Source organism: Mytilus galloprovincialis, chromosome 13 (assembly GCF_965363235.1).
Source record: "Mytilus galloprovincialis chromosome 13, xbMytGall1.hap1.1, whole genome shotgun sequence".
Classification (NCBI taxonomy): Eukaryota; Metazoa; Mollusca; class Bivalvia; order Mytilida; family Mytilidae; genus Mytilus; species Mytilus galloprovincialis.
In genome coordinates this window covers 37,733,223-37,805,311 of record NC_134850.1, presented here as the reverse complement: position 1 = coordinate 37,805,311, position 72,089 = coordinate 37,733,223, and the positions used below count along the sequence as shown (strand labels likewise).

Sequence of the window (72,089 nt, the reverse complement as noted above, 5' to 3'; positions counted from 1 at the left end):
ACTTTGCCAAATTTAACCAAACTTGGCCACAATTATCATTGTGGTTTATAGTTTAAAAAATGTGTCCGATGACCCAGCCTGCCAAACAAAATGGCCGACATGGCTAAAATTAGAACATAGTGGTAAAATGCAGTTTTTGCTTTATATCTTTGAAACTAAGACATTTAGGGCAAATCTTTCAAGATTTAAATGTCCATCAGAATAAGATATATCCCCTCACAAATTTTGAGTTGAATCGGACAACCTGTTGTTGGGTTGCTGCCCTAAAATTGGTGATTTTAAGGAAATTTTGCAGTTTTTGGTTATTATCTTGAATACTATTATAGATAGAGATAAACTGTAAACAGCAATAATGTTCAGCAAAGTAAGATCTACAAATAAGTCAGCATGATCAAAATTGTTAGAGGACCCCTTAAGGAGTTATTGCCCTTTATAGTCAATATTGAACAACTTTTCGTCATTTTTGTAACTTGTATAAAAATCTTTTCTAAAACGACTTGGCCAAATTTAACCAAACTTGGCCACAATCATAATACTAGAGTATCTATTTTTTTTAAAAAGTGTCTAATGACCCCGCCTACCAACGAAGATGGCCGACATCAGTAAACACATTAACAGGTGAGCGACACAGGCTCTTGAGAGCCTCTAGTTTATGATACTATTTATTGTGTGTACAATCCCAATATTGCTGAATAAAATTTCCATTTTTTTTACAGTTCAGTAGACTAACTAGTACCTGTGACATTATTTCAATGTAGATAAACTTTCAGTTATTTATCTTTATTTCAGATTCACCATTAAAAATTTGTATGGAGAAAAATTCTATTTAATCAGCCTTAATGCATCAATAAATGTTGATGCTAAAAGTGAACCAGAATACAGCATTATACTAGAGAACAACCTCCTACCAAAAGTAGTCTGTGATTGGTCGTCTGATTTCTATATTTCAAGTATGTTTTTATAATCACACTAGAACAAACCCGTGATATCACGGGTCCGTGACTGAATTAAAGTATATAACTATGCGCAAGCCTTCTTTTAGTATTAGTATTGTCATCTGATAAAGTCATGCCGATTATAAGATACACAGGATTTCTCTGCTTTCAAGTCTTTCTGTTTGAACCCGTCGAACTGAAACAATAATATTAATAATTTGGAAAACAAAAGGTCCTGGAAAGGAGTATTTTTTAATCAACAGCATTGTCCTATATAAGTTATAAATAAAGTTGAATTCTTTGCTTCGCTGTTTTACGTCATGCCCACTAACAAATTGAAAACTGTACCTATACGCCTTATTTTTAGTCCAGATTTTTAGTATTCGTATTGTTATCTTAGAAAGTCTTACTGATTAAAATACTACCATCGGTAACAATTTGACAATTTAGTAGTGTCAACCCTGTGGTTATGACCCGTGTGTATAGCATATTAATCCTGAATACAACGTTTGGTGGTGCGCCTGTCAGATGCGGAACGTACAGATAAGGTCATAGGTAACAGGTGAATATACTATTGGTATCGGTAGCGAACTTGACCCGGAACTTCTTAATTATTGGCAATATTAATTACGTGGAAAACAAAAGGGCCTGGAGTGGTGTAATTTTTAATCTACACCTTTGTACTATATTAGTTATATACAAAGTTGAATTCTGTGATTCGTCGTTTTTACGTGATGACGGCTAACAAATTGGACCTCGTAATTTTAGTATTATAGATTTACTTAAGAGTCAATTGTATAAGCTGTAACAGCATAATACATAAAAAAAAACATTCTGAACGGATCATTTTCAACCACCAATGCCCAACTCTGCAAGAAAATAGATGTCCAGACAGAGCAAAACTACACAGGGTCAAGATAACCGGAATTGGTACTGATGTAGTCTAATTTAACCAGATTAACAATGTCCCCCAACCCAACCAAATATTAGAAAACAGCCCAAGGCTACCTTGAATGGGCCTTCAAGGCAGCAATATATTTCTCACCTAGATGCAGCTTTAGCTATCCCTTAACCTATAATATATTTATAGTTCAGTGAAATTAATGCTACACCAAACTCCTAGTTCAAAACTTTTAGTTTTAAATTTAAAAATGGACAATTTTTGTTTCTAAATGCAGAAGACTAACAAAGGCTATGGCCACGTTCCTGATTTTGAAGAGGTGCAAAAATGTGGTGGGGTTAAACATGTCTTTTGAGATTTCAAACCTACCTTTATACCTCTAACAAACATACCAAATGCAATGTAAAGCTCAGTTTAAAAGAAGTCTTAATCTAATATTAGAATAGGTAACAGAAGAAACTCTTGTTTCTTTAAAATTATTATGATCTGATCCATCAGTTCATATATTTTTCTCTTATATGTATTTTTTTTTTAGATTTTTCATTGACAAACTGGCTGCAAAAGAAAAACTTGGAGATAACTGATTCAATTCCTAGTAATATCTTATACCAGTTGTACGAAGAAACAAACATAGGTCATTATCTTCTGGATAACAAGTGTTCTAGACTGGTCTATCCTTACAATAATAGTTGGACTAAAGGTAAAGTTATCATTAGTTCAGTTCAGTTCAGTTTCTTGTATATTCCTCCATTAACTGTGGAGCACTACCCAAAGGGTATAGTTTTAGCAACTATGTACACCTTAAAACATAAGGAAACAATTAATTATATACAGATGACTGAATTTGGTTATAATAATCACTTAATAATAAATATCATAATTAATTCATAGGATTGTCATCATAAAGTTATAAAAGATATATAATAAACCCTTACCGAAAAAAAGCCCTGCGGCAAACATTTGCACCAAGTTTGTAGCAAACATTGCTGCAAACTTGCCGCAACCATTTTACCGTGCAAATGAAGTTTGCGGCAAGTTTGCTGCAAACATAATTATGCAAATTAAATTTGCGGCAATTGTTTGCTGCAAGCTTGCTGCAAATGTTTGTTGCAAACTTGCGGCAAACTTGCAGGAACTACACATATACTAATGTCATGTGTGAAGACACATTCAATTTATCTCTTTCAAATTACACAGCAACATTTTTACAAAGTCAATTCCAGTCTTTATACAAACAGTCTTTGGTCGAATTCTTGCAAACTCATGAGATCAAATGACACAATATACCTGTATTAAAAAATGAACAAGGTAAAATCTCAAATGTGTATTAAGACTATAAAGCTAGGTAATAATTGCATTACAGAATTTAACTTAATCTTAATAAACATGATCATGATGGTGCAGTACATCAGTTACAAATTAAAACTTATAATAGCTTAAGTTTTTCAATCACACATACATGTATATAGTGGCTTACTCAATTATGTATGATGATAACATTGATTATTTCATTAAAGCATGAAGTTCTATTAATCATTTGTACTTACAAAATTACATACTGATTATCCCATATTATTGAACCAAAATGCCTCCTTGATCTCTTAAATGTGAAATGCATTTCCAAACACAACCAACATTAACCTAGCCACAATTTCAAATTGTTAGCATCCAGGAAGTGCCAACTAGGCATGCCCAGTCAATATTGTGTAATTCCTGCAATGTTCTGGCAAACATATAGAATGGTCAAAGTTTTCTGCAATCTTGCGGCAAACATATAGAATGTCAAAGTTTTCTGCAATCTTGCGGCAAACATATAGAATGGTCAAAGTTTTCTGCAATCTTGCGGCAAACATTCTTTATTATTTCAAACTTTCTGGCAATCTTACAGCAATTTTTGATGTTTCTGCAAACTTGCCGCAAGCTTGCAGCAATGTTTGCTGGAAGTTTGCAGCTAGCGGCAAACATCTGCAAACACTATTTTCTGTGTTCCTGCAAACTTTTTGTTTGCCGCAAGCTTGCAACAAGTCTGCTGCAATTTTGCGGCAAACAATTTTGTTTCATAAGGGAATTCATATGTGCTGGGTTGTAAGAAAATGTTAAAAAACAACTGCATACATTTACAAATAAGAATTAAAATGGTCTCAAATTAAAATTACTTATAATTATTAGTTAAGAGTGCTATACATACATCGGGAACTATAATGAAAATTTTATTTTATAAGACTTATGTAAAATGGTTGGGGTTTTGAAAAAAATTAAGCTATAATATATACATAAATTTTCTTAATTTCACAGTTTAATTTACTTTATGGAGATCTTGTCATTATTCTTTAAATTATAACTGATATCTTACAATTTTAAAAAGAGAAGATTTATTTTTAAATACTTATAAGTCATAAGACCAAATTAAAAGAAATGTATGATTTTGAATTTCATAAAAATGATATTAGAAGTTATTTACAGTTCTTCTAAAAAAGCATGCAAAACAAAACATTGATCAACTTGTTTGCTTGGTTGTTTGCAAACAAATTATAGGAAGGCAGAGTTTCAGTCAGTTTCATATATACTGGGATTTGATTGGACAATAAGAATTGACATGAAATGAATTTAATGTTTATGGTCTAATCAAATTCCAGTAAATAGTAAACAAACATCCACACAAATATAGCAAGCAAGTAAATCAATGATTAGTTTTTGGGTTAGGATTCCACCCTAAAAGTCATATTTTAAAATTAATCACAATAATTAGGTCTTTCCACCTTTCCGTTCAATAATTTCTGAATTAACAGTTTTCTGTTCAGCCTTTTCATAAAAATGAAAATAAAACACAAATTCTGTCGATGTAATACATTGATATTTTTCTATACAAAGATTTAATAAGACTTGTGGTATCTTGTAGATTGTGCTATGAAAATGTCTTTGCCGATGTTACCATCAGATGTTTCCTGTTATATCACTGATACCTGCACAGGGATTCAGTGTTGTGTTATGAATACTTTATTACAACAGACATTTGAAATCTCATTTCTGTTGGACAGCTGTAACAGGAAACTAAGTATCAGTATAGAGAAAATACAATACAATGACACTTTACTGGATTTCAAATTAGGTAAGATAAAAACAGGTGTGAATTATAGATTTTCTATATTTTAATGAAACATTACAAAATGCAAAATATAAACATACCATAGAAGGCTAGCTCTGTAAACATGATGTTACAAACAAAATGTATAATAATATTTCAAATTTAATTAAAGTATATAGTTGATGTGTATTATAGGGTTATTGAATGAATATTGGGGAATATTGTCCGGAGTAGAATTTTATATTGCACGAGCTTGTGAGTGCAATATATGTTCTACGAGGGACAATATTCCCCAATATTCATGCAATAATCCTTTTATTGTAAGCAATATAATATTTGAAAGTTAAAATTGGTTTAAACTAAGATTTTGTTGTTGATGACGTCATTAATTTCAAAGATTTATTGCACTAGTGCAATATTGGAATTTATTGCACGCTAACTTATGGTTACTTTCTGTGGGAAATATTATATTGCTATGCAATAAAATCAATTCTTTAGTGTTGAATTCACTACTAACAACGAATATTAATTATATATATAAATATTATATCAGATGAAGGTTATTACCTAGCACTTAAAGAGTTTTTTATGCCCCACCTATGATAGTAGAGGGCCATAATGTTTTTGGTCTGTGCATCTGTCTGTCTGTCCCACTTCAGGTTAAATTTTTTGGTCAAGGTAGTTTTTGAAGAAGTTGAAGTCCCATCCACTTCAAACTTGGTACACATGTTCCCTATGATATAATTTTTTTAATTTTAATGCCAAATTAGAGTTTTTACCCCAATTTTACTGTCCACTTAACATAGAAAATGATAGTGCAAATGGGGCATCCATGTACTGGGGACACATTCTTGTATAAATATTTGTTTTTACATTGTAAATACTCCTTGTGAATAGCTCTGACTTTAACTTGAACCTGGTTGACAGGAGTTACCTTATCTTAAAATTGTATTAACTGTTTGTAAGACTCATAATTAAGATTGACAATTTGGAAAGGACATCAACATTAAAGAAAGAAAAAAAATCATTATGGAAACATCATACTGCTAAACACTTTTTTGCGAATGAGCTCATAAGAGACCATGAAATTTACTTATTTTAATGAACCACTTAATTTTGTAACATTAAAGATGTGATGTTTATATACATGCAAGTTGAAAACAAATTTAACTTTTCAACTTTAATTTATATCTTGTTCAAGCCTTTTTTATTTATTTTTTATCTTAGGGACTTACTATTCCTTCAGCTTACAGGGATTAATTCAAGTTCAGTAAGTAAATTACCAGATCTATTACATTATTATTTGAGTCTTTTTGATGGGTTGAGGAATACTTGTATAAATCAGGATATATATTTAATAAATTTAAGAAGTCTTCTAGAGATAATGTTGATGTTATACAATTTGTGTTTGAAATTAATTGCAAGTTTTTATATAATTGCTAGTGTTAGACTATGGCATAAGTTTATAGCCAGTATTGAATTATTGCATTTTTTTTACCATGAATATTGAAATTTAAGTAACATTAAATGAAAGGGCAGAAATTTTAAAAAGTATTAATCTAAAGAAAAAACAAGTTGGATAGTTAATACTTTCATAAAATCACTATTTCAGATACAGCATAGAAGACTTGTATACTGAGATGTACTACTTAGTAAATATGAAAATAATGTTTTGCTATGAAAGTACAGAGCCTCAGTGTGACCATCAGTTTACCATTCTACAAAATACAAAACTTCCAAAAATGCAGTGTGATTGGAATAGTGGATTTGTTACTCCTGGTAATTTAATGTTAAGTTTAAAACATGCAAGGAATATATCACTTATTAGAAAAACAAAGCTCTCCAACTGAAAAATAGTTTGTTTTCAAATTGTTTGAACATATGATATACAGTTATGGTAAAAGGTAGAAATGTTTTTTGTAGATATTGAATTTTGAAAGAATGTGCCCACAACAATGCTTTGTTAAAAATGTACTTCTTTCTTAATTTTTTAAACAGTTATACATAAATCATTTCTTAAGCTTTGAAATGTTATCTTTTGAAGTATGTTTTACTTGCTTACTGCATTTAAATTTACAGCTTGCCCAAAGCTGCAGCTAGGAGGAAGGAAGATCTTATTATTTCAACCTTTTCAACATGTTCAAAACCTAGCTATATTGATTAATGATTTTTTACAATTTATGTTCAGGATTCTCCTTGGACACTTGGTATAATGAGCGTTCGTTGTTAAATGGATCAAATTTGGAAGATTGGATGATTTCTGAACTACTCAATGATCTTGGGATATCACCATACCTACATGTTAAACAATGCTCAAGACAATCATCACCTTTCTATCAAAGTATACTTGGTTGGAATAAAGGTAGGAAGCAATAGTTGGGTATCTATGGTAATTTTTATGCCCTACCAAGGGGCATTATGCTTTTTTGTCTGTACGTTTTTTCATTCTTTCGTCTGTCTGTCCTGCTATAGGTTAAAGTTTTTGGTTTAAGTTTTTAATCAAGGTAGTTTTTGATGAAGTTGAAGTCCAATCAACTTGAAACTAAACTCTTGTAGAAACCATGAAAGTCAATGAAAATGTGATATTCTTTTGTTAGTTTCCTCAATGTGATTTTATGTATAACATTTACCCTTAGTATATGGCTTTTGATGTTAATTTGAAACTAATTCAATTACATTATCAATTTTATTCATATATACATCTTCAATGTGCTCATAATAACAAAATATTTGAAGAACTTTTTTTTTGACTTTCAGGTTGTGCCAACAATATAAACCTTCCACAGATTCCAGAACCAACCACCTGTTATTTAGACACCAGTTGTACCAGAGTAGAATGCTGTGTAGATGTAGACTTTATTCCATACTCCTTCCATTCTTACCTCAATATAGATCCTTGTAAACAGATGATTACTGTTGGCATTGAGAAATTTCACAGGAACATTTCACTTTTAAACTACCAATGGGGTATGTTTTCTATATGTTTTATTGTATCTAAACATCTTAATCTATTAAATTTCAAGGTCAACGGATAGGAGCAACAATTAATAATGGAATGTTAAAAATTGTTTATTTAACATTTTACATCAAAATTAATGTTTTGTAGTTTCAATTTTGCTTTTTTACGCCATAGTCACTCTACAATGCTATGAATGAAAATATAATGTTTTTATACCCCCGCTTTAAAAAAGGGGGGGGTATACTGTTTTACCTCTGTCTGTCAGTCCGTCCGTCCATCAGTCCGTCCGTCCGTCAGTCAGTCAGTCCGTCCCATGAAACTTTCGTCACATTTTTCTCAGGAACTACACATCCACCCTTTCTGTAATTTGGTATCAACATTTATATATGTCAGCCATACCGTGTGATGTGTTTTCAGATTCATCACTTGACAACTTCCTGTTTACCGAACACTTGTCTGATTTTACACATGATAGCCAAGTTGAAAATTTTCGTCACATTTTTCTCAGGAACTACAATACAAGGATTTCTGAAATTTGGTTTCAGGATTTATATAAGTCAGCTATACCGTGTGATGCGTTTTCAGATTTATCAATCGACAACTTCCTGTTTACCGAACACTTGTATGATTTTATACATGATAGCCAAGTTGAAAATTTTCGTCACATTTTTCTCAGGAACTACAATACATGGATTTCTGAAATTTGGTTTCAGGATTTATATAAGTCAGCTATACCGTGTGATGCGTTTTCAGATTCATCACTCGACTACTTCCTGTGTACCGAACACTTGTATGATTGTACATAAACTAAATAATTGTAATTATACCCCCCCCTTTTAACCCCGCTTTAAAAAAGGGGGGTATACTGTTTTACCTCTGTCTGTCAGTCCGTCCGTCCGTCCGTCAGTCAGTCAGTCCGTCCCATGAAACTTTCGTCACATTTTTCTCAGGAACTACACATCCACCCTTTCTGTAATTTGGTATCAACATTTATATATGTCAGCCATACCGTGTGATGCGTTTTCAGATTCATCACTTGACAACTTCCTGTTTACGGAACACTTGTCTGATTTTACACATGATAGCCAAGTTGAAAATTTTCGTCACATTTTTCTCAGGAACTACAATACAAGGATTTCTGAAATTTGGTTTCAGGATTTATATAAGTCAGCTATACCGTGTGATGCGTTTTCAGATTCATCAATCGACAACTTCCTGTTTACCGAACACTTGTATGATTTTACACATGATAGCCAAGTTGAAAATTTTCGTCACATTTTTCTCAGGAACTACAATACAAGGATTTCTGAAATTTGGTTTCAGGATTTATATAAGTCAGCTATACCGTGTGATGCGTTTTCAGATTCATCACTCGACTACTTCCTGTTTACCGAACACTTGTATGATTGTACATAAACTAAATAATTGTAATTATACCCCCCCCCCCTTTAACCCCGCTTTAAAAAAGGGGGGGTATACTGTTTTACCTCTGTCTGTCAGTCCGTCCGTCCATCAGTCCGTCCGTCCGTCAGTCAGTCAGTCCGTCCCATGAAACTTTCGTCACATTTTTCTCAGGAACTACACATCCACCCTTTCTGTAATTTGGTATCAACATTTATATATGTCAGCCATACCGTGTGATGCGTTTTCAGATTCATCACTTGACAACTTCCTGTTTACGGAACACTTGTCTGATTTTACACATGATAGCCAAGTTGAAAATATTCGTCACATTTTTCTCAGGAACTACAATACAAGGATTTCTGAAATTTGGTTTCAGGATTTATATAAGTCAGCTATACCGTGTGATGTGTTTTCAGATTCATCAATCGACAACTTCCTGTTTACTGAACAGTTGTATGATTTTACACATGTTAGCCAAGTTGAAAATTTTCGTCACATTTTTCTCAGGAATTACAATACAAGGATTTCTGAAATTTGGTTTCAGGATTTATATAAGTCAGCTATACCGTGTGATGCGTTTTCAGACTACTTCCTGTTTACCGAACACTTGTATGATTTTACACATGATAACCAAGTTAAAAATTTTCGTCACATTTTTCTCAGGAACTACAATACAAGGATTTCTGAAATTTGGTTTCAGGATTTTTATAAGTCAGCTATACCGTGTGATGCGTTTTCAGATTCATCACTCGACAACTTCCTGTTTACCGAACACTTGCATATTTTTACACTATTAATATTATCCACTTGCGGCGGGGGTATCATCAGTGAGCAGTAGCTCGCAGTTTCACTTGTTTGTTCTTTTAAAGGAGAACAGAAAAGTTTTTGGCTTGCTGGTGTATTGCGTCTGTCTTACAGTATAGAGGATTTTAGTGGTGAAAGCATGTACTTAGTCAGCCTGAACATGAGTATTTGCTTTGAGAGTAACAAGACTTGTCATGTGTCTGCACAGATACTTAGTAACACATGGCTGACCAAGGCCTTGTGTGCATGGGATACCAGCTATTATCAGTCAAGTAATGTGTACTTTTTATCAGTTGCTGTAAAAAATCCTTTCTCTAATTTGAATAAAACCTTAAAAAAACAAAAATTACTTTTATATTCAGGAGTAGTTAGGATTTATATTTGTAATCACTTAACTTGCAGTTAAATTTAACTTATAGATTCAAATGTTGTGGCACCATGTACCCATAATTCCATCTGCTTCTCTCAAGAAAGAGTGCATGTTTGAGCAAATTCATTTGTCATTAAACTTTGAAGAGAATGCGTAATTTCCGTGAGTCTTTGTTTTTAGACAGTGAACAACAACATGTCACTGCATAACCTTAACAATAAGGACAACTCATACATTATATAAAGCAATAGCGATAACTCATACATAATTTTAAGCTACAAAAAGCCGAAGGAGAACAAAATTTAAAACAATTTTAAAGAGGAAACCAAGGGCCTGAAATAAACTTATATAACATTTAACAAAAAAAATTGTCAATCATCAACCAATGACAACAACTAAACTACAAGCTTTTGGCATGAGACAGACTAATAAAGAATCTTTGTTTACTGCTCTTATTTTTCAACAATGTTTTAATGCTGTTAAATCTTCTAGTGCAATCATAATTTTTTTTACACACTTTTTGTTACAGACAGTTTGATAAGTTTTTAAATACTTTAGAAGTAAGTTTTATTTATCATTTACCAATGAAATCTATACTATACCACAGTATTCCTTTTTATTACATTTTCTTTCTTTTTCAGATTTTTCCTTGTCAGCCTGGCTACAGACCAAAGAGATGTCTTTACCACTGCCAGATTATGGAAAACTTCTTCTGTTTGAAGATACTGGCATAGCTCCATATTTATTGGATAATCAATGTGATGTAGATGATATCATTAATAAGTTCACCTTCTGGCACTTTACAAATGGTTTGTATTGTATGATTTAGAGACATATTTTTCATTTTCCTTTTTCAAATAGGTGATGATTACTGTAAATTCAGATATGTGTGGTTTTTAAGGGGATTCTGGGAATGGCTATAACAAAAGTTCTATCAAAATTAAAAATGCAATTTTTTAATCTTGCTGATCCTTTTGAAAATTTAACAATAATAAAAGCATTGCAAAAATTTCTGAATTTGCAGTATATAAAACTCATATTTTTAAAACTTTGATATATAAGTACTGAAATTGCATAAATAAAACTCTTTTCATACATCCACTGTTTATTCAGTCATTCAAGACGAGGAAAAAATTATCAGCTATTGAAATTGGCCTGAGAAACATAATGATTTTGATAATAAAAAATATTAATGTTCAATGAAATATTTAAATAAAAATATTGAAAAGTGAGTTAATGATTTCAGAATAATTTTTTTTACATAATATAAAGATAAGGAAATGAAGTTTTTGAATTATGTTCTTATTATTGATATAAATGATTTTACAACTTTTATGATTATTGAAAAAGAAAAAGGGTAGACACTGACAAGAGAAAATACCTTTTGAAAAACTTGATTTCATTGAGAAGTTCATAGTTGTTGTTGCAAAGTTACCTGTATATGTTTTTTATTTCGTGTCATTTTGATCTTGAATTATCATGTTACATTGCCTTATTATCATATACTTAGACTAAATAACATATGAATTTTACCGTATGATAATAGCATTAAATTAACGTATATTTCATATTTTTTCCAATTAGTACTTAGCGGGCTGATATGAAAAGTTTATCACATGCTTCGATTGTTATCACATGCCTTTCCGTAACGTTATCACATGGCATTCCGGTGATACTCGTCAAATTCCGGAAAATACACCTCAATACTACGTTTTCAGTGAAAAACATTACAAAGTAGTGTACAAAACAATTATTTGGATACTGGAAAATATATTGTGTAAAATAATAAAAAAAAAAAAAAAAAAAAAAAAAAAAAAAAATATTTATTTAATAAATGCATTTTTTAAAAGTTTCAAACATAATTTAAAAAGTTATTTTAAAAAAGGTTGACTTTTCCAAACAATGTTTATTATGTATATTGTTGAATTATTTTTTTTATCGATTCGTCCATGTTAAAATGTTTTTTTTTCTCTGTTGAGGCATATGTTAGAAAGACTCATATCGAATGTACCAAAATTTGGGTCCGACGTCCCTGAACTTTTCACTCTTTGAACTTCTTTTCTAAAAGGATCATTATATGAATCTGTTATTTTTCTTTACTGTTGAAGCATATGATAAAAAGATCATAACATGTCATTTTTCATATCTCATGTATTATCAGCCCTCGGTCAATATCAGCCCTCGAGCCATGCGGCTGACTTGGGCTGATATTGAACCTATGGCTGATAATACATGCGATATGAAAAATGCCATGTAATAATCTGATATTATACAACCACAAAAAAAAAATTGCCGTGGTATATTGGTATCATCGTTTTCGTTGTTGTAGTGGTCCAAACATATTTAGTTTCCAGACAATAACTTTAGTATAAGTGAATAGAAATCTATGAAATTGAAACACAAGGTTTATAACCACAAAAAGGAAAGTTGGGATTGATTTTGGGGTTGTGGTCCTAGTTTAGGAATTACAGGCCTAAAAATGGGCCCCAATAATATTTATACTAGTTTCCAGACAATATCTTGTGGATTGGTCTATGGATCTCTCTGAAATTATACCACAAGGATTCCATACTAGAAAGGGATGGTTATGATTGGCTTTGGCCCGGGGTTATGGCTCGATCAAACTGTTTAGGAATTAGGGACAAAAAGGAGGAAAACAAGGGTGTCCTGGTTAATGGAAAATTGTTGATAAGTAAAATTTGAAGTTTAGATTACCACCCTTACACTGCTTTTAAATTATTAAATGGGTAATAATGGTAACAAAGTCCATTGGAAATTTGAATTGAGGTTTTGACCATATCTTGAGGGAAAGAGTTTTTTTTTCAGAAAAAAAAGGGGGGCAATTTTTTCTTAAGGTTTCAAAAATTAAAAAGAAAATTTCTTCAAATATTTTTATTTTTTTGCCCAAAAAAGGTGAAAAAGGTGTGTGTGTGTGGGGGGGGGGGTAATTTTTTTTGGGGGGAGGGGGGTCAATTTTCAACAGCATTCAAATCATTTAAACAATTCTATGTAATCTTTGATCACAGTTATTATGTGTCAAATATTTATTACAATCCAAATTCAGACCAGTATCAAGCACAAATATTATGTCCCAACTGTTCAGGATTGGACCTCTACGGTTGTATCAAGCTGCGCTCAGCGAAGCAATTTATTTTTCATATATTTATGACTATTTTTCAGCATGCCCATTGGTAACACCAGCAATGCCTTACATAGATATTCCATGTCATCTGTCAGCTTTATGTACTAGTATTGAGTGTTGTGTCTTTGAAAACAAGTTAAAAAGAAGCTTCCATACCATAGTTCTAATTGATCCATGTTCTTATGTTGTTACTGTTGGGATAGACAATTTTGTATACAACACCTCAATAACTGAGTTTTCCTTTGGTAAGATACAATTTCTACAAGTTTTTATCATTTCTGGTAAATTATCAGGTGAGAGTCCCAATAAGAACTCCTTAGTTCACCTATTATTTACAATATTTAAATAGTGAATTATCTACTTAAAATTACTTTAAGCGCTCACGTGGTCCAAATTAATCAATTGACTGTCTACATCAGTTCTGTTGTCCATCAACTTTTACCCATAGATTTTCCTCTAACCAAATTGGCCAAAAATTATCTTAGGTATTTAGTTTTAATATATATGCCAGAAGATCCTACTTTCAACCAACATGGCTGCCAAGGCTTAAAATGGAACATATAGAGAAAAATGCAAGTATTGTCTATTGTCTTGTGAATTTTTAAGATACAGGAAATTTGACATGACAGAAAAGTCAATTTCTACTTGATACCTATTTTGACCAAATACGGAAAATGACAAAAATAAAAATCAGGACAGGATCTGTTAATAAGTCAATATTGCTATAAATGTCAATTGAGCACAATAAATTTCAACAGATATTTCTGTTTGACAAATAGTTTCTGTTTACTAGAATGTTAATTACAAATGTGGGTTTGATATTTAAAGCACATGCATTTTGGTTTAAAATACATTATCAATTTTAGGTACTGTAAAGAAGTTCTCATTAGCAGGAATTGTGAACATAGAGTATGTATATTAATAATTATATTATTTTGTTTATTGATAAGATTAGATTTAATAATATATGGTATATAATTTTTTTTCGTCATTTATGATATCATCTATTTCAGAAATTCTGAAATTGGAAATGTTATTATTATTGGGGAGAGAAATATGAGACCCTATTTGACAGTTGACTTTTTAAATGTTTTCAATCTCAAGTAATAAATCAACAGCATTATGTAATTAGTGTATCTTGTCTTAGGAAGAAATTTAGTAATTATTGAAAAAAAATTCAATAAGGGATTTTTTTTCAAGCCCAGCAGAGTATAGTTGAGGGATGCATTATTTTTCAGGACTTTTCCATTTAACAGTCTGTACCTCTGTTTGCATGGCCTTCCTGATTTATGTTAAAGTTTACACACATTCATTTTAAAGATGCGATTAAAAAAAGAATTCAAATAATAGTTGGACCAAAATTCAGGGTTCACTGGAAATGAAGATCTGGAAGTTTGAGCTGGGTATGGTTTCTGTATGACATATTTTCTTGTATTAGAAGTTTTATATTGTATATTTTAGATTGTCCATACACTACCTTAAAATGGAACATTCATATCTGATATCTAAGAATATAAGTATATGTACAGAGAGCCAGGGTACCTGTGAACAGGACTATGTGGTAGTGGAGAATATGATGCTACCGATCTTGCAGTGTAGTAATAATGGTGGATTTATTAAAGAAGGTATATTTTACTAGTAGTATATTTAAGAAATAATTCATGGAAGCCATAGATTGTTCGAAATTTACACATGGCCTAGTCCGTGATATTCGAATTCAATTGATATTGAGCGTTAGCGAGGGATAAAATTAGCGAATATCATGGCCCAGGCCATGTTTAAATTTCCAACAATCTATGGCTTCCATGAATTCTTTCGATTCTAATATGACAAATACGGTCTTTAAAATACTGAAGCGACGTTTAGTTTGGTGTGTGTGTGGCTGATCTTTTTAACTCCCTGTTAGATAAAGCTCAAATATCTAAATAAATCCGTATCTTGCATGGGTTTTTTCTTAAATAACCGCTATAAAAAAACTGTTTAATTCTTCTAATTCTTAAACCCAACATTTGCTATTTTTAATTTACATGATTTTCTCATAAGCTTCCGTCAAATCCAAAGTTGACATTTCGTAACTAAGGAGCCACCATGTTGGCTTGCTGAAATTAGTAAATATGCAAATAATGAAATAGAAAAGAATATAAAACAAAAACTACCTCAAAAATCAACTTTGATACAATATCATAGGAATTTCGATGGTTCACGTAACAGAAAACTTTCAACTTTAACGGTTTAATTTGCATGTCGTCATGTTTTGAAATCAGACTTAAATGCGCCAAAAAAATTAATAGACTTTCGTTGAATTTTATTTTATTTTTATTTTGTTGATTTCTCCGAGCTCTTGTGCATTACTGCTATTTATTATGCATCCGTATAAGAGTAACAGTTATTTTGTCTTTTTATAATTGCACTTTTTTAATCAATAAATAGCAAAAGGTCTGCAAATAGGTTCCAATACATGTAGATTTACGTGGGAAGTATATTGTAACAACCATTATTATGTATATCATTAAGTCTGCGCTAAGTATAGATACATCGAGAAATAAATCACAGTGTTGTTTACAAAGCGAAAGAAGCACGTCATATTAGAATATTCTGTAATGGGGTGTCAAACAATTCTTCCCTTTCAAAAAAAAAATCTTATAGAATGAAAAAGTAAAATCACAAAAACTTAAAAAGGAATTTTCAATACGGAAAGTACCTAATCAAATGGCAAAATCAAAAGCTCAAACACATCAGTCAAATGGATAACAACTGTCATCTTCCTGAATTGGTACAGGTATTTTCTTATGTAAAAAAATGGTGGATTGAACCTAGCTAGGTAAAACCTCTCACTTGCATGACAGTTGTATCAAATTTCATTATATTGACAATGATGTGTGAACAAAGAAAACATTCATAATAGGTTAAAATGTCAAATATACATGAAGTTCTATAGACCACTCATGTTGGAAAAGTTTATTTTAAAGTTTTTATGCCCCATTTATGAGCATTATGCTTTCTGGTCTGTGCATCCATCTGTTCGTTCCTCCTTCTGTCCTGATTCTGGTTAAAGTGTTTGGTCAAGGTAGTTTTTGATAAATTTGAAGTTCAATCAACTTTAAACATAGGTCACATGTTCCCAATGATATGATCTTTCTAATTTTAATGCCAAATAAGAGTTTTCATCCCAATTTCACGGTCCACTGAATATAAAAAATTATAGTGCCATTGGGGCATCTGTTTACCCCGGACACATTCTTGTTCTTTTATACTATTCACAAAAAAAATATAGTTTATGCTACAGATGTTTTTTTGAGAGGATGCATATTTACTGTATTTTTTACAGATTTTTCCATATCAAAGTGGAAGAATGAAAGAGGTCTTGATGAAAATGATAGTTTGGACAGTATTGCAGCATCTGAGTTGCTTGAACACCTTGGTTTGTCTTACTATCTTCTTTCTGTGAGATGTAACAACTTCAGTGATTTGTACAGTCCTTCTACCAATGGATGGAAGTCGTGTAAGTAAATGGATATTTCTTTGATAGTCTGATAAATTTATTCCTAGACTCTGGACAATAAAGTGCTGAATGTATTGTATAGATATTTGTTGATATATTTTAGAAATTTTTCCTGTAGAAGTATTTTGTGTTGTTAGGTAGCTGTCAAACACATTGACTTTCATTAATCATTCATATTAACCTTTTGAAAAAGAGAGTCTCTACTGTAACCAGGTTTTAAGACTGCCAAAATTTCACCATTGTGACAATCATTACAGGATTCATGGCTGATTAGACATTTTTAACATAATTTTCCAAAGAAATAATTTTATTATTATGGTGAAGTATTACAGCTGTGAACAGTCAGGGGCGACAATTGCTAAATGTATCTGTGTCATGACTTATAAACCATTCAACCAATGCTTTTAAAATTCTAGTGTCTTATTACTTTTTGACCAAATGGCAGAGGGTCAAGTTCTGTTTAAATGATTGATTTTCACTTTCACCATTCAGGAGTTATGGTTATTGATAGTCTGGAAAATAGCACTCTATTTAATTTTTTTGTCAGTAACCTCTGAATCTTTCAACCAATTTTAATTTGAATATATTGTTACTGATGACAATTTTGGGGTGATGTTTGATATGGGCAATTTTCCCTTCAGAGTTGTGGTCCTCTGTTGATTGTTAAATATAGGCACATACCTAGGCTAGGAGTCAGAGAAATGATAGTTAGCAAATTGACGATAAGCTAGCCAATGAATGAATATTTGATTTAATTCTAACAGATATATAATTATCAATTTTTACCTTGAAAAATACACCACTTTTAAATATTCAGTGTTGTTATATCTATTTTAATTAATTGTTATTAGTAATTTAATGATAATTTATTTAAAGTCAAAGACTTATATTCACAGTTTTTAACACTTTCTTTTAATTTAGTATGTACAGATGATGAAGATCTTCCAGCTTTGTCTGGAGAAATAACATGTAACATGGGATATACTTGTGACACAGTAAGCTGTTGTGTTGATGTAGAAGATCTAGGAAGGACAATGGAAGTATCATTATCAATAGACCACTGCAACATGAAGTTAACTTTACAACTGGAAAGATTGTCAGAGGAAATATCATTGGTGGATTACAAATGGGGTAATTTGGCATTAAATAAAATATTGTTATATGAACATGTGTCATACTACCAATTCTAAAACACACTTTGAATAAAAACAAATATATATTCATCACAACTTTCTTAAAAAGTAAAAACACTGAATGACTATATTTGGCAAGCAGCTTGGCAGTGATGAGTTGAAATGTATGAGCATTATTTTATTTTATCTTTAGGGACATTTTTATATGTTGGAACACCTTCCTGTTTTCTGAAAATATAATTTCTAGTTTAAGTTACAATGCTAAGCACAACACATTTATTCTTGTTTATAATAAGGTCACACTGCCAAGAAAGCAGCAATGATTTCAATGCCAATAAAATTGAGAATGGAAATGGGAAATATGTCAAAGATACAACAACCCGACCATAGAACAGACAACAGCAGAATGTCACCAATTGGTCTTCAATGATTGAGGGTCTGGATGGGGGTCTGTTAATCTGTAAACATTTAATTTTCAATCCTTTTTTCTCTAATCTTTAAAAAAAAAATGGGAGAGATCCGTTTGCGCCAAAAATGCGTCCTTTTGCGCCACAACTTTTTTTCTCCAATGCTACGTTTGCGCCACCTGTTTTAAAATTACATGGTATCATTTGCGCTAAAAATAAATCATACGATTGCGCCAATTAGAAGAAAAATGACTTCCCTCAACCTTTATTCGGACTTGGAAACGGCAGTTTACACGGCAAATGTTTCCTTTTCTGAAACACACTTTCTTCTTACTGCTGCTGCATGGGTACTTCCTAATTTAAGGTATGTAGTAGCTTGTTACTTAACTTCATTATCCAAAAAGACAAACATTGAAGGATGAAATACATAAAACAGTTCATAATAATTCCCCGTGGAATGCTTCTGCTCCATTACTAGTACGTCTTGCGGTAGATAGAGTTTCCGCCCATACGGATGGTGGGAGCAAAGCAAAACATAATCAGCAAAAGCTTATATTTTCTTCTCTTTTGGCATATCTTATATTAAATATTTAGCAAAGCAATACGTTTTCTTCTCTCTCTGTACATGGACTGTCTACTGCATTTCAAGTCATTTCTCTCCAGATGCTCATCTTCATGGTGAAATATCTCCGATCATATGATACTTTTTAAGCCAAAAATAAGAACAATTATTCATCATAAATATATTTATGATTGATATGTGTACAGGTAAATTGGCGCAAATGAGTTCCGATTATTGGCGCAAATGATACATTTTGAAAAAAAAAATTGGCGCAAATGATACCCCTGAAAAACAGTAATTGGCGCAAAAGGACTGCTGCCAAAAAAATAACCCCTTTTTTTCTCTAATCTTCAAAAAATTAACCCCTTTTTTCTCTAATCTTCATTTTTTTTGCCTGTTATTCTCTAATCTTCATTTTTAAGGGCATTATTCTTTAATCATTTAACCCCATCCAAACCCTCATGATTAATCATTATTTCATAGCTTTAGATAAATTTAGAATTTAGCAGACCATTTTAAGTATTGGTTTTAAATCTTGAATGGTTTCGGTTGTAATAATTTTCTACAGTTATTGTCACTTGTAAAGAACTATTTAATTTTGAAATACTTATTACTATCATAATTCGCTGTTAATAGTTTAAAATAAAATTAACTACATTTGATATTTTAGGTACTTGGATGAAGCATGGACTTGTTGGTGTGTTGAGAACTGAGTAAGTTATTCTGTTTTAAAGAATATTACTTGTAGTTAAAAGATTTTTTTATACATTTGGTGTAACAGTAAACTTGATCCGGTAGTAAAATTTGTCCTCAAGACTTTTTTTCCTAGTTAATCAAGTCCATGTTCATGATTTTACTAGGAATATAAGTCCTAGGACAAATGTTCCTAGGAAACTTAGTCCATAGCTAGTAAAATTTGTCTGGTACTTGTTTTCCTAGGAAAAATTGTCCCAAGACTTGTTTTTCTAAAAGTTTTATTATATCATAAAAATATTCCAAATAGTAGGAAAATAAATCTTAGTTAAGATTTGACATTTCCTTTATTTTTTTATAACCTAATTAAAACATGAATATTGAGTTTCCATTGCTTATAACATTTTCCTTTTATAATAAAAGACGTGGACATTTTAACCTAGAACTATTAATGACATATGGACATGATTTCCTAGGAAAATTAGTCCGGGGACATAAATTTTATTTAAAAAATTGATACACAACTCTTTAACAATATTATAAAATTGAGAACGGAAACGGGGAATGTGTCAAAGAGACAACAACCCAACCATAGAAAAAACAACAGCAGAAGGTCTCCAACAGGTCTTCAATGTAGTGAGAACCAGCAATATAACCTATCATTTATACTTACCTTTAAAAATTAAGGCAATGGACATTTTAACCTAGAACTATTAATGACATATGGACATGATTTCCTAGGAAAATTAGTCTGGAGACAAATTTTATTGAAAATATTAGTGTACAACTCTTTTGTTCTTTAACAATATGAATATTAAAACACATTCATTTTCATCTTTTAAAACTAAGGGCATGAACATTTTAACATAGGACTATTAATGGATTTTATCAAAAATATAACTATGAAACTCTTAAACATTATTAAAACATAACATTTAAAATCCATTGTTTAAATATAATTGTTTAAATATAATTGAATTTATTATAGGATTTTATAGGACATGATTATTTAGGAAAATAAGTCTGAGGACATATATTACTAACACCGGACTAAATATACTAGTAAATTCTGTAACCATGGACTTTTTATACTGGTAATATTTGTCCGCCCAGACATATTTTACCAGGACAAATTTATCACTTACATTTGCAGCTAAAAAAGTTACATGGTGTATTTAAACAAATTTGATGTGCCTGAAAGTGAATGGTACCTGCTATGTAACTGTCCTTCAGAGTCAAATGTTGATGTATTACTTAGCAACTAAAGGTCACTGTATGGCCTTCAACAACCAGACAAAATCACACTTTAAAATGAGCTATAAATGATCTTGACATGACAAAATGTGAAGTAATTCAAAAGTGGAAAACTTATGGCTTAATTTATAATTATGTAAACAATAGCATTATTAAAACAGCAACCAAGAACAACCACTGCACAAGATACATGGTGGTGTTGGTTTTTTTTTTTTTTTTTTTTTACAGCATATTGAAACAGTAAAAACAGTAGTGTCAACATATTTGATATCTTTTACTTTTTTTTTATTATTATAGAATTGTGATTTACAACTTGGCAGCAGAAAATAGTTATATGGTGTATTTTAACATTTTGGTGTGTCTGGAAGCAAATGGTACCTGCTCTGTAAATGAGGTCATATTAGATGGGAGAAAAATAATCAAAGATATCTGTGACAGATCAAAGGAAAATGGTAATTTAATCTTTTAAAGATATTTTTAATATGTTGAAATCATATTTATATATTTATTATATTAAAAATACCTTTCTTTCTTGCAATTTTAATAACAGTGGATTCATTTTGGACCCGCTACCCATTCGAAGATTTTTCCCAATTTTGAAGAAAAAATATTTGACCTTTGACTTATCTTCCATATCAACTTTAAGTTCCAGAATTACATTATTTTTTCTAAAATAATTAGAGCTGTAAAATGACAGTCTTCTTTTTATTTGGCAGCTGTTTCTCAGTCTTCTGTTAATATTTTTTTTACCAAAACTCTGATTCTCATATTTGTTTTAGAATTTTCACTGGGTACTTGGCTTGAAGAAAAGAACTCACCAAAGTATGGAGGATACTTGCTAGAATGGGCCGAAGTTCAGCTGAAGCAGGATCTAAAGATAGACCAGTTTCTTAAAACAGCACCTTGCTATGTTTATTATTTTTACAATTATAATGGTTTGTTTAAATCATATTGTGTACCAAGCTTTAACAGTCAACTATTAACTATTTACAGATAAAGGGAATCAAAATAGTCAATCATTGGGTAGCAAAGAAAAAGAAGAGCGAGAGAGAGTAATAGATGGAAGGGCAAATGATTTTTTACACCTGTACTAGCACAAAACTTATAATTTAGAAAAAAATATTACTTTCATGAACTACTATAAATAAAGATATGTGACATGACTGCAATGTGTAAATAGTTAATAATTATAGGTCAAAGTATGCCTGTAAATGAACCTTTGTATAAAGACCACATATTTATCTTGGAGTGTGCAATACTCAATTCTATAATAGAATGTTACAACTTAATTAGAAGGATTTTGTTTGAAACATTTTTAAATATCTGCTTGGGATTTGTAAACAGTATTATGTAACTTAGGTTATGACCCAAAAATGTATTATTAATAGGAGAAAACTAATGAATACAGAATTCAGCTTTAATTACAGTTTGCTGAAAATAATTAGTTGACTGCTTTCATTATTCATTTACAGGATGTGAGAATGCTGATGTAAAAGTAATACCAATAGACCACCATAGTAGTTATTCATGCTTTATATCAGAGAATTGCCAGAGTGTACAATGTTGTGTCAATCTTCCAACCTTAAACACAAAAGTAACAACAGTGTTCAGAATCATTCAATGCAGAAACAACTTAAGACTAGAAATTGACAATTTAGTTCATGATATTAAGTTGTCAGAAGTTTCGTATGGTAAGTTTCAGATCTAAGGAAACCATTATCTAAGGAGTATAATAGTTCTGAGTTTTAGAGTTGTATTTCTCATTTTTTATGCACAAATGTCTTGATTTTTGTGTTGTACAATTCCTGCCAGATAAGAAAATAAAGAAATACAATGTGTCTTTGATTATATTAACATATAAATGAATACTTACTATTTCAATTTGATATAAATGGAAGTCTACTGATAAATAAATCAGCTATTTAAACATCTGGGTGACTAGATAATGCTTGTGGCAATCAGGATGGATAAAAATGAAATTTTCAAGACTCACAGTAGCATAATCCCTGCTTTCCAGCCTTAAATAAAACTGATTGTCCATTATAGGTTAAGAAGTTAATCGAAACAACTGCTTCCTCTTCATGGTACCCCAAAACACATTGGAATCACTAAAGCTTGGAAATAAAGAGAAGTAAAAATTGTCTTTGTGTCATATCTCCAGATTATTTTTTCTCTCAGATCTCTCACTTTAAAGGCTTCATATAACCAAATCACAAGATAAGGATCATCAAGAGATATTACTTTTATTTTCAGGTAACTTGTACACCTTTGGACTATTGGGAATAGTGAATATAAAGTATGTAAAACATTTTTTTTATTCATATCATTAAAAGACATTTAATGGCAGTTATAAACATTCATTTTATCAATGTACAGTTAAAGATTTGAATCACGATGGTCTTGATGTAAAGATTCTGCATCCTGATGTTGTTTATCATCTTAACAACATGTTTTATTGTTCTTTCATTTGTCTCTGTTCTATTATTAATATTACTTTTACTGTTGGATTGTTTTATGTGATATCAGTTTAAAGTGGCTCGGTACTTATACATCCTGTCAATGTGTTTGTATTGTCTTTCATGTTTTGGTGGGGTGTTTTGTATATGCAACTTTTTGTATTTCTTTGGTTCTTATAACGTGACTCTGTACTTTAAAAGATCCCGTCATTATGATATTGTTCTATTTTATATCATTATGATATATTTCTATTATGAATTACAAAATACGTTGAACCTCAAACATCAAAATCATTCAATTGCGTAGTGGAATTAAGTATTTGTGGATTCTTGTAAATTCTATATAACTTTTGGACTATTTTAAATCTCGGTCTATTTCTGAAAATTATTCTTACATACTTTTGATTTTTTAACATATGCTAACATTGCCTATGTGAAATTTTAAAATTGTTTGTATGTACATTGAACAACAAATATATGTGACGTATAAAGTTTTCTGACTCAGACACGCAAATCAATGAATGTGTTTTTTGTGTTCTGTTAAATTGTTCCTTTTAAAATTGTTACACGATGATGACTGCTGTACCCATATTTTGACTATTTTATTTATTGTGTCTGTTTAGTTAACGCATCATTGTAAATATAACAGAATTTGTTGAGACTGTCATCAAAGTGAGAGGGTTAACGCTATAAAACCAGGTTTAATCCACCATTTTCAGGAATATGACAGTTCTTGTCCATTCGTTTTTGATGTGTTTTGTTATTTTATTTTGCCATGTGATTATGGACTTTCGGAATTGATTTTCCTCTAAGTTCAGTATTTTTGTGATTTTACTTTTTGCCACCACAAATGGTTTCATGCAGTACAGTACAGGGATTCAAGAGTATGATCTCAGAATCTGCTCTCATCCATATTTTGTACCCTAATTACATTATTGTTATCACATGCATATAGTTTTATAATGTGGTTTTTTTTATACGACCGCAAACAATTTTGCGGTTGTATATTGGTATCACGTAGTCGTAGTCCTCAGCATTGTCCGAAGACATTTGGTTTCCAGAAGATAAATTAAGTATAAGTAAAGAGAAATCTATGAAATTTAAACACAAGGTTTATAACCACAAAAGGAAGGTTGGGATTGATTTTGGGGGTTATTGTCCCAACAGTTTAGGAATAAAAAAAACTCCCGGTGGGGACAATTTTTTCTCAAGATTTCAGATATTAAACAGAAAATTTCTTTTAATTTTTATACGCCCGTCAAAATTTTGACGGGACGTATTATGGTATACAAATGTCCGGTATCCGTCCGTCCGTCTGTCTGTCCGGCGTAAACATGTTGCACATGTCGTGCTGTATCTCAAAAACGATTTATGATTATTGCTTAAAACTTTACACACTTCTTTTTTATATTAATCTAAAGATCTTTATACTTTTTGGTGATGACTCAAAATTTTATTTTTGAGTTTTTGAGTATTTTGTAAAAAAGGGGAGGTTTTTTTTTACATGTCGCGCCGTATCTCAAAAACAATTCATGATTATTGCTTGAAACTGTACACACTTCTTTGTTATATTAATCTAAAGATCTGTATACTTTTTGGTTTGATTCAAAATTTTATTTTAGTGATACTTGTAAAAAAAAAACAGGGTGGGGGGGGGGGGGGGGGGACGTGTTTCACATGTCCCGCCGTGTCTCAAAAGCAATAAATGGTAATTGCTTAAAACTTTCTCAGAAACTATTTATGATTATTGCATAAAACTTCCACACAAGACGTCGGGCGTATCATGTGCTCATGGCGCAGCTGTTTTTTTTTTTTTTTTGCAAATAAAAGAATAAATTTGCAGCAGCATGGTGTATTGCACAAAAGCAAAAATAATCAAACCTGTATCAAGCACGAATATTGTGTCTATTTTTGCCCCAACTGTTCAGGGTTAGACATCTGTGGTCGTACTCAACTGTGCTTTGCGAAGAAATTTATTCAAATGTACATAAATCATTTTAATATCTGATTTTTTTCTGGTTGATACCATGTACATTATAAGTACATTATAAATCTTCATATTTTAAATGTTATTCTCGGCCATCACTGGAAGGATTCATATTTGAAATGTGAAATGTTCAATTTAAGGAAAATATGAAATTACAAATTTTATAGTTTTATAGCCAATAATCTACAATAAATGAAAGATCACTAGATCTTTAAAGAAAAAGATATTTCTATTTACTTTTTTATAACCCAGAGGATATAACCGACAGGAAACCCACGTCACATGACAAAATTATATCCATTAACTTATAGACTAGACACTTTCAGCCAATCAGTGTGTTACATCCAAAATTAGATTATTAGGTATAAACATACTTTATTAAATGTCTTACTTTGTTACAGATACATGATAGAGACACCCTCTTTAGATACATTCAGCTTAACTCTCAATATATCTGTTTGCATGGAACCAAATAATGATTGTGAGTTTGAGATCGAGATCTTCAAAGATGTAGTTGTTGATCAACAGAGTTGTGACCAAGCTCCTGGATTCTTAAACCCATGTAAGTAGCAGTTCTAACCCAAGAATACAACATATCTCTTTGTTTTTACTGTGACTAAAAGTACTTCATTCTTTTATAACACGAGTTAACCACCCCATGTAAAGCACAACTTGACCTGTCCTAGATCCTTACAAGTTTTTCATATATCCCAATTAGAAATGCATTTAGAGACATTGCAATTCAAAGTACTGATATAGCTAGACTTTAATTTGTTACAATCATCATACATAATTATACCCCCGCTTTGAAAAAAAGGGGGGTATACTGTTTTACCTCTGTCTGTCCTTCCGTCAGTCCGTCAGTCCATCAGTCTGTCAGTCAGTCCGTCTGTCCCATGAATATTTTTTGTCACATTTTTCTCAGGAACTACACTACCAGGATTTCTGAAATTTGGTTTCAGGCTTGATATAAGTCAGCTATACTGTGTGATGCGTTTTCAGATTCATCACTCAACAACTTCCTGTTTACCGAACACTTGTATCATTTTTACACCTGATAGCCAGGTTGAAAATTACAATTCAAGGATTTCTGAAATTTGGTTTCAGGGTTTATACAAGTGAGCTATACCGTGTGATGCGTTTTCAGAGTCATCACTCGACAACTTCCTGTTTACCGAACACTTGCATAATTTTACACTATTAATATTATCCACTTGCGCGCGGGTATCATCAGTGAGCAGTAGCTCGCAGTTTCACTTGTTATTTATACTAACATTTTCTTTGTGAGTATAAAAAATGAACAGAGTTTATGAGAATAATGTTTGTGAAATGTTAAAAACATTTGTTAGCTCACCTGGCCTAAAAGGCCATGTGAGCTTTTCTCATCACTTGGCGTCCGTCGTCGTCGTCGTCTGTCGTCGTTAACAATTTTTCAAACATCTTCTCCTCTGAAACTACTGAATGGATTTGAATGAAACTTAAAATGATTGTTCCTTAGATTATCCTGCACAAAGTGTGTGCTTCGATTTTTGATCCGTCAAAAAACATGGCTGCCGTTACTTAAAATAGAACATAGGGGTCAAATGCAGTTTTTGGCTTATATCTCAAAAACGAAAGCATTTAGAGCAAATCTGACGGGGTAAAAATGTTCATTAGGTCAAGATCTATCAGCCCAGAAATTTTCAGATGAATCAAACAAACCATTGTTGGGTTGCTGCCACTTAATTGGTAATTTTAAGGAAATTTTGCAGTTTTTGGTCATTATCTTGAATATTATTATAGATGAAGATAAACTGTAAACAGCAAAAATGATCAGCAAAGTAAGATCTACAAATAGGTTAATATGATCAAAATTGTCAATTGACCCCTTAAGGGGTAAATGTCCTTTAATGACAATTTTTCACAATTTGTTCATTATATTTGCTAACTTTAAAAAAATCTTCTCCTCTGAAACTACTGAATGGATTTGGATGAAACTTAGCATGATAGTTCCTTAGATTATCCTGCACAAAGTGTGTGCTTCGATTTTTGATCCGTCAAAACACATGGCCGCCCTTACTTTAAATAGAACATAGGGGTCAAATGCAGTTTTTGGCTTATATCTCAAAAACGAAAGCATTTAGAGCAAATCTGAAGGGGGTAAAAATGTTCATTAGGTCAAGATCTATCAGCCCAGAAATTTTCAGACGAATCAAACAAACCATTGATGGGTTGCTGCCACTTAATTGGTAATTTTAAGGAAATTTTGCAGTTTTTGGTCATTATCTTGAATATCATTATAGATAAAGATAAACTGTAAACAGCAAAAATGATCAGCAAAGTAAGATCTACAAATAAGTTAAATATAAGGCATTGTTTACCAGGTGAGCGATTCAGGCTCTTGAGAGCCTCTTGTTCCTTTTAGGAATTAGTACAAATTCAAGCAGAGTGACGAGTATAAATGCAAGGGTGAGGGAAGGATTCCAATTTCTTGGAACGCCTAGTTGCCAATAAAATAATAACTTAAAACTTTCTATAATGTTTTCTTCTTTTTTTAACTTTTGTAGCATTTTCACTAGAAGACTGGTTAGTGAGTAGAAATACAGACCTAGGGAATATTACAGATATTACAGCCAATGATTTGATGACAGAACTTGGTCTCTCTGATTACATGGGGTGGTCAAATATTTGTGATGTCAATCTAATGCCTTACAATGGATCTGTCAATGGATGGAAGAATGGTAAATTTAGGCCATTGCTTGATTTGAAATCTTACTCTGATTTGATTGTCACCTGTATTTATTGCAGTAAATTCAAAATTCTGAACAAATTGCAATTCTTTCATCAAATCAAAGGATGTTTGCACTTGTTTCTTGTCATACCAACAAATAAAGTTTCAAAAAGCTATCCAGAAATTGTGATTTATTGTATAATTTTTGTAAATGAAAATACAAATCATCTATTGTAATTGATACATATACCTATAGTGGTTTACTTTTACAAATTGTGAATTGGATGGAGAGTTGTCTCATTGGCACTCATACCACAGGCACATCTATCTATATCTATATAACTTGTACTTTTTTCCAGAATGTACTAATATAACAGCACCATTCAAGCTGAATGAGAGTGTTGTATGCCACATTACTGAGACTTGCGATAGAGTTACCTGCTGTGCTGAAATTCCTGTTCTTAAAAGATACATCTATGCATCTGTCAATCTCAGAACGTGTGATTATTTACTTGATGTAGACATTGAGGAAAACCACTTTGAATTCAACTTGATCAATTATGAATGGGGTTAGTTTAAATTTAGTTATAAAATTAAAAAGTTTATTAATACTAATGGAAAAAAGAAACTATGCATGGCTTCATTCATGACAAACATTTCAAACATCAACTTTATATGTTTGCAATTTAAACAGCAGTGAAAAGTTTATGTTTTTAGATTGTCATAGATGTGCAAATCCTCTTTTTGTACCATGTCATGGATCATGAACACAATTAAATGAGTTGAATTAGAAAGCAATTTCATCTTTTTTAGAACTTTTTCACTGGAAACACTTTCTTGCACTCCAGGAGAGATTTTGATGTCTTGATTTTGTCATGTCAGTTGTAACAAAATTGTAATGAAGCAATCGCAACAAAGACAGAACGATGTTTGGTTATGTCTGCAAGGTTTTTGATCAAAGTTTAGTGGGTCTGAGATATTTAAGATTTTTAAAACATTTATTTGTCTTTGTTCATTGTAGCATGCATGTAAAGGTGTGAAAGATATCAACACACACACACTACATATTTTTTTTCCAATTTAGCCAAACTCAATACATTGACCAGTTATTTGTGAGTTCTTTGTATTGTGGTTTTCTTTATGGAAATTTTTTGCTCATAAATAAATATTTTTTAGGTAAACAAGAGAAGGTAAAGATTCATGGAGTGCTACAGCTGGTGTAAGTGGATTAATTAAACAAAAAAAAGACCAAAATCAAATACTGCCATATGTATTAAATTAAGTTTCCTTTCTTATTACTTGGCTCAATGAGCTTTGGTTGTTATCATTACTGTTTTTTTTATATAGAATAAAGATGTGGTGTGAGTGCCAATGCCACAACCTTCCATCCAAGTCACAAAGTGTAAAAAATAAACAAAAATAGGTCGAAATAGGGCCTTCAACACCAAACCTTTGCTTGCATCAAAAAGCCCCAAAATGTGAAAACCAATGCTTTAATCTATATAAAAAACAAGAAGCATAACAGATTTACGGACCACATCAACAAACAACAAGCACTAAAAGCTGGTTCCTGACCTACGACAGGTCCAAACAAAAGCAGTGGTTTAAATGTTTCAACAGGCTCTAACCTTCATCCTAACCTGAAACAGTAGTGTTACATTACAGCATAGAAAACACACTATTACATATTAATAAAAATGGCATAACTTGATCAAAAAAACATATTTACAAAAAACAAGTAACCATACGCTTAATGACTAAATTTGAATAAATGTTAAAAAAGGGGGGTTGAATAACAATGTCAAAAAGACAACTCTAACTGGGGACAAAATGGTGTTAAATAAAGTAACATACACAGGGAAATCTAAATTTATTCATTGTGTTGTTCAGAGTATGGAAATATTTTTGCAAAATAAATAAATTATTGTTTGTTCATATACTGTGGATTCCTTTATTTTCGTGGGTATCAATTTTCGTGGATAGAGAAAAAAAGACGTTTTGTGGTATACATAAATTCGTGGATCGCTGATTACAACAAAAACAAATAGATACGTAATTCGTGGATTTCTTTTTGATTTAGGAGATCATATAACCTCCTTGGTTTGATCAATAATAAAACAAAACAAAAAAGAAGGAATTCATTGAAAAAGCTTGCTTGGTCATTCTAGGTTAAAGTGTTCAGTGATAACTTCGATTACAATAATGGACAGAAACAACTAATTATTTGTTTGTTTTACAATTTATAAATTCATGTCTGAATTCTATAAGGCACTCAAAACTTTATGATTGAAAGCTCATTTCCCTAATCACGATATAATAAACAGTGATATAAGTATAAGGTGTGAACATAAATGTTTCTGTCATAATCAATATTAACCTACGGGCAATGCCCCGTATTTTAATCATATTGATGTTTAATCACTGGTAAACCAAACTATGACACGGTAATTAACAACTTGCAGTTATTTTCCATGAACAGTTTTAATCAATTTTAAAAAGTAAATTATCACTGATATTAGATATATTTATTATAGATTTAATTAAAATACTTATATCTTCTTTCAATAAAAAAACACGTGTTATGTTACAATGTTTATCGCTAGTCAACACTATACTTGAACTGCATAACATGACCGGAAATAAACATCCGACTCAATACACATTTCTCGGGATTATTCTTCGTTGAATTCTTAAATTCGTGGTTCGCTGTTACCCACAAAATCCACGAAAATTGGTATACTACGAATAAAAATGAATCCACAGTAGTACAAGAACAGAATTAAATGAAAATGTATTGTCATACTTAATACTTATCAATATATATCTTTACATATGATATTTTAGATATGCTATTCATCATATTCCTTCCCTCAAGTTATTCTCTATGGATATGAAAATCAAGGCATGTTTTGAAGGAAATAGTTCTGTTTGCTTGTATGATTACACAGTTATGGAGAATTCCCAGCTTCTGTACTCAGAGTGTGATCCGACTGTTGAAAGAGCTCCATTCAAAGGTATGAATACTTCTGTGCAGTGGTATAGTATCATGGAAGTCAGAAAAATCCATATTGCTGTTTATAGCAGTTTTCTTGTTACTCTTACCATTTCTATGATATTAGGGGTTGTTTCTCATTAAATAAAATGAAAAACTGTCAATATTTTTTAGTATTATACACAAGTGTGTGCACAGAAAAAAAAAACCACTACAGATTGTTTCTGTTCAAAGACAAAGTCATCTGGGCTATGATTTGTTTGTTGTTTTTTTGGTTTGTTTGTTTGTATGATTATTTTTTCAGAGGTGTCTGGTGGTGGTGGATATGGTCTGTTGTACTGTACAATATTTTTGGTTATTCAAATTATATGTTAATGCCCTGCCTATGATACATTTTGTAATAAGGTTACAGAAGTTTTCCACCTTGTGCATCCCTCTATCCTCCTGTTGTATCCATCCCATGTAAGGTGGAAGTTTTGGCTGAAGATAGTTTAACATCAATCTGCAGTTTCATCAAATTGAAACGTAGTAAACATGGTCATTTTAACGTGCAATTAAAAAAAAAGTATGCCAACTAAACATAGAATTTAGACCTAGCTTTCATTGTTCCCTTAACATGGTAATTTGATAGTGGAAAAAGTACCTGGTGTCCTATAGCTACTGACACTATTCTTGTTATATGAAATGTTGAGCATTCTTGTTCTAATATGCTGTGGTTATATCATGTAGTACTTTGAGATTACATAACTGAAATATTGATATTAGAAGATGTGGTATGATTGCCAATGAGACAAGTCTCAACCTGAAAAGACTTTTGGAAATAAAGGTCACTGTTTCAACAATGAGCAACACCCATACTGCTAATCAAGCTACAAAAGGCCCTAAAAATCACAAATGTAAAACAATTTCAACTAATGGCTAGATTTATATGCAAATTAACAAACTAAAACCAGATATGATTTACAACAAGAAATGAAAACCACTGAATTACAGGCTCCTGACTTTGGACTGGCAAATACAGAATGGGCTTAGTTAAATATGTTAGTTAGTCATATGCCTTTGAAAGTTACCCCCCTTATTTAAAACAAAAGTATAAATCTATCATACATTTTTTATCAGTATAATATAACTGTGGAGTTCCCAATGATCTCCCTTATTTTGAAAGAAAAGAACAACAAACAATAAATATTGTTTATGTTATCTTCTGACACCTTTTTTTGTACATAGTTACTTTTTGTAAAAAAAAATAAAAAAATGAGAAAAACATTTACATACTGTTGATTCATTTAAATTCTTGGGTACCAATTTTATACGCCCGTCAAAATTTTGACGGGACGTATTATGGTATACAAATGTCCTGTGTCCGTACGTCTGTCCGTCCGTCTGTCCGGCGTAAACATGTCGCACCGTAACTTGAGAACGACTTATCCAAATTTCATGAAACTTAATGTAGTTGTTTCTTATGATGGTCAAAATATCTGTATACTTTTTGGTGAAAATAAGATTTAAACTTTTTGAGTTACGGCACTTTGTAACTAAAACAGGGGTGTATTTTTTTTCACATGTCGCACTGTATCTCAAAAACGTTTCTTGATTATTGCTTAAAACTTTACACACTTCTTAGTTATACATTTTTTTGTATTAATCTTAATATCTGTATACTTTTTGGTGATAATTCAAAATTTCATTTTTGAGTTTTTGAGTATTTTGTAAAAACAGGGGAGGTTTTTTTTACATGTCGCGCCGTATCTAAAAAACGATTTATGATTATTGCTTAAAACTTTACACACTTCTTTGTTATATTAATCTAAAGATCTGTATACTTTTTGGTGATGATTCAAAATTTTGTTATTGAGTATTTTGTAAAAAAGGGGGAGGGTTTTTTTACATGTCGTGCTGTATCTCAAAAACGATTTATGATTATTGCTTAAAACTTTACACACTTCTTTGTTATATTAATCTAAAGATCTGTATACTTTTTGGTGATGACTCAAAATTTTATTTTTGAATTATTGCGTATTTTTCTAAAAAAAAAGGGGAGGTTTTTTTTACATGTCACGCCGTATGGCAAAAACAATTTATGATTATTGCTTGAAACTGTACACACTTCTTTGTTATATTAATCTAAAGATCTGTATACTTTTTGGTTTGATTCAAAATTTTATTTTAGTGATATTTGTAAATAAAAAACAGGGTGGGGGGGGTTTCACATGTCCCGCCGTGTCTCAAAAGCAATAAATGATAATTGCTTAAAACTTTCTCAGAAACTATTTATGATTATTGCATAAAACTTCCACACAAGACGTCGGGCGTATCATGCGCTCATGGCGCAGCTGTTTATTATGGTTTGAGGAAAACTTCATATTCGTGGATATTTAATTTCGTGGCTTTGGCAATGCTGCATACATTCCTTTAGAAAATTTGTTATTCGTTGAATATTTAAATTTGTGGTTCTCCTGTATCCACGAAATCCAAGAAAATTAGTATCTAACAAATATTAATGAATCCACAGTATCTGCATATAAGTTCATTTAAACCTTAATTATAATAAAAGTTCTTTTTAAATTTTAGGAATTTCTTTTGATCTATGGCAGCCAACAGAATGTACATTACAAACCCCAACATCATGCAGTATATTTTGGTTTAGTTATATGTCAGATGATTGCTCTTTTACCCCTGATTGTCATGGAATCACATGTTGCCTTCCAATCAAATTTATCAATGGACAACGGATGACTAGTGTTACATTTCACTTCATTTCTTGCACTGAGTTAGAATATAGCATTGAAAGAAAAAATTGGCAGAAAAGTGTTGAAACAGGTTTGTTGAACTAGAAGTAAGAATCGGTAGATTTAAAATAAAAATTTCTATATTTACACTGTATTTTCTTGATTGAGGTTGGGTAGATTTATATGGTGAGGGCCATTACATTGGATGCTATACATTAATCCAGTGACGCCACATATAAAAGTATTACCATTTAGAACAAAATCTTTGACATTTTTTTTCTTTACCATTTAATTTTTTTTAAAGAAAACTAACTGTAATAGGTATCAATAATTTTTATTGTTTGTATCTGTGAGGTCATTGATGCCACTTGACCACATAACTTTTTAGCAAAAATATTGAAACTAGTGTTTAAAAAGTATTGAATTTACTGTGACTTGAAAATAAGAGTTGATCTCTATCTATAGCAGTGTATTCAAAATTCTGACCAAATTGCAATTTGTTTTATCAGATCAAACTGTTAAACTGGGCAGAAATTTTAACAAAGTTGCTGTAGAAAACCACAATTAACTTCCCTTCATTGATGTTATGAATACATTTTAGAATTTTTATACATATTTTTATGTAATTGAAATTGAAAAGGCGATAGGTAGTTATTTATGAATTGCTGAAAAATAATGAGACACATCTGTGTTTCAATAGTTTATTGATGCATGTACTGAACATCAATTTTAATTTATCTTAGAATTAATTAAGGAATGTATTCTAAATTATTGATATAAAATATTTCAGATAAAGTAGTAACAGAGAATATAGGTGACACTTTCCAGTATAACTACAGCTTATCATCAGGATTTGATTCATCTAAATATACAGTTACTGTAGACCTACAAGTTTGTTATCTAGCTGATGGATTTTGTAAGACCTATGTATTAGTGGATTATACTGATTTTGCATGTTCATCATTAAAAAGGAAAAAGAGACGGAGAAGAGCTACAACAGAGTATGTGATATAGTATAACAAAGAATACCATTTCTTTTTGTCAATAATAACAATTTAAAAAATAATTTCCCTTATTTTCTGTTGCTTTATTGCCTAAATTTATATACAGTTATTTAATGCTTGTCCAGGAACTAGTCAAAGGATAAAAAGAGTGACTTTAGTTGTATAACATGTGATTGAAGCTAACTTGAAGATGAAACAAATAGAGAAATACAACAGTTTCAGATCTAGACCTGCCAACTATTGATAATCCCAATGGGTTTTTTAGTGCACCACAATATTTTTAATAGTTTCAATTATTGCAGTCTTTCTGTGTGCACTGTTTTACAATGTTTTTGTGTAGGCATTTGAAAATTTTACCTGAGTTTTTTTATGTTCTTTAGAAAAACAATACATCAGTAAAGACATTCAAATATTTGGTACAAACCCAAAGCTAAGATGTGGTTGTGATATGATTGTCTACTATTTGACTCTCTGTGGGTGTCTGGGTTTAAATGTAGAAGAATTTTTAACTTCATTCTTCATAACTTTTCTGTGGTGTTATGTCATACCTGTATCATACTATTGGTCATTCCAAACAGAAAATACATTTCAAGTACTTGAAGTTCATTTCTATTCCTAGAAATGGGCATATCATATATATATATGAATTATTTTCTAAAAGTGGTATATGAAGAGAATGAATTCATTGTTACCTGCTTTTTTAACATACTCTTTTCCCCGCTCTCTCTCAATGACAGACTAAAGGGACTGTTAAGGTGGTACCCAAAACTTTCACTAAAATTAATTTGGCTCGTTTAATTTTCATAAAATTTTGAATAAGTATTTACTTTGACCCTTTGACAAAAATGTAAAAATTTTAAAAAAATTGAACCAACCGTTTTATCAGAAAAAATACACTGGTTATATAGCAGCTTGACAAAAACTTATTTTGATCATTGAGAAGCTTAATATTCCCTTGAAACACAACGTAATTAAAAAGTTGAGAAGATTTTACACAGTTATCTCCCTGGAGTGTTAGGTACCACCTTAAACAAAATATATGTATAAAAAATATTTATTATAAATCAACCTGCTGGTTTACTATACTACGTATACAGAATACATATGCATTGATTATCATTTGACTCTGATATCCATTTTAAATTCAGAAGTAATGCTGTGTAAAGGAAAAGTGAAAAGTAAAATTTGCTTTGATAATTTATTTGAAGGCTTTTTAAATTATGATTTTAAGTGTGAAGGCTTTTTAAATTATGATTTTAAGTGTATCATACTTGGTGTTACTGAATTATTATTTATTTTATATTTCTGACATTTTCAGGCCCAAGGTTTCAGATTTCAAAACTGGAATGAGAAGTTTAATTAAAAGAAAAGCTTCCTCAAAAGAAATAAAAGAATATATTGACGAAGTGAAAAAATATGAGGTATAATATTACACACTTTTATTTAATTATAATGAACAAGAAAATAGTTGCCAAAAGAAGTAGGGAAGGCGAAGCTTTAGTCCTTAGTTTTGAACAATTTATATGCTGTAAAAAAGTATTATATCCCCACTTTGACTTATGGAGACTTAATGTTTTTATAGTATTTTTTTCTTTTTTTAACTTATTTGACATGAAGGTGTATCAACTTATCACGATAAATCACATGATTGCACCTTAACCTAGACCCTTACATCAAATAATGATTTTTATGTCCCATTTATAGGCACTATGTTTACTGGTCTGTGTGTCCGTTTGACTGTCTGTCCATTCATTTGTCCGTCTGTCCCACTTCAGGTTAAAGTTTTTGGTTGAGGTAGTTTTTGTAACCCAAATAATTTAGTCCCTTTCTGTAATCCATATCTTCTACTTGCAAGGGCCTGAATTCCTAACACAACAAAAACTCTTCATGAATCCTGGATTTTGATTGGTGCCCTGTAGAAGAGGTGACAAATCAGTAATTAACTCAATTTTATTGAGATAGGTAAATCCCAAGCCAATTCCAAATGTTGATTGTAGATTTTTCATTGTCTATGCATTCAAGCGTTAGTGTAGTATTCGTAGATTAGCAAAATATAAGGACTGAATTATTTGGGTTATAGTTTTCGACGGAGTAAGTCCAATCAACTTGAAACTTAGAACACATGTTCTCTATGATATGATCTTCCTAATTTTAATGCCAAATTAGATTTTTTACCCCATTTTTACGGTCCACTGAACATAGAAAATGATAGTGGGGATTGGGCATCCATGTACTAGAGACACATTCTTGTCTTCTTTTTTTTTTTTTTAGAAATTTTTTATGTCAGTGTCATCACTGTTTTATCTTTGACATATGATGCATGCATACCTGTCAAGTTAAATGTATTTTGCAGGGTTTGACCTGTGAATTTACTATTTCATCCAATATGTTTCAAAACCTGTTCAAGTTTATCTTAAATAACCTGGGAATTCATCAAATAAAAATATTAGTTATCCCATTTTTAAAAATCATTTTAAAACAATTTGAACCTTTTTTTCATATATATAATAAAGAGAAAAGGTTGTGAAACTATTTTAAACATTTATTTTGTCACTTATTATTAAAAATCCCTGAAGCCTACCTTGGACTGCATAGAATGAAACTACAGTAAATTCTTACTATTCATTAGCTTCCTCCCATTTAGGTGTCTTCAGACTTATCAAGTTTGCAATTAATGTTGTATAATTAGGGCTATGTTTAAAGTTATTTTTTATTATTTAGAATAATTTGGTGCAACAAAATCTTAAAGGAGCTGTGCTGCCTGACACTGATACAAAAACAGGTTCGAAGTCTGCAATGAAGGCCCTTGGATGGAACAATCCTGCTACCATTCCATTATCAGTTGACACAAAAGCAAGTGAATCAGTTACTGGAGGTAAATCTTTTTATGCCCCTTCTTGCCCAACCTAGGGAGCATTATGTTTTTTGGTCTGTACATCCATCCGTTGGTCTTTTTGTCTGTCCCGCTTCAGGTTGAAGTTTTTAGTCAAGATATTTTTCTGATGAGGTTGAAGTCCAATCAACTTGAAACTTAAGTAAACTTGTTCCCTATGATATGATCTTTCTAATTTTAATGACTAGGTAGAAGTTTGATCTCTGCTGATGTGCAGCAGGTAAGAAGATTATAATATCTAAGTGCATTGTGGAAAATAAGATATATAAACTTCTGTTATTGTAAAAATTGTATGAATAAGAGCAAGACCACATTAAATCAGTGAAAATACCTTAAAATATTAATCTATTATGGTTAATATTTTAAGGTATTTTCACTGATTAAAGAGAAATGGAGGTATATTCCCTTAAAGGGAAACTTCGCAAAAAAATCAAAAATTGATATTATGTCCATTCTATATAGAAATGCTCAAATTTATAGATATAAAAGTTTTATTCCGCTAGATAAGAGATCACCATCGATTTTAAATTTAGATTATCAATTCTCTGCATTCCGCCATTTTGTCGTCTTCCCCAATTAAAAATCACGATATGTCTATAAACCACAAAGGACCAAAACTACAGTAACCGATGTAGTCATAATTGCGTGTCGATATCTTGTCAATCGTACGGTTGTTTTATCTGACAAACTAACTTGATACGGAAAATGTTCTTATTTTTTTTTTTAAATAACCATAGTCTGTTATTTTTAAACTGTTAATATTGGAATTAGTAAAAAAGTCAAAGTTTAAATCATAAATAAATGTTCCGTGAAAACTGTTTTCGTAAATCTAATTCGTTTATAATTCTTTAAAGTAATAAATTTTATTCAAATAAATTCGGATCTTCCCTCATCTGATCACCAGCATGACTAAAGGTATTACTCCCAAAGGTATTGTGAGGGATGTGAGGTGACACGTCCAGGTATTCAAGCGATTTCCTGTCGGGCTTGCAAGTTCAAGCATCGTTTCACTTCTGTAGGTATTGATCAGTGTACACGGCCGATAACTTATAACTCTCCATTTTGAACTATCAGGTGTATAATATACATCTCTGTCTTGCGTGTCCGAAAGTGATATAATATACTAGTCATTACTAAACTCGTACGCTTGTTTATAAATAACATTACTGGTGTAAAGAATATTATTTATAAAAATATAAATAATACCAAAAAAAAAAAAAATTTGATAAAATAAAAATCTATTTACATTTTTTTCCAAGGTTTAATTTGGGAAAATGTAATATATACTTGTCAATAGTAAAGGACAGATTGGAACATACCAGAAATATTGATTTAAAAAAAATGTACGCACGATTCATTTCTACGCCTGGATAGAAAGTTACGGAGCTATATCGCAATTTAAAATATATACATGTATACATTGAACATAAGAAAGAAACATACATTTTGTGTAAATTGGGGTAACAGTTTTGTAAATAGACTAGTCCACGAATGCCAACAGTATGTAATCATCGAATTCGATAGACTATTGTATACCAAAAGAAGAAGAAGAAGAGGACCAATTTGATTTAAATACAGGTCGATATAATAACTTGCTTTGATTCATAGAAGTTATGAACATAGTAAAATCACAAATTTATATACATGTATATCAATTAGATCGTTCTCCAATAAAGGAAGAAATTCGACATCATCACAATTGTTCCGACATTCATGTAAAACATATGCAACTGGACGTACACTAATAAACCCCAAGGGATGTGAATATTTTCTAGGAAAACTTTTGAGTATTAAAGTTTCAAATTGATTTCGGGATTTATTTTCTTTCTTGATATTCAATGACAGCAATTTAAAGAATAAACTGATTGTCCGCTTTAGGGGTATTCTTGCCAGTTGAACAGACTTATAATTACATTCAAAAATAGGGAAATTAAGATGAAATTAAATTCGTTGTCTTTTTTTTTTAAACATCGTAGGTCAAATAGCTAAAGTATTATTCGTTGTGAGAAGAAGACTATTTTAATATAAGGACGCTCCCGATTATGAATAAATTTGGTTGACGTTTTTCACACTTGAAAAGAATTTCTATTCGTAATTTTTCGATTCCATTCCTAGAGGATCCTTAAATTTCCTGTCAATTTTTTAAAACATTTTTTTTTTCAAATAGCTGAAGTATTCATGCATGCGTAGTGAGATTTAAAATATTTTCATGAGAACATTAATTCCTAAATAGGTAAATAAAAATCGCTTTGGATGGACTAAATTATATAATTGCAATCTGTTTGAAATATTAAAGGTTGGCGATTTTAATTTAAAAAGGTACAATTTTTAGTTCATACACTCGTGTTTAGAAGGCTATTTTTATTTATAAATTTATTCAATTAAAATAATTCAGTATTTTATCGTTACAAAACTAATCAGAAGTCATAATTCATTTAAAAGTGAGCTTATGCAAAATATATGAAAATATACAACAGCTATCCAGTTATTGTGCGACCTTATTTCTCCCGTAAATTCATTTTAATTTTTTTTCTTACATTTCTGTGTCTATAACTATAACTGACTCCCGTATATCATTCATACGAAATTCGTTCACATCTGAAATGCTGAACCGTGACGCCTAGGTGTCACTGAATGAAGATCAAAAGATTAGAATTACATAATGCTAATCTTTTAATTACCTTGAGTTTAACTACACATTCAACATTCACTAAGTGTCACAAATTAATACACATTTAATTTCCACAGTACAAGCAAGTGAAAAGTTTTATGGAATGAAGCAAAAAGTTCAGAATACAAACATGTATTTTTGGAAAGTTTGCTATAGCTTGCTATTGCTACTTTCCTTAGGCGTCGGCCTCAAACTTCCGGTTGACAGATTATCGCAATATATTCTGCTCCGAGATAGTGTAGTACTAGTGTCTGAGTTCTGATACTTGGAAGATTCTTTTAAAATTTTAAGTTACTACTGTTTTGACTGAAAAGATTACAGCTTGAATAAAAAAGAAATGAATGTTCACCGATGATTCAGATGAATTTAACTTCATTTTAAAAATGAGTATCACAAACACTTCTTCGCGGATCTGCCATGCGCTGAAGAGAAAACCACAAGAAATCTACGCGAGATTGCGTTTTCATTCATTCATGAATATTTCATGAATGAACATTTTCCCGCTCTACTTTTACCTGTTTACTATATGTACGTACGTAAACGTGGTAAAATCCCGAGAGTATCGAAAGAATCGGGAATCACTGATTAAAATGCGAGAACAAGTTAACATTTCGACCAAGCCGTCGGCATCGGCGGATCCAGGGGGGAGGGGGCTGGGGGGCCCGGGCCCCCCCTTTCATGGGAAAAATTTGGTTGATTATATAGGGAATCATTGAAGCATGACTGGAGCGGGCCCCCTCTTAGGTCAGTCAGCAAAAAATGCATTGTTTTTTATCTAAACATCGATCGGAAGATTTTGATGCCAAAAATCATTTGAAAAATACTAATTGTTTCACATTCCAATGTGGATATAAGGAACTTTACTCGTTCAGCATGCTCAAGTGGATCAAACTGACAGCAGAAAAACTGATTGACCCAATGTCAGTTCTTCTTCAGTCTTCTTCCAATAATTTACGTCGTACCACTGGTGTATTATTGTTAATTCGTATCATATAGCATCCGTATTAAAAGCAACCGAGTCAGCATCTACTTCTTTGAATATTTTAGCTCAGGGTATCAAGACAAGTTCTGTAGAAATGATTAATGATGTGTGCCCTTTGGCTCAAATGGCTGCATTTTCACCTCTACAAACTTTAGATAGATTACATACAAACCTGTGCATCTGGAAAAGTTTTAAGGCATACCATGCCCTATATAAATAGATTTCAATTGCTTTGTCATCCAAATACAAAGGCAATGATTACCGTAATATATCAAAGCAAATGGCTTAAAACAAAATTCTCAAATGTTATTTACTCACAAGACAATGCTTAATTTCACAACAGGAACTAAAATGTGTTACAGGTTATAAGCACCTCTTTGAATCTAGTGTATATAATTTTTTTATTCCTGTGGTCATACTGCTGTTGTTATGCTCCCACCGTATTGAGTTTTATCCTTGTTCTGCTGTTAGTATGTACGTCCTTCCCTTACTTGTACGTACATGTACCTCCATACATCCCAAAATTCGTTTCTGTTCTCTTACTTTAGTTTGCCTGAACCAAATTGTATGAAACTTGTACGCAATGCTTATAACCACAATTCACCAGTCAAGTTTGAATTTTAGTTGCGTCACTTTTACCATTCTAGCTGTTTTATGCTACTTTACAAATAGGAAAGTTTCTGGATATTTTCGTTTCAGTTATCTAACTTTAGTTCGCTCAACCAAATGTTATAAAACTTATACATTGTAATACTTTTAACAATAAAACAAAGATCAAGTTTGAATTGTGGTGGAGTAATTTTTACTGCTCTAGGGTTGTGCCTCGTTACAAATGGAACAGATGCTCCGCTAGGCACATCTTTATACGACAACAGAGGTCTAAACCCTGAACAGTTGGGGCAAGCATGGACACAACATTCAAGCTTGATATAGCTCTGAATTTGGATTGCGATCAAATTTTTGACATAATATATAGGTTTCTGACACAAAACAAATGTCAAGATCTTACAAATCTATTGCGCAAAACTGTATAATTAGAATGTATACACAATGCTTATTACCCCATAACTCAGATCAAGTACACATTTTGGTAGCCTCACATTTACAGTTCTTATTTTTGATAAAAGCCTTTAACAGATAAATGATTTCTGTATATTTCAATATTTTAGATCTACAGTTTTAGGTTGCAATAGAAAATATCAAAACTTTTTATGACAAACATAAAAAAAAAGTGATTTTTAATAATTACTGACGAGACAATGGTTTAGTTTAAAACATCCAAGCTGTGATGAAATACATTTTTGAAATAATACACGTCTATAACCTTTTTGGAATAATACACAGTTACAGTTGCAAACTTTCCAGAGGTGCTATCCAGCACTTTGATTTTAATACACTATCGATCGTGTCAGTTTCATATGTTTGTTTAAAGTATTTGAAGGAAAAAAAATCATAAAAATGTTCTATTGTATTATTTACTTTAATTACTAGAATTCATAAAAAAATCCACACATGAATCCTACAATCTAATTTAAAAAGTTGCATGGCTATCACTTACTTTTCGTTGGTTAATAGCTACACCAAAAGTCGTCGATGCGCTTTAAATAGCGTTTTTAGATGGTTAACGAACAAGACTTAAATGAGATTAATTTCACTCCCGGCATGCTCAAAGACTTAAACTACGTCACATAAGTCAGGAAGTTTGATAAAATAAAATTGATAATTCCCAATTTTCTCCTTTATTACTTTTCATATCGAAATAAAACTTGGTGAATATGTTTTTTATGGTATTATGAACATAATAAGATGAAAAGTGAAAAATCGCGAAATATCCCTTTAAAGCACCTGTTCAAAGATCTAGATTATATTATATGATTTATTGGTACTATCTTTCAGGTGATGTTATCCAAAGCATGCTAGGGGCTACATTTGATATACCAGGGAGGACCAATCAGGCATTTGTTGTTGGACAGGGTTTGACAAATGCAGGTGTTAGACTACTTGGACAGAAGCTGGCTAACATGACCATTGGAGATATAGAAAATCTGCTAGATGTGAAGAATGTAGATCCAGTGGAAGTATCAAAACTGATTGATGAGCTAAGAGATTTGTTTAAAGCTTTGGTAATTATAAGCTGAATAAAAAAAAAATCACTTCTAAAAGTGTGACATAGTTGCTTGTAGGTGTATATCAGTAAAATATAAATTACATGATACATGTGTTATTAAAGTGTTCTTTTATGGAATATATTCTCATTTTACATACTGTAAATTCAGAAATTATTGTGTGGTTTTTAAAACCATTTGCTTTTATGGTCATTGCATAATGCCATTTTATTTACATAAACTATGGAGTTCACACATTTTTATTCTACAATTCTTTAATGATTGTATAAAAAATGTACTTCATAGATATTTGTATTGAAAATTAAGTTAACTTGTTTAAGGTGGCATAGATTACCTTAGCTGAATTTGGCAAAACTTTTAGCAATTTTGGTCCTCAATGCTCTTCAACTTCGTACTTTATTTGGCCTTTTTAACTTTTTTGGATTCGAGCGTCACTGATGAGTCTTTTGTAGACGAAAAGCGCGTCTAGCGTATAGAAAAATTTCGTCCTGGTATCTATGATGAGTTTTCCCCTATTAGTCTTTGTTAAATTTGCACTTTTCAAAAAAATGTGCAGAATTTATCTTTGTTTCAAGTAAAGAAATACTTGGCATGAGTAAAGTTTAATCCTATCCAGTACTATAGAAAAAAATTCATATAACATTTCATTGCATATAAGAAAATAACCATCACTGAAAGTTAACCAATCAAATTTCTCCCCTTATTTAATCTGTGTAAAAGGTTTAGTTACCATGTTACCTCAAGTTTACAAAATATTCTATCGAAATCCCAAATAAAAAAAAAGGGTGCTTTGAAATACCCAAGACATATGTTTATGACACAGAAAAGTTTTACTGCAATAAAATGTAGGACTAATTACCTACAACTGTCAAATTCAAGGGATTTTTTTTTTCAATCTATTTTCGTATACAACCTGATGTGCGGTACCATGATTTGGTGGTACAATGTATTACACCGCATCCTTCAAACACAATATTTGAATGAAAGTTCAATAGTTATAACACTTTTTCTCAGAAATTTTGATTCGCTCAAGTTTTAAAATTTGATGAAAAGATGACTATTTTTCTCTTTTAAATATGATTCATGAACACCAATTGATGCTTGAAGGTCAATCTTAGGCAAAGAACTTTAATGACCCTATGATGATGTAATTGCATTAAGGGTACCAATTTTATTGCATTATATGCACATTTAAATTCTCCCTCGCTATTCTTATCCAAATTTTAAATATTTCTTTACTAAATTCCTTCTTTTAAATAAGACAAAACTCTAATATAGGTTTGGTTGCTCACAGTAACTTGTTCTTTTCTCCTGCAAACAACTTATAGTTATAAATATATATATAAATTATTTCAAACTATATATGATCAATATTCATATTGATACTCTTACACAGTACCCATATGATCAATATTCATATATACAAAAATAAACAGTAGTTTATACTGTAAGCATCTTCTATGAACTGACAACTCAACATTTCTTTATATAATATAATGGAACCCCACCCTTTAATCTGCCAAAAGATTTCACATGCATATTAACCAAAATTTTTAGATCCTAATAGCAGTAACCCATTTAAAGAGTTAACCAGTTTTAAATATATTTAACAATATTCACACAAGGGAAATCCCTGAAGTAAAACTAAAAAAATATATATTTCAATAATTTATGTCTCCAGATGAGGGATCCTCATGCCAAAAATGTTCAAAATCCAAGATCTGATTGTCAAATGATGAAGTGTTAATCAAACCAAAAAGGACCTAGAATGAAGCCAAACGTGGAAAATAAAACCAGATCTTTGCATAGATATAAACACTTTCTTATTAGAATTTGAATTCTGAAAATTACTTTTTTACAATTCAAAAATCAATTTGGTATTTTGTAGAAAACAAAATATATTTCTTCTTGCAGTTATCAGAGTTTTTGACAGAGATAGTTGGAGGAGATTCAGATTTTTTCCAATCAGAAGATCTTGATATGATGGGAGAAATTCCATTGCCATCTCGTTCAAAAACAGTGGAGTATGGTTCAAAAATGGTCATTGCTTCAATTGTTACTTTGCATTTTAGTACGTTTATTTATAATGAAATTAGTCTCTAAAATTCATGCAAATATAAATTTCCTTTATGTAGATTTATACTCTTCAGTGCACCTACTTTAAAAGAAGGGGTGATATTGCACTTCATCCTTTATCTTGACTTAATACAAGACCCATGGATACTGATAGATATAGCTCATTATTGCCTGCAAAGACAGTGTGCAACAGTATATGTTTGAAAAACAAAAAGTGATGCAGTAATCTTATGTCTGTTCTAAAACTATCAATGATGTCATTGTAAAAGTAATCAGTAAAATTGGAGTTATCTTCCTTTGTCCATATAAAATTGTAGTTGAATCATCTACATCCAATTTTTTTAATTTTAATTCCCACTTATTTTATTGGCAGTAACCAGGTATTTATATTTCTGCCCCAAAAGAGGGGGAATACTGTCCTACCCATATCTGTCTTATGAAATTTTCAAACTTCAATTTCAATTTCAACTTTTAAAATTCATTTATAGTTAGCTTTGCACAGCTCTACTTGTTTGACTTGAGTATCATCTTGTACAATTTGAGAATAGCGAAACAGATTTTAGTGCTTTTTAGTGAAAAACAGCAATGATTTTGAAGGGTTTAATTGATCTGTTTATAAAAATCCTTCAAATTAAACTCTCTGAATGTCATATCTCATATTTATGTGCATAGAAAGGTTAAATAATTTGTTTTAATATTGATTATTCTTGATTATTACATTGACTAAGTAGCCAAAGGCATTCTATTTATTGTAAGATAAACAAACCTGTCTAAAGCCAGGAGCCTGTAATTCAGTGGTTGGCGGCACTGTTAGCTGATTTTTTATTGTTATTTTTTTTGTACATAAGTCCCGTTTTAGTTTTCTTGTTTGAATAGTTTTACATTTGTCATTTCAGTGTCCTTTATATCCTACTATGTGATATGGTTTTGCTCATTATTGCAGGTTGTAAGATAAAGTAGTTAACTATCTCATTGACAATCATTCATCTTATATTTATAAGAATTCACTTTTTTTTTTTTTTTAAATTCAGACTAAAGTACGCAATTTCAAATAATTAAATTGTAATTATCTATAACTGTATTTATTGTAGAAGTTGGTGCTGGTATATATTTTGGTGTAGATTTGAGAGTAGGAGTTAATATTATGGGAATGAAGGCAATAGGTGAGATAACACCATATACTGGGATATTGGTTTACGGAGAAGTAGGAATTGGAATTTTGATCATTTTTGCCAATTTAAGACTTGAGGGATATATTATGGAGCTGAGATTTCCAACCAGAGGAGAGCTGATATTCAAGAAATTTCCTCTGGATGTTGGGTAATATCACCTATCAAATTATACTACCTAAAGTGTTAGGGTCAGGTAGTTGTCTCTTTGACACATTAATATTCCCAGTTTCCACCTCTTTTCTATTGTTTTTTGAAATAATACCACCTTTCTGCTGTTATAGAACTTAATTATGATGAATACTTGTGACTGTCGGATATACAATTCACATAATAATACATTGTTGAAGTTTGACTTTATAATTAAAATGTTTAAATGAATGGTTAACATTTTGTATATTTGAAATCTATTATTGATAGAGAAAATCTTACAGGGGCAAAAATGTTCAGAAGATTGAGCTCTACCAAATGTCCGTTAACGTCCAAATTGCCAGACAAATTTTACCTTTTTTTTAATTTTTTGGATATTCTTGAAAACTATCATAGACAGAAACTAAAATTAGCAAGGATCAGCAAGACAAGATCTACAACTAAGACAATTTGGAGGAAATCGTTTGACGACTCCTTATTGGAATTGGAATAAAAGGCATTAAATAAAAAATAACTGGCATTCTATATAAAATCCCTTCATTCAAATTAAAAAAAAAAATAGAAAAAACTATAGCAAATCATTGTGTTAATTTTGATTAAAAATTATCTCCCCCTAGGCAGCTTCACAAAAGGGGGAGATTTCCCTAATACACTGTCCCAGAGATTGACAGGTGTATATTCATGCATTTATTACATTATGCCAATTTCAGAATTGTTATGGACCTAGTAATGATACCGATACGAATTAAGCTGAAGGTGTTGATAACACTTGAGATAATTTGGTCAATTACCTTATACAAAGCAACATTGTGGGAATATTCATCACCAAGTATAACACAAAACATTCTCAACAACAGGAAGGATGAAAAAGATAAAACCAGTCCAGTCATAACAGAGTTTATTGACAAACCAGGAACTGAAAGGGTATTTACATTTCTCTAATTCTTTGTCATTTTATCCCTATCTGCACCCATTGTATAAATATAGATTCCACCACTGCATCACGTTTTAAAATTTTTAAATTTAACTGTCGAGAGTTGATAAATATTGTATTGCACGAGATGTGGTGGTGGAATCTGTTTCTCTAATGATATTTAGACAATATACAACACTCTTATTCCTGCTTTTTGAACGACCTGCAAAAAGATGTGTTCTTATCCTATGCGACGTCATCAGGCAAGGTGTGGTTTGTTAGATCTCAGTTCTTGGTTAAAATCCGATTATGACATCGAATTTTCTTGCTTTCCTCTGAATTTCCTATTGGGACAGCATGAAAAAAGGCGACCATGCCTGATGACGTCACGTAGAAAGAAGACATTTTTTTGCAGATCACTATAAAAGAAAGAAAAATTTTGCACGCTTATTATTTAAAAATCATTAGAGAAACAGATTACACCACCAAATCTCTTGTAATAAGATATTTATCCACTCTCGACAGTTAAATTTTAAATATTTAAAAAGCTGTCTCAAGTGGATAAATATCGTATCACACTCGATGCAGTGGTAGAATATATATATATCAACATTTCTCATTCTTTCATTTTCCAATACCAAATATTTTAGGAGGTCCTAATTGATTTAAGGATATCCTGATTCCAGACTTTCAAATTATGGAGGTCTGGTAATCAGGGTTTCCCCTGGGTTAATTATTTTTTTCGCCACTTCTTTCGCCAAAACAATATATTTTTCGCCACTTTATTATTTTTTTCGCCAAGTAACATAACTATATTTTTCGTTTAAAATTTACCTTTTTTTCTTACTCCCCCCCCCCCCCCCCCCCCTCCCCACCCTTTTCCTTAAATAAGGTGATTTTGCCCCATTGTGTCTATGATTATTCTGTCAAATTTATTTAAGAGTCTACATTTAATGAATAAACTCTAAAACAACAGATTTTGTTCTTAACATAAAAGGGAAAAATATTCATTGTATTTTATACAACTTTTCTAAATGAGGGGGCCACTATACTTTTATTAATAAAGAAGATATAAGTCCTGAATTTCAACAAAATTAATGGACATGTTTTGATTATATGATACCAGTATAGTTCGTAGGGAAAGTTTCTTTAAAAGAAAAATATTGATGTGCCCTTTTGTACTAAGAAGTGGTTTTTACAACAAAATAAAAGCTTTTATCACATGATATTTTGATCCCTCATTTCATGTGAAGCCATAACATTGAAGGGCTACTCTCATTCGAGGGGTTGTTCCCAACCTTTTGGATAGATTTCTTCATAACGACAGTTTTCTTTTCTTGACCATCGTAAATGAAAAAGTTGAGACGTAAAACTATGCTTGAAACACGCGTGTCACTCAAACGACTTTAAAGTAGTCTCCCTAATCAATTACCTATATTAAAGTCAAAGGATAATTAGAGTTTTAAATCGGAGATTTTTCTTGCTTTTGAAAATTTTTTGTCACAACAACAGCTTTCTTTTCTAAACTATCTTTTAAAGGAGAGGAGACGTCAAAAGTTTGCTTCAAACACGTGCGTCGCAAAGTGGTAAATAAATTATGTGTGTGACATTTAGCGGAAGCCATTTAACCATATAATTTTATCAAACAATTCAATCAACACCTTTATTAATTAGTCCTTTGTTGTCGATAGCTATAAAATGCAATCAGCTGATTATTGATTTTCTGTCCAAATCTTAATGAGGTCAAGGTGATTCCGAGTATTGTCTGATCGGGTAAAGTCCGAGAAACTCGAAAAAAGTAAATAAACAAGATGGAGGAAAATAAATCGTTCTATATATTTCTTTCGCCAAAATCTTTCGCAAATGACGAATTTTTATCGCCACAATTATTATTTTTTCGCAAATTGCGAAAATGGCGACCGCCAGCGGAAACCCTGCTGGTAATAATTTAGAAGCTCCTTAAATAAAATGATTTGACTAAATATGCACCTCATAATTCTTTGGAAGAAAACTTCCAGAAATTTGGTAACAGCACCATCGTCTATGTTCATTTGTAGAGGAAGTTTCTCAAAATTTGGTATTGAGCATGTTTAACTGTGTGATGCTTTTTCTAATCAATCTACAATTCTTATTCAATTGATATTCTTATTCAATTGATATTCTTATTCAATTAATATTCTTATTCAATTAATATTCTTATTCAATTAATTAATACTTGTAAGCATGGATTTATTTTTATGTAATTACATTGTATAGCTCGATCCATATTAACTTTTTTCTTCAATGATATAAGTGTTTCTTATTAAGTTGAAACTGATTGGCCGAATTGCACAATTTATGTTTTACATATCATACCTTAATCAAACTGTTTATAAAAAATTTCAGAAGCGTTCCACAGCAAATTGTTTGGTAAGACAAATTCTTGATCAGGATTACACAGAGCCTCAGTTTGAAATTTCTATCCATGCTGGGGATGACAGAAGTGGTGTCAGGTTATACTTGGATGTCGGAACTGTACCTGGTGGTAGAGATGTATTAAACAATAGAGAACTGGCAGGACCTGCTACCATTTTGTCAGAGGTTTGTAAAAAAAATATTATTTGAAATCAAAGGAAAAGTTTGCTCAGTTGTTCATGCATCTTCATATTATGTTTTATAGTTGTGTTGAGTTAATGCAATTATTGTAAGTAGTTTGTAATTTTTAAGAAGACAATTTTTTTAATAGGTTTTAAAAGCATCTGGTGTTCCGCTGTATTTTACTGTAACTGCTGAGAATGACTCTGGTCAAAAGTCCAAAGCTTCATGTGACCTATCAACATATGATATAACCCCACCTGGTGGAAGATTTGATGAAGATTACAAGACAACCAGTAACCCATCAGTTATTAAAGCTTCAGTAACAGTTTATGAAGATTCAGAGCTTGTAGAAACAAAAGTGGCAATGGGTTATGGAAAAGACATATGGGGTGAACAGATTGTTCCATGGCAAGATGTTGAACTTGACCAAAGCAATATAAATCATATTACTGCAGGTAATTGGTATATGTTTCTCTCTCTATATATAAAGGATCTTGAAAACTAAATAAAAAAATAGCTAGATGAGAGGCATGACAATATGACCCTATAAATACTTGAAAAGTGAGTTTTATACAATTGGTAAGTTTGAATAAAACATTGTAATGAAAGATTAAACATAATGATTTAAGGTTTATATGACCCCTTCTGTTGCCATTTTTGTACGAACTTTTCAAACTTCAATTGTATCAAGACTACAGGTATAATGAATAATAGAGATAGGCCATTTTGTACATATACCATGGGGAAACTTGATGCAAATCATCATTGTTTACTGTTTCATTGCATTTAATAGAAGAGTACTTTGTGGCAAATAAATCAAGATATTTATAGAAAATCCGCAGAGATTTTTGTTATAAAATTTGAAACATAGATTACTTACTTGCTTTTCTATGATGTGCTTGTGTTTATTTTTTACAAAAAGTTCTAATCAACCTGTAATTCCAAAATACCTCGTGCTAGGTCACTAAATTTGAGGGAACCCTAAAAGGTGTACTTGATTTGGTCCATATTTTTGGAAAATGACGCTTTCAGCGGCATGTTTCCAATAATATTGACCTGAACTTCCATTACATTTCTCTGCCTACCACGCTTGGTAGTTCTCCTAAATAATGTCAGCCTTTCTTACCATTTCAACTTAACAACCATTAAAAAAGTATTAATTGGAATCATCTTGACATGCATTGGATAGATACTAGTCTTTATCCAGATTTATGAAGTTTTGAATATTTGGAAATTAGTAATATGGTTATACAAACGTGTTGCGTATGAATCGTCTGATGACACATGGTCTCTGGTCCTTCTTGTTGCCAAAAAGATCGAAGTGTACCAACATGATGTTGTTAAGATACTCATAAATCTATTTTTATACTTTTATTGATTATGTGAAGTAAAACTAAAACATTGTTAAAACATTAAAGATATATAATTGATCAGGGGAAAACTTGATAGTCTTTTTGTTTTACATTTAACAACTGCTTTTATTATAAGAAAATATAATGTGTCTGTGTTCAGTCCACTTTCTACTGGTTATAAGACAGATCGAAATACCAGGAATATTGCGACTGGTTTACGTTTCTGTTTCACTTTCTCAGGATAAATGTATAATTATCGATCTCCATAGTTAAGACTTCGTTACGTTCTTACACATTAATTTCACGATCTTTTCTGCATTACTTGTCAATCTAAACCTCAAATATGTTCAAATAACATAGATAGGACATTATATTTCTTACTAGTTCAGTAGGGCAGCCCCCCGCTAGCGATAAAAAAAATCTACTAGTCTGAGCTGAAAATTTAATACTAGTCTGGGGCATGGGGCTAGTGGCTAAGGACGCAGACTGGGCCCGACTCAATCTTTGTTTACAAAGTTACAGCAGCAGAGTCTGTAACAGACTGTATCTGTATGACATGTGAATAAATTGTCGATATCTATGCTGGATTTAATACAACGGTTTGAGAGAGCGGTGCCGATTTATTGGCAGGGCGTGAGAACAGATTTGAAGCTCTCTTGATGCGATCACTGTCTTACAAAGGATGAGTTTGGTTATTTTGCGGTATTTTACTTGGTGGAATGTCAATACACTCACAGTTAGAGTTATTCTTCACTTGCTTTTCCACAATAGTTGTTGCGTGGTATTCTTTGAATTTCTCGGCAGTTATGGTTCTTTTCGAACATGCTTTTTTGAGGAATTCGTTCAATAACGTGAATTAGCCCCTCAACTACTTTTTACATAAATACTAACTTTGGCTTCAACGCCTTGTTCGTCCTTGACTGGAGATCTAGTTGTAGTTCCAGTTTGGCAAGCATTTTGGGGACATATCCGTCCTCTCTTGACTTGTAATCTCTGGTGATAAATTTTGACATGTATCCTTTCAAGCTTGTTTATTTTTGTTACCGGGCAGGGGTCGCATACTATGGCTCCATATTAAATTATGAGATCAATTCGTAAAGGTCTAATTCATTGTTCTGATCTGACACAAATTTCAATAACTGGAATGCCACCCAAGTTGAATATATGGTTACCCACTATAACAGCATAATTACTTGGAATTGTGTTAAATACCATGACGGTTCAATGGCATAAACTTAAATGGAGACATAAATTTGACATGAAAGATGGTGGGTTAGTGCAAAATAAAAAACAAGCTTACTATGATATATGGTTAAAGAATGATTATCAATTATATGGATCATGGGCAGAGTTGTTATAAAATATAAATATGGCAGAGAAGTGGTTTCAAGTTTGATATAAAGCACCCTGACTGACATGAGAAAAACAAATCTAAGGAGTATTTGTCTAATCTTCAAGGTGAAATAAAACTAGTATAACAATATTATGCTATTGTGTAAATCTACAGAAATAGAATTTGCTTCAAGTAACAGAAATAACTATGTCACTAGTAACTTATTTAACGAGTATGTGGGTAATTAGTCCTATAACATATGACCTTGGGAGCATTATTTACTATTTCTATTTACTGTTCTGATAAAAAAAAATTTTACTAAATGTATCAATGTGCCACACTTCACATTCAAAAATTTAAAAAAAATGAAAATATCAGTATAAAAATGTTAAAAATTGTATAAGAATGCAAAGTCATATGTAATAGTCATTCAATATTGTGGATCATTGAAATAGTCTTGACCTATTTATTAGTACAAAAGAACAGCTAGAAGTCATTGGATACTGTAGATCATTCAGGTAGTCTTGACCTATTTATTTGTACAAAAAAAACCAACCAGTAGTCATTGGATACTGTAGATCATTTAGGTAGTCTTGACTCTTGACCTATTCATTTGTACTAAAAAAAAACAGTCAGTTGTCATCTTCACTTTACACACACATATACGAATATCATGTATATGCTTACGAGACATGTTGCAATGTTAAACTTATCACGGTATGTGAAAATCAAGACTTGCATAAAAAATATCCCAATATTAGAGGCAGTGGCATCATTTTTCCTCAGAGCTTTCAGCTCTTTGATTAATTGTTTTAACCAATAACTACATGAATAAAATTGTTTTAAGGAAATCAATGCTAGCACTGATTGCAGTAATCCTATATCTATCAGTCATTAAATTGCCAAATATGAAAGTACAAGGATAAAGGCTGTGAATTTTCTATAACATTTCCATATGTTTAGCATTAAATCAACACAAGGGAACACAATCCTTAATGTCGGATGACCTTGCTAATGGCACCACTGATGCTTCAATATTAGATCATTTAATGAATATTAATATTCTGCATTGAGACTTCTTTCAATTAGAGTTTTCTTATAAAAAAAAGAAGATGTGGTATGATTGCCAATGAGACAACTCTCCAGAAGAGACAAATTGACACAAAAATTAACAACTATAGGTCACTATACAGCCTTCAACAATGAGCAAAGCCCATGACTGTTTATTATGTTCCTTTTAAATGACAAAGTTCTGCTAGAATAAGATAAAAAAGAGATAAACTTAATTGTTAACCAAAGCTGCATGCATATATTCTTATCAGTACTTGAAAAGAGAGTTTCCAACAACTGCTTTGAATGAAAAACTGTAAAGAAATATGAAGTCATAACTTTATTCCTGTTAGATCAAATATTCTATACCATTTATTCTGTTAGGAACATATGCTGTTATATTTATGTATAATTTTCTAGAATACTCTTTCATTTGGAACTTCAATTTCAGGACAACTCACAGCAACAATGTTTGGATGCAATATTTTGTTTTGATAAGAATCATTGTAGAAATTGTGTTTTTGAATTATATATGATTTTTTTTAGAGTCTGATCCTCTTAATCGAAAGGTGTTTGGAATGTTTACTAGCCCACGCACAGGAAAATTAGTCGGACCAAAAGCAGGCAAGGACTCCTACCATCACTCATCTGGAGATTGTGCAAGAGCATGTGTTGAATTGCCACCAACTAAATGTATGAGTTTTAATTTTGACTCTACAGATGGAGCATGTGAACTTGTTGAAGCCATCGAGGGATACCATTTTAAAAGATCACGATCAGGATATTTTTCCCATTATGAAAGATTGGGTGTAGGAAAGACTAAACAGTTCAACTTTGACCAGATACAGTTACAACACAACACGATTTACTTTGTGAATTTCCTTGTTAGGAATTATCTTGGATATACATCTATAATCAACACTCAAGGTGTCCTTGTTGATTTGACTACACCGACTACAGGTAATATATATATATAATTATATTGCATTATTGCTATTTTGTGAATTTTTCCTTTGATCTTTTTTTGTGATAATTTTTCATATCATGCTACTCGCTTGATGGAAAATTATCACTAGAAACTAAGGAGGCATGTGGTGTTGCTAATGAAATTGACATTATATTGACAATGTCGTCAAAGGTAAAACAGCGATAAACAGATTATCATTGGTCATCTCATCTCGATTGCCTTTCTCGATTTTGCCGTCCCGGCTCAAGTGAAAAAATCAATCTCGTTGATCAACGATAATCTATAATTACAGAGAGTCTAGATAGGATTTACATACAGAATAGAGAATATATGACTACAAAAGTTTTATTTTGATTTGATTGACATATAAAAGAACAACATAAGTTCTTGAAAGCTTTTTATTGAATAAGTATTAGAATACACACTACATTGAATAAGAGAGCATGCAGATAATATACACATGTAGCATATATTATAATGCATAGATACAGCACGGGCATATTGAAATACATGCATAGCACTCATAAACTACACCAATTAATATGCTAAAACTTAAGCATTACTTAAATTTGGGCACATCTAAGATTTAAGCACAACTATGAAATAAAAAAATAAAAAAGTACTAGTTCAAACATTTCTGTTCAGCCTGTGGATAATATTTCTATACATCAATATAAGTTTTGTCCAAACTTCATGTAATTGTTTGAATTTTGGACAGAAGTATCTTATGGTGAAAAGACTGTAATCAAAGCAAAATTTGACATATGTTTTATTTAATATATCTATTTATTCCTTAGTTGTTTTTTTTTGCATTTGAAATTAAGTTACAGTCTTAGATTAAAGTTTTTCAGAAACTAATGACTTTTTCAATATTTGAAAGGTAATGCTACTCGGACAAAAGTTTCATCAAGATCAAAGAATAGCACTTGAAGAAAAAGTTTGATTACTTTTATTTATTTGTCTGATAAATATACTTAGTTTTGGCAATTAACATAACACTTTAACTCTGACAGCAGCAAATGGCAATAGACACAGGGTTCCAAGGTAACTTTTGGGAACTTATCTCAATGCATTATATAAAACATTTTTTCAGGAGATATTAGAAATTCCGGTAAAGACATCCTTCTGCGTGTTGACTGTCTGTCTATCATTCCCGAGGTACACAGACCTGACTGGGTTTTACGTTGTGACGGAACTAATCCTAATATAAAAAATCACAGGTATGTCTTTCAACCATATAATGTTGATGCTTTCTTGTGTAGCCTATTGAAGGAACAAAACATAGCAAGCCTACATAATTCTTTTTGCCCATCACATTTAGGTTCAGTCTACAGTTAAAGTTTGTTAAAACATCAATAACTTTATCAAACCCTTCATTGAATTTTAAGAAAATTGTGTAGAAGCTTTAGTTGATTTTAACACAGCCCAATATCCAGAGCAAAATTTACATATTTTGTTTTTGTGCAACTTGTCTTCTTTTTTTTTGCAGTATAGTCTTACCTGCATTGATATTTTGCTGACATGAACTTTTTTTAATGTAAAGACAGTAGTATCTTTTAAATTTAAAGTGCAATTTCTTTCCAGTTTTGCATAATTATGTACATGTATGCACAGATATTATGTGCAATGTGCTTATTTTTTTTTTTTTATTAATAATGAATATTAAATTAACTGTTGCAGATTGATAGTAGATGGCCCAGGTTCCAAAGCAGTTTTCAATGGATTGGAGCCAAAGACAGATCTCTTGTACACAAGACACAACACATACATTTCAGGTATTTATATCTAGGAATAAAACTTATTGTGTTATGTATTTTTAGTTGATATTTTAATTTTCAGCTGCTGTTATCTTTCTTTGGAATCAGAGTCCTATTTCAATCTGTAGCAAATCAGGTTTTAATAAGAGTGGTGGGTCACCCTATATTGACAAATCTGTCTGTCAGTAACAAATTGTGTATGCTCTATATTTTGAGAACTGTTAGGATTTCATACTTTATACTTGTACATTAACCAACACCAGAGGGTGTCACTGTGTTATAATGTATGTATAACTTGCAAGGTGAAAGGTATAGTTTTCAGCTGACAATAATATTAATATATAATTCCCAAGTCAAACTGAACTGCTATTATTAGCTGTTTTTTAGCTGTTATTTGCCAGTTCTTCATATTTTTAGCAGTCCTTTAGCTGTTCTAAGCATTCAATCTAATAGCAGTTTGAAAAACTGTCACATTTCACCATTTCTTAGCATTCGGCTTAGCATTCGTCTTAGCATTCATCTTAGCATTCGACTTAGCATTCGTCTTAGCATTCATCTTAGCATTCCTCTTAGCAGTCAGGACAACAGTTATGACAGCAGTTCGATAGCAGTTGACCTATTAATCTTTGTTATAAAAATGCTTGGATCTGGCTATGTTTTCAGCTTGAAGTTAAACATTTATTTGAAGATAATTTGATCATTTTCAAATGTGCATTTTGCAATGTTTTGGCTCCATGTTGTGTGGAAATACTTGCTAGTGAAAAACTGTATTTTTGTCATTTATAAGCTTAATTTTGGATGAATTGAATACTTTTACACACCTGCAGTACAGTAAGTTGAACGTTACAGTTAATGCTTGTGTATATTCTGACATAACTTTGTTGGGGGAAACAGAAATCATACAGAAAGCCCACAAAAAGGGGGGATAGTTGTTTACCTAAATAGAATATCTGATGTTGACAGGATTGTATTAGAATACTAGCATATATATACTTACAGTTCAAGATGTTATTTGAAAAAATTAGATATGATTATTTTAATCAATCATTTTGTTAAAAAAACAAATCTAATCATATTCGAGAGTTGAAAAAAGGGGGAGGGAATTCATAGGTAAACCTAGACTGCAAATAGCTGATTGGTTAAAATTGTCCAAACAATCAATTTAATGAAATTAATTTATAATATATAATTTTACTTTAGTTTGATTCAGAAAAAAGAAACATAATATATATTACATGTATCAAGAATTTATTTGTTTAAAATTCAAAAAGAGAAAGAGGATATAACTGTTGTCTTTTGGTCCACATTTAATAGAATAAAAACAGTACATTTGGCATGTTTGGTAATAAAATAATGCTAACAATGAAATAAGTTCTTATTTGAAAATCACTTAGTCAAGGTAGTGATAAGCCTCTTAGCAGTAATAGCTCTTAAATAAGTTGCTTTTTTAAAAGTTTTGATAATTAAAGTGCATTTTTAATTGTTCCTATATCATTACGGCCACTTATATAATTAATAAAGGGTCTAAGACCAGCTAAAGTAAGTGCTACTCTTTTTTTTTTTTTTACATTCCCTTAAAATTAAGTCTGTTATTAGATTGTATTGTTACTGCTCTAATTACAAATATAAGTTTAAGTACAACTTTTTGAAATTTCACATAAGACTTACAGTAAAATATTAATAATTTTTGCTTTCATATCTTGTACACTGTATATTGATTACCAGTATTCATGTGTCGCCTTTGTATTACTTATTACTATTGCAACTTTTGGCAGATCTGATAGCATTCCACAGCAGTTATTAGCAGTTTATAAAACCATATTAGGATGTAAAACTTAGCAGTTGGCATGAATATTCATTATTGACAGCTGTTATTATAGCAGTTCTCATGAATATTCATTATTTGATAGCTGTTATTATAGCAGTTCTCATGAATATTCAGATCTCATTTAAATTTTTCGTTAAAAATAACTGCCAAAGAACTGTGAAGGCTAAATAAACTGCTAAGAAACAGCTATGGAATGCTATTGGAATGCCTTTATGCAAATTAATCATTGCCTTATATTTGGTAACTGTGAATGCTAATAAACTGCCAAAGAACTGCTGTCAAGTGGGAACTGTGAATGCTAATAAACTGCCAAATAACTGCTGTCAAGTGGGAACTGTGAATGCTAATTAACTGCTAAAGAACTGCAGTTCACTTTGACTTGGGAGTTACCCCATGTCCTGTGGTAAAGATTGTGTTTGGTCTATATCTTGACAACTGTTATGATTTCAAATTTTATAGGATATTTATCAGTTAAATTAAACACTTTTACTCATAAAACCTAGAAAAAAATCAAGCTTTGTATATAACAAGACCATGTATTAACTTTAAAAATCAGCTTATTCAAACAAATTTTGTACATTATTTACAGTGGGACTCCCAGAGATCATCCAGCTCCCCCTCAATGATGTTTAGTTTTAGTTAGGATATTAGGGTTTTCTCCAAGATTTTTCTGTTCACTGTTCATGAAAATGGACAAGAGTGGGCAGTGTATGGTGTAATAAGGACATTCATTCTTGTTCACCCTTTTTTTTTTATTTACAGCTAACTGGGATGGATTCATAGATAGAGAAAGTGGACTGTTGGGTTATGCAATATTTGTTGGAAAGAGTGTCTGTGACGATTTGATACATCCACATTATGATCCACATAAACATCTGTTTGAGGTATCCCAGTGGACTCATACTGCTACAATTTATCCTATTCCTGCTCCATATAAAACACTGCCAGGTGATAAACCTTATCTGAAATTAAAAGGAAAACATCATTTTCATTAATTTCATGTTTCATAAAAAATAATAAAGATTACAAACCTGAAAAATAAAAGTATGTTCATTGATTTGATATTCAACAGTCTGAAAGCACAATTACATAGTTTATTTTAGTCAGCTTGGACTGGGTCTTACTTTTGTTTTTGAGATATGATTGCTTTCAAGCAATCTGTAGACTTATACCAGTGGCTCAGGACAATGCCCTCACGTCAACCATTTTATTCTAAACATTAAGGACCGTCTCAGATTCTTATGATTGTCTTGCTTTAAAAGGTAAAAACAAACAAAGGGATTGAACTTTAACAACTTTCCTATAATGTTCTTTTCATAATCTTCATGTTTGATATTTCCCTTGACTTATATGCGTGTTTTTAACAACACAGAAAATCAGAATCAAGCAGTATTTATATTAAGTGTTTTTATTAATTTAGAAACACGTCAGAGGGAATTCCCCAGTTGTGATAAAAATGCGAGAGTTCCGTCTGAATTCCGATAAATCTATTTCTGTCATAAAAGAACTGAAGTTGAGTTTTACTTATAGATCACCGTTTTTAAACTGATATTTGATATTGTACTTCCATAAAAAATAGAAAACCATTTAGGTTTAATATACGTTCTTACTACAGGGTTTGTTAAGGTAATTATGCGCATGCGCAGTGCTCTAGCTAGAAATCAAAAGGGGCAGGGTGCCAGTGGAGGGCAGGGCACTTTTTATGATAAGAAAAGGCACTGCTATTTTTTTTGTCTATGTTTCTGTGTGTATCACGAGTTAACGAATCTCTTTTTTTTACTGTATATGTTTTTTTTTTTAAATAAAGATGCATTTTAACTATAGTCTTTATTTCATTGTTTGTGTAGTTATGAATTATATAGTACATCTTCATCAACATATTATGTGTTTATAGTTTAGCTTCACTCTACCCATTGTCGAAGAATTTTTTTTCTATCTTTATAAGAATTTCAGCTTTTTAAACGTATTATCTCTAACTTTTTGTGTATTACTAATTTATCAATGTTTAGAACATGGATTGCTAAAAGTATAATTATCAAACAGAAATTGCAATATATTTTTTTTAATATGTTCATAGACAGTTGATATCCTTAAGGTAACATTATTATGTTATTATATATTCAATTGGTTCTTTATTCCTTTTTTTGATACTAGATAATATTTTTAGAGCACAAATTTGTAATAAGCTAAAACAGGGGAAGTAACTCCAAAATTAATTTCCAACACGTTTGCGTTAATTAAAAACTGTGCTTGTCGCTAACAAGTTGAGATGGAAGGCATTTCTGTGAAGGCATAGTTTTATTTAGATGACTTAAATTCAATTCTAAAGTCATGAAAGTCTTCATTTATACACTCTTCCATTGGGACTTGGAAATCGAAAATGCCGACCCAAGCTAAACACACTCGCTGACACATTCATCAAACGTATGACAAAAAGATACATTGTCCTAATTAAATTACCTAGATATTAACATCTTTGAAGTCTTTGTCATTGTAATTGATTATAATGACATGATTAACCTGGGGGCAATCACACAGGTGTCAGATATGTAATTAACTTGGAGATCAGAAATCGATGAAACAAAAGGCAATTTTACCAAAACGGCACTAGATAATTTTGGAAAAAGACGTCAGGGCAGAAGGGCGCGGATGAAGGCACACAGGGCGCGGATGAAGGCACCCAGGGCGCGGCGCCCTTCTATTTTGGGCTAGCGAGACCACTGCATGCGTATAGTTTTCTTGACTTCAAGGGGTAAATCATATGCATCATTTAAATTAAAATAAATTAGTCCACATCATTAAGATTTATTTTCAACACCCCTTCAGGTGAAATGAAGTCTTCCATATTATTGTTTTGAGTTGTCTCCCTTCCGGAAGTCACTTCCGTGATTCCTCAACCAAAACATTATGTTGAGAAAAATTAACTCGTTCTGCCGATAAACGTCGTATTATTTTAAAAACGATCGCAATTTAAACCGAGGAATGTGTACGGAAAGGAGTCATGATCACTGACCCAAAGGAAATTAAATATATAGAGTTAGGAATGGGGTTTCTCCTAGAATTAACGTAGGAAAATAGGTGATAATATACGAAGTGAAATACTTCTCACTCTGAGTCTCAGTGACTGCTGTGGAAAGTAAACTTGGAATTGATAGTACAAAAATAAAACACAATAGGCCTAAGTACATTGTTCATACACTTTTAACCGGGATTGGCTATTTTGTTACTATTCAGATTACGTAAATTACATTTTACATGTGCAGTTGAATTAGTTTTGAAAATAATATTATCCAGCTACATGTATACATGTGTCAATGAAAACAATGGCAATCGTATCCCTCAGAGCAATCTGCTCTTTGATTAACATTACTTTTTGTATATTGCAGATGACAGATACTATATATCAGTTAGAGCGTTGAATAATGTAGAATATGGAGGTCCATTGGCTACAACTGTTTGTCATTCCACACCAATTTCTGTAGATAACTCACCACCTTTAGCCTTGGAAATTTATGATATAAGCTACAACGAAATAACCTCCACCATCAGAGCAAAGCACAACTCTAGGTTAGTATTTTGCTATATTTTTATGCCCCACCTACAATAGTAGAGGGGCATTATGTTTTCTGGTCTGTGCGTCCGTTCGTCCGTCTGTCCGTTCGTTCGTCCGTCTGTCCCGCTTCAGGTTAAAGTTTTTGGTCAAGGTAGTTTTTGATGAAGTTGAAGTCCAATCGACTTCAAACTTAGTATACATGTTCCCTATGATATCATCTTTTTAATTTTAATGCCAAATTAGAGAGTTTACCCTAATATCACGGTCCACTGAACATAGAAAATGATAGTGCGAGTGGGGCATTAGTGTACTGGGGACACATTCTTGTTTAATTTATTTTCATGATTCCCTCAAACCATAAAGTTTTGAAATCATCTTAAAATCATGATTTTTTAACCAAACAAAGCAACAATTTATTTAGATTCTTAGAAAGTTGATTTGACTATTGACTTTTAATCTAAATAACCTAAAAAATGTGGTGCACACTGTTGAATAACCCACTACACAGGTTATTCAGTGTGCACCTCATGTTTGGGGTTATTTCTTCATAACCAGAAAAAATGTTACAGTCATTCCTTAAGTTACTTAAAGTTCTTTGTATAAAATACTTGAAGCCTTAAAAAATAATAATCTGGGAATATGAAAGTTGTTTGTTTTACAAGTGTACAGATGGATGCAGTCGTAACCAGTACATATAAGTTAACCTTAGAGTGAAGACTCTTTTTTATACCCCACCTACGATAGTAGAGGGGCATTATGTTTTCTGGTCTGTGCGTCCGTTCGTTCGTTCGTCCGTCTGTCCCGCTTCAGGTTAAAGTTTTTGGTCGAGGTAGTTTTTGATGAAGTTGAAGTCCAATCGACTTCAAACTTGGTACACATGTTCCCTATGATATGATCTTTCTAATTTTAATGCCTAATTAGAGATTTTACCCCAATTTCACGGTCCACTGAACATAGAAAATGATAGTGCGAGTGGGGCATTCGTGTACTGAGGACACATTCTTGTTTTTTAATCTTATGCAGACATGCTAGCTTAGCTAACATCCTCAGTGACAGATCTAAACAATCTGCTCTTTGGTCGGGTTGTTGTCTCTTTGACATATTCCCCATTTCCATTCTCAGTTTTATTAAAACCTATCTGTTCTTCTTTAAATTTTAATGATAGACTGCTTTCACTTAACCCTTTCCAACATCATGTCCCGCTTTTTGACGCCACCCCCTTTACTCCATAATGACGCCTTTTCAAGTTTTGAGCCTGTGTAGTGCCTCAGTTGAAATGTCTTACCTAGGGAAAATCTTTATCAGACCTAATAAAATTTGTATCTAATATAAAAAGGGTATTCAAGAGAATATCTGACTGGAATTTCATTGAGGAAATATTTCTTTTTGCAATGCATTGATACTTTAAACCTGATAATTTTTTTTAATTGGAAAAATCCTATGCGAATCAAGTATGTGTAAAAAAAATGTCAATGGAGGAAAGGGTTAACAAATAGTTTTAGAAATTGCGTTGAATATTATCAGTACATACATAGATAAACTGATTAGATCTATCCAAAAACGCCAAAATATTAAATTTTATAAAATCATAAGGTATTTCCATCAATCAGACAGAACACATTATTTGTTTTCCTTTTTTTAATCCAGGATCTTTATCTTCCCTATTTCACATATTGTTTATGGTATTTTAACAATGTATATCCTTATTTTTAGTGATCCACATTCTGGATTGGAATTCAATGACATATGTTTAGGGAGGTCAAAGAGAGATTGTGTAGAGATGAAATGGATCAGACTTTCATTTGATTCTAACATAACACTTGTTAGAATTCTAACTGATGGTGTTCCCATCTGGCTGAAAATCAGAGTAATCAATTATGGTAATTTATTATTATTTAATTTATTAGTGTTTTCCCTCTTGCTGTTCACTGCTCATATACCTCATATTTTTGCCTAATAAGTATATTTTCTTTTAAAATTTGGAACCAAACCTCAAGTTCTTAGATATCTTACTTAACAAACAGATTAGAAGGATGGATTTAATGAAATTCTCAGTTACTCCTTAACTGTGAGTTTTGTCTTTTGAAACAATAGAAACAGTTACTCCTAAAATGTGAGTTTTGTCTTTTGAAACAATAGAACTATCATATCTATGTTCCTTTAAAATATGATGGTATTTCATAAACTAAAGCGAAAAATATGAAAATCACACTACAGAATTTCATAAAACTTTGTAGATAATAAGGACATACTATGTAGATGTGTATATCAACAGGAAATAATGATTCTGATATTTTTTCTAGGAATTATGCCATTCTGAACTTATAATTTTGGTGAAAATGTTGAAATGCAAAGTATATCAATGTTATGAATTTTTTTTTTTTAGATATATCGGTCTTCACAGAAAATAGATTAATTTGATAGTTTAAACAATTGTTTTTTATTGTATTCTTTAGTTGACATGCGTACTATTGTTGTTGCTGATACACCTATTATTAATGACAAAACTGCACCATTTTCTGGATCTGTAATGGACGGATCTTTGTATGGTGAAGATGTATTGTACACAAAGTATTCAGATACTGTAAGTGTACTTAGTACTACATTTGGGGTTTTTGATGACCATGTCTATTCATGATAGACCCACACATGAGTAAATTATTTTGGTACAAAAAACTGTATGTATGAAGTAACCAGTCTGATATAAGAATTCACTAGAAGTTTTACAGAACTGACTGCAGGAATCTGTTTTTGTGTGTGGGGCCTCAAATTTGCAAAATAGTTCTGCGGTTTCTCTGAATATTGAATATTAAGACTTAGAACATTTTTAGAATAGAACACACTATTGTTAGCTTTATTTAGGTATTTATGTACCTCAAGCTTGTAGTTTTTATGCCACTGTTACAAGAAACCACATTCAAGTGTTAAGGCTTACTTGTGGGGTTCAATAGGAAGAAATCACACCAACAACAATATTCATCAAGGATCTATGAGCTTAAATGACTGCGAAGAGTGAATATAAGGACTGCTTAACAATTGAAATTTCAAATGAGCATTTTCAAATTTTATATATTATGAATTTACTTTGCATACAGGGATTTAGGTATACTATGCATATTGTAAACTGAATTTATGCTTAGTCATCATAGTAAAGGCCAAGGATTGTTCAATCGCCATGAAACATTTATATAACTTTATATTTGAGTTAATTTCATTAAAACTCTGAAGATAGTTAAGCCACATTTGGTGAAATTCTACATGTTTTCTTTTTTTACCCAATATAGGTTTTATTTCTGTAAATATAAGGCAGTGCAATTTCCCATTGAAAGTCCTTTAACTGCTAAAACTACCACTTTTATTATGAAGTTTTGAAAAAAATTATATCGTAGAATGGTAAGCTCATATGCACTAATATTTTTTCAAAGATAAAATATTATGGCTGTGCAGTATATTTTCAACATCTATATGCCCAGTTTGAACTTCAACTAGAATTCTGTACTACCCCTTGAAGTCTTCCTTGAAATTCGAGGCAACCACTATTTATGTTTATTTATACTTTTAACATTCCCAAGTTATGTCTCTATGAGATGAAACATAGAGATCATAACAGAAACCAGTAGGTAAACAAAACAAAATATATATGAATATTAAAAACTCCCAAAAAGAGAGTTTATGAAACAGCTGTATTTACAAATTGAACCTATATCCTTTGTGTGCTGATGAATGGATCAGTGTTTCATGTTGAGTCTGAATACCTGCTACTTTTGTTTTTCAGATATGTGCTAATTGGTTACATTTCTATGACCCTGAGTCTGGTATTGGATTGTATTTGGTCAGTGTTAGTTCTGTCAAACAGATAAATGTAACAGACATTGCTAACTTGACTGAGTACAGCAGGACAACACATGAAGCTTGTGTAGATCTTACTCCAGAAAACCATCTGGAACATGGACATACTTACTTCACAACTGTGTGGGCATTTAATGGCGCTAATAATCAGAAAAATGTTTCAGCTATTTCTAATGGAGGTAAAAAAACTACCTGCTTATCTACATACTATAAAAAATCATATGATTAGTAAAATAACAAAAATAAAAATATTTTTCCCTAGAAATAAGTGTGGACACAAATCAATATGGATAGTACGTTTGGATGTTTGACAGTCTTTTCTGACAAATAGAGTTCTCTGGTTTTTCCCTAGAAATAATACAACAAAACCACACTCCATTGCTTAGTTAGTTGTAGAGCTTATATAAGAAATTCCCCCTATATTATGTTTCATCACTGACAAATATCTTGAGATTCATGTCTGAAGAAAATTGATACAAACCTGAAAAAGAAGTAGAATACATAGATATGGGTCATTAATCTTGTTAGGTATGTTTCTTAGAAACAGTTCCTTAAAAGGTAAACAATTTTTTATTTGATGATTTTTGTATAACTACTTGGGCTTCTAACAAGTATTATTTGACCTAATGTAAACTGATTTCAATATCATGGACCTAAGAAGAATTATACTATATTGGCACATACAAATTGCTGTATTTTAGAAGCTAACACATTATTGTGTGAAATCTGGTGTCTGTTATTTATTTGTATCTGATTTTACAGTGACTGTAGACCTAACAGAGCCAGTTTCTGGACATGTTATTGATGGAAACAAGACAGATTTTAAAGATATCCAGTTCTCTGGTAATGCAGCTAAAGTGGAAGTTCAATGGAAAGATTACCATGATCCTGAATCAACAATCAGACAGTATGAAGTGCAAGTTCAAGCAGCACCGTATGTTTGTTTTATTATTTGTTTTTGGGTGGAGTGTTAATTGTACCAAAACTAAAAATTGAAAAAAAAAATTCTCACTTCAAGCAATTGCATATTCATTGAATTAAACATGCATATTATGTGATCTGAGAGTCAAAGCTTTTAAGAGCATCTTGTTCCATGGTACAATATACAGCCATCGTCAGATATTCTCAAAATCAAATAGGGAAACCAAAAATAATTATGCATAAGCACAGTAAAAGAGTCACAGACACTACATTGATGTGTTTAAAGCATTTCTATGAAAAACTTAATGAAGTTTTTGCATTATTCACTTCTGTCTTTTTTCAGAAACTTAACTGACAACTACAAAATTACCAGAGATTTTGAGCCATATTCTAATACTACAGAGAGTGTAAAATGGCTGAATTTTCATTTTCAACATAAAGACAAAGTAAAACTTTTCCTTCGTACTACAAATGGAGCTCATAACTCTATAGTCACCTCTACTGATGGCTATGTTATAGACCTTACACCACCAAACCTATTGTATTTAGGAGATGGATTTGTACAACATAAAGATCTAGAATTCCAGGTCAGTGCTTTATAACATTGTAAGTTATGGGGTAAAATAAAATGGCATTTTCATTATTTAGCAATGATGTGGTCTTATGAATGTTTTTTTGCAGGGTCATTTAAATGACTTTTTATGATTTAATGTCTTTACTTCAATAATATTCCATTTGATTTGTAGAATAATTGCAGTATATTCACAAGATAAGGTTCAAATTGTTGTAATAAGAGGGTAGCAATTTTTTGTTTTTGATTAGAAATTTTTTTTTTCTTTACAGTCAGATACGAAAAATCTGTCATGTAACTTCAAATTTATTGATGAAGAATCTGGATTAGATCATTTCCAAATACAGATTTACGAACAGTATCAAAGTATAAGATCACTAATATTCCCAGGTAAGTTTATAATTTATTTTTGATAGATAAAATTGAGAATGGAAGTGGAGAATATTTCAAAGAGACAACAACCTGACCAAAGAGCAGGTAACAGCCAAAGGCCACCAATGGGTCTTCAAGGCAGCTAGAAAATTCCGCACCAGTGGGCTTCAGCTGGCCCCTAAATAAATTTTCAAAGTTTAGATCTTGTTCTAATTCTATACCAACTCTTCGAGAAGACAGTAACAAATTTGATACTCTTGACTCTATACTGTCTTAACTTGTATAAGATGAAAACATTTGTTTTAACCCTTTCACTGATAGCTGCCAAGACAGGAGCTACTCTGAGACGATGGCTTCCCTGGCTACTATTACTCAAGTGGGAGATATTCATAATACATGTCAATAAAAACTTGTCTGTAGTTATTTGTGTCTTTATTTCATTCACTAACATCATGTTCACAGTTTTGTTCATGTTTTGATGATTTTTTCTCATAAAATATTTAAATTTTCAAATTTTCGGCATTATCTAGGTGAAATTCTCAAAATTCTGCTCTTTGACCCCAAATCTTATTTTTTTTACCCAAAACGGCAAAATTTTAAACAATTTAATGAGGCTGTACAAATTCCTTACACTGAATGATGTCCATTTCAAGTGTTTTGTACATGAAACGACATTTTATGTCAAAAAAGTATACTAGTTTGGCTTCAACTCTTCCATATTCTTTCAAAAAAAATGTTCCCCCATTTCAAATTCTCGTAAATTCCGTTAATTTCCTCTGATTTTGACAAGGTTTTAAACAAACAGAAGCACCATGTTTACACTTTCATTCGGGTATTCAACAAAAAAAGATAACTCATGTTTGCATTGTTTTTAGCGGGAAATATAAAAGAGGTATTCCGATCTCGGTAAAACGTCAGTTGTCTGAATCGTGAATCCCGGTAAATCGGTACTCATCGGCAAAAGGGTTAAACATTATCTGCAGTGGCGGATCCAGAACTTTTCCTTGCTTCAATGATTCCCAATATAATTAACCAAATTTTTCCCACGAAAGAGGGGCCCAGGCCCCCCAGCCCCCCCCCCCCCTTATGATCTGTATGATATACACTAGTACTGATTGTATTCTATTCCATTAAAATGAATGTGACAGTTCATTAAAGTGTTAGTTTTCAACAAATAAGGATTATTAAATGCGAATAAAAGAAATTATGCAGAATAAACATCCATTAAACAACAACCCAACATCAAAGGTTAAACAAAAGATCAACACATTAATTTTATTTTTTATCTTTAGCAACACAAAATGATTGGATGCAGCTTGATGACGAGACTGTAAATGAATTTGTTGACTCCAGTCTAGATTTGCTGCAAGGCACTGTATACAGTATCAGAATAGGAGCTGTTAATAAAGCAGGATTTGTAGCAGCTTTTGAAACAAATGGTGTGAAAATAGACAAAACTCCTCCAATTGTAAGCAATTCAAATTTGTTAAAATGAAGAAGAAATAATTCAATTATGGTTTTAATTATATGGCTTATTTATATTAGTGGAAAATGTGACATGGACTCTTGTTTTTGGAGGGTGAACATACAATGTATAATTTGATTTTCTTTGTGGAAAACATGGACACTTTTGAATCATTTTCTGAACTATTTGACAAAGATTATAGAAATGTTAGTTATGATGATATTGGAATAAACTGAAGCTTGATTGTAGTCTTTCCTCATGAAAATTGTATATCATAATTGATTTAACCTTTGTTGAGGTAAAAATAATTAAAATAAATGGCTGTTTATTCTAGATAAACAATTGGTCAGAACAGTTGTAAATTGGTGCAGAGTTAAAGAAAAAACTTGTCGGGTTTAAATTTGTGGTAATTTTCTTGTAAACTTTTATAAACAGGTTAGTCGGCTTCATGTGAACACCTTGGCTGATGACGAAGAACAAGTTGTATATGGTTATGTGTGGCAAGCTGATACAGACGGTATAAAGGCAGCATGGCAAGCTTCAGATCATCAGTCAGGAATTATCAGTTTTAAAATAGCTGTTGGAACAACACCAGGTAAATAAACTACTGTAAACCAACTAATTTTTAATATCCATTTATTTTTTTATTTTCTTGTAGAAAAAAAAACGTGAATATAAATCGTTGTGAATATAATGTAAAACTTTTTTTTACAAATTTCTAACTACATGAAGGAAATTGGCCAAGAAAGGGCTAATTGTGAAATAAAGTATCTGTGAAAAATATTTGCCTTACAGTGTATTTGTTACTCCCATGACTTGTTTTTCTAGGGTTTTTTCAAATTATTTATACTTGTTATAAATAGTTTGTTAGATCTACTCAGAGCTAAGAATATTCAATTATTGATTATGATTTCTTATTGTAAGGTGGAGATGAGGTGAAGTCATGGACAGATATAGGATTAAAGAAAGAAACATATGTTGATGGGTTGTCACTGGGAGTCAGTGACATTGACACCAAGACCCCAGTATATTATGTCAGTTTAGTGGCAATAAATGGAGCAGGCCTAGAAAGTTCACCAGTGACGTCTACACCTATAGTGGTGGTTGAATCAGATAGACCAGGTATTAATGGATGACACATAGTTTATTTGTGGTTAATATTTTTTTTTTAACCTCATTTAGTTGAGATGATAGATAAGGCTCCAAAAACAAATGCATGTCGCTTGGCAGAAAAAACTAAGGAAACTATGTTGATTTTTTTTTTATAATTTTACATATCAAATATTTTCAAGAGTTATGCCCCTTGGAAATATTAATTATGAATGAAAATAACATTTATTAAAAGTAATTAGGAATACAAATTTTTAGCATTTTTATGTCCTACCTTCAATAGAAGAGGCTTAAGGGGAATTTTTGTTTTTAAGTCCAGGTTTATTTGTTTGTCCGTCTGTCCCAATCAGGTTAAAGTTTTTTGGTCAAGGTAGTTTTGATGAAGTTGAAGTCCAATCAACTTAAAACTCAGTACAGATGTTCCCTATGATATGATATTTCTGATGTTTATTCCAAATTAGAGTTTTGACCCTAATTTCAGGATCCACTGAACATAGAACATGATAGTGGGAGTGGGGGTCGTGTTCTATGGACACATTCTTGTTTTTCAGTTATTTCCCTTTGGACAGATTAAAAAATGTTGTTCAATTTGTGAATGCATGCTTGCTCTTTAAATTTGAACATTTCAGGTTTGTCATAACAGAGTTGTAGGACATTTAACAGTCTTATTTAAAGCAATATTCATACAATGAAGGTATATATAGCTACATTATCACTAATGAATCATTTGAAACATGCAGGTGTGAATTGTCAGTTATGTATGGTAAAAAATGTGTGTGTAAACCTTTTTCTTTGTTTGTAGGTATAGTAATTGATAGCAGTGACAACACAGATATAATCCTGTATCTAGATCTGACATTAATGTTAACATCCATTGTCAGTCTTGTATTTGTACCGTCAGTGTACAGTTTACCTTTAATGTTTTTTGTAGGTATAGCTATTGATGGTACTGACAATACAGACCATGATCCTGTATCTGAAATCGGTGTGGACATAGATTACCAGTCAGATATATCTACCCTCAGTGTACAGTACACAGGATTTGAGAGCCATCTTCATGGTGTCATCGACTATGAATGGGCTGTGGGGACAACTCCAGGTGGACAAGATGTCACCACATTTTCATCTGATGGAATTTTACACATAGAAGAGCAAAATATTGCTGGAGATGGTAGGATATGTTTTGTAATAAATAGTATTTTAATGAAATATGGGTAACAACAAACTCGAAGATATACAATAGATTTTAATTGCACCTCCTTTATGAGTTGTTCTAATAGATATATATCTCCTTTAGTTAAGTTTTAAGACTAGTGCCTTAGCCATTGTGAAGGTATTTATTTTCACTTGCAATTAAATTGACTCAAAGAAGTTG

At 31.5% G+C, this 72,089-nt stretch overlaps 1 protein-coding gene and 1 long non-coding RNA gene across 2 annotated transcripts; both read left to right on the top strand.

The window, feature by feature from the left end:
• The first annotated feature begins 14,466 nt into the window (after positions 1-14,466).
• On the top strand, positions 14,467-17,094 carry LOC143056372 (uncharacterized). The gene is made up of 3 exons (XR_012972312.1): positions 14,467-14,509; positions 15,062-15,225; positions 16,929-17,094. It is a non-coding gene; the product is annotated as an uncharacterized LOC143056372 (long non-coding RNA).
• A 935-nt stretch (positions 17,095-18,029) lies between these two features.
• LOC143057489 (uncharacterized) lies at positions 18,030-70,740 on the top strand. Its single transcript, XM_076230796.1, has 34 exons — positions 18,030-18,233; positions 19,875-19,917; positions 21,449-21,603; positions 21,931-22,086; positions 23,405-23,447; positions 25,996-26,156; positions 28,141-28,314; positions 28,664-28,873; positions 29,481-29,523; positions 31,149-31,318; positions 33,868-34,116; positions 34,816-35,026; positions 36,348-36,450; positions 37,751-37,904; positions 43,472-43,698; positions 45,616-45,772; positions 46,869-47,097; positions 47,807-48,020; positions 50,395-50,589; positions 50,735-51,041; positions 54,868-55,281; positions 56,382-56,508; positions 56,969-57,063; positions 59,636-59,821; positions 62,260-62,440; positions 64,140-64,306; positions 64,883-65,010; positions 66,202-66,454; positions 67,038-67,209; positions 67,540-67,783; positions 68,040-68,157; positions 69,432-69,607; positions 70,040-70,199; positions 70,529-70,740. The coding sequence occupies exons 1-34, from the start codon at positions 18,077-18,079 to the stop codon at positions 70,738-70,740; spliced, it is 5,991 nt and encodes a 1,996-aa protein (XP_076086911.1). The 5' UTR covers positions 18,030-18,076.
• Positions 70,741-72,089: the final 1,349 nt, after the last annotated feature.

Excerpts from the sequence above, each read along its gene's own strand:
- LOC143057489 (XM_076230796.1), top strand. The coding sequence starts at position 18,077 with ATGGGATATACTTGTGACACAGTAAGCTGTTGTGTTGATGTAGAAGAT. Across the intron at positions 43,699-45,615 it reads GAGATTTGTTTAAAGCTTTG|TTATCAGAGTTTTTGACAGA; the intron begins GTAATTATAAGC and ends TTCTTCTTGCAG. Across the intron at positions 68,158-69,431 it reads AAGATCACTAATATTCCCAG|CAACACAAAATGATTGGATG; the intron begins GTAAGTTTATAA and ends TTTTATCTTTAG.